Source organism: Lutra lutra, chromosome 8 (assembly GCF_902655055.1).
Source record: "Lutra lutra chromosome 8, mLutLut1.2, whole genome shotgun sequence".
In the NCBI taxonomy this organism is placed as follows: domain Eukaryota; kingdom Metazoa; phylum Chordata; class Mammalia; order Carnivora; family Mustelidae; genus Lutra; species Lutra lutra.
In genome coordinates, this window is record NC_062285.1 from 105,841,626 (window position 1) to 105,913,714 (window position 72,089).

Here is a 72,089-nt window from a genome sequence, read left to right on the forward strand (position 1 = left end):
TAAGAAGGAAGATGGTTATCTGAAGAAGAATCACTGTGCAGAGAAAGTGGACAGCAGAAGTAGGGGCTTCACCAGATACAGAAGAATTTGGTTAAGTCAGTGAGTAGAAAACATCCACTTGTCTCACTGATCATCGAAGGAATCACTACATGGCACACAAGAATGGATGCTTAAAATAGTGTTTCCAAATCTCAGCTGCTCTTTGGTTGAAACTTTGGATTTGTCTTTAACTTCCATCTTTCTTCCACAATGTATATCTCTTCTGTCAACAAATTCTACTGCTCCTGCCTTCAACATATATCCAGAACTCAAATACTTCTTACAACACCACTACTGCCCCGATCCAAGTTACCATCATCTCTCTCCTGGATTATTCAAACAACCTGCTAAATGGTCTTCTGGAATTTGTCCTTGACACTTAAAGTCTATTCTCAATATGCAGCTAGAGTGATCTGGTAAAAACAAAAGTTACATTGTATTACTTCTTGGCATAAAAACTTCCAATGGTTTATCATCTCTTAAAGAATGCATTCAAAGTTCTTCCTTTGACCCAAGGACCCTTACAACAATCTCAGCCCCCATTATGTCCTTCAGCTAATCTCGTTCTATTTTCCCCGCTGATCACTCTGTCCCCATACAGTAGCCATCCTGCTGTACCGGGAACATGCCAGACACCTCATCATGGAAGCACTTGTTTCCTTCCTGAGACCATTTTTTGACCATTTTTTCTTGTTTCCTTTACTCTAAATTTTCTTGTTTGACCGTTTTTTCTTGTTTCCTTTACTCTAAATTTTCCCAGTGAAAAATTTCCTGACATCTTATTTCAAGTGACAACCATCTCCACACATCTTATCTATCTTCTGTGCTTTATTGTTCTCCATGCTACTTATCTATTTACCACCAATGAGAAATGGGGCTGGGCTAGTAGTCCTAATTTTTTTCTTTGTGTACCATCAGGCTGACTCATTAGGGCCCTGTTGGTGTGGGGAAGCTTTGAGGGACTGCTTTATGGAGTCTCAACTGGAGGTCTGAAGCAATAGCCCCCTGCCTAGTTCATTTACATAACAACACCTCTTTATTCACTGAATCAGAGTTTGAAAAGAGAAAAATTGAGAAACACGCATCTGATAACTTCACTCTCCTCTCTTCTTCTCTGCCTCCTCCCCATAATTTCCCAGGCCAGAGAGGATGGCTCTTTTATCTTCTCTATGTAAAACTATGGTCAATCCTTCAAACTCTATGGTTTACCCCAAATCAGGCCTACCACCTGTTTTTGTTTGTCCACAGGCTAAGAATGTCTTTCCCCTTTTTAGATGATTAGAAAAAAAACCCAATAATATTTTGTGACATGTGAAAATAATATAAAATTCAAATTTCAATGTCCATAAATAAAGTTTATTGGCACATAGCCACGCCCATTCATTATGTATTGTCTATGGTTGTTTTGTGACCCAGTGGCAGAATTGAGCAGTTGCCATGGAGACTGTATGGTCTATAAAGCCGAAAATGTCTACTCTCTGGCCCCTTACATAAAAAGTTCCTTGACCTCTGATATAATAGAACGCCTTTCTGACTCAGGATAGGAAAGAATTTCTTAAGACATGAAAGGCACTAGTCACAAAGGAAAAGACTGATGAATTGAATCATGGTAATATGAATCCTACATAGAGATTGGGACAGGACAGGGGAGAGAGAAAAGGAGTAACTACATGAAGAGAGGATATTTAAATTGAACTCTGAAAAATTTTAAGCACACGTCACTGTACAGTTCTTAAAATCCAAGCCCAAACAAATGCAGAGTATAGATGACAATGTTTCTTAAAAAGACCTTTTAAAGGCATAGTTACAGATTTCCTTTTGACTTTAAAGAAAAGATTACTTTTCTACATAAAAATTGTAGTAATTGTCAAATTTTTCAGAACTTAAGGACAAATTTTATGTCTCTGCCACTCATACTTCTGTAGGCACTGGATTGCTCTTTGCCAGTGGGATATCTTGCTGCCTGGTACCTTCCAGAACTGACCTCGGGGTTGCCTGGTACATCAGGGATGAACACCACCACATCTTAAACCTAGAAAGAGAAAAAGAAAAATTAGCATGAAATATTGCCAGTTTGTTCAAGAATTTGGAGATACCTGGGGGTTCCTTAGGAAAACAATGATCTACTTGTCATGACATATATCTTCTAAAAGGTTTGTAGTTTTGTCTTTCATCTTTAAGATTTTAACCTGGATTTGATTTGATTTTGTGTATAATGAGATGACCAATTGCCCTGGTGGCAACCCCCTTTCACACCCTACTGTAAACTGTGCTCTGCCATAAATTGAAGAATCCATTTTTGTATGGAGCTTATCTAGTCCTTTGACTCTGGTGTATTTGTCTTTTTCTGTCCCAGTATCTCACTGTCTTTATTACTATAGCATTATAAGAAATATCTAGATTTTGTATGCAGGTCTCTCTGATCTTCTTATTATTATTTATAGAATTGTCTTGGCTGTATGCCACCCTTTGAGTTTCTATATAAATTCTAAAGTGATCTTGTAAAATACTATCAAGAACCCATTGGGGATTTTGATCATTATAGCTTTGACTTTTTATTTTATTTTTTAAAAGATTTTATTTATTTATTTGAAAGAGAGAGAGAGCATAAGCAGGGGGGAGGGAGAGGGAGGGAGGGAGGAAGAGGGAGAAGCAGACCTCCCCCCACCCCATCCCCTCTCAGTAGGGGCCTGCCCCAGGTCTCTGGGGCTCCATCCCAGTACCTCAGGATCATGACTGGAGCTGAAGGCAGACACTTAACTGACTGAGCCACCCAGGTGCCCCAGCTTTGACTTTTTAAACCAATTTGTAGATGTTAGCACTTTTGTGTCATTAGGACTTCCTGTTTCCTTTAAAAACTTTTATTATGAAAAATATCCACCACCCAACTCTAACAAAAAAACATTTTGACATATTCCCTCAATGAATCCTGTAATTTCTTTTGCTGATGTATTTCAAAGCAAGTCCCAGAACCGTGTCACTTCAATCCCTAAATATATCAATATGCATCTCAGAAAGGGAAAAACCTTTTTTCACATTATCCCCATGCCATTATCACACCTTATAGAATTATAAATAATTTTTTTATGATCTGATATTCAGGTCACATTCAATTTCCCCAATTATCCAAAAATGTCTTTTTTGCAGTTGAGTTGAATTAAGATCAAAGCAAGCTACTCTCACTATATTTGGCTTTTAGATCTTTTAGGTTATTTCTATTGTAGAATGGTTCTCTCTCCTTTCGTTTTTTATGCTATTGATTTGTTAAAGAAACTATCAGGTGTCCTAAGGAATTCTGCATTTGGTACATTTCTTCCTATGATGTCCTTTAACTTGTCTCTCCATCTGTAGTATTCCCTATAGAATGGAATTTAGATGTGGAAACTTAGAATTAGTTTTAAATTATTTTGGCCAGAAATACCATAGATAATTCTGTGTATTTCTAACACATGCAGTCCTTCCTATTACATCCTATCTGATGACATATCATGCCAGGTCATCTCACTTTCATATACAGGTGCAAGTGGCAATATCCTGATCCCTTCATTTCATTGTTTCCCATCAACCCACTAATCTAGTGTTATCACCTCCATTGATGATTACATCCTAAATCAGTTAGTTCATTAGGATTTATAAATGGCAATTTTCTAATTCCATCATTTTATCTGCATTTAGTAACTGGTATTTTTGATGAATAGAATGACCTGTTTTCCTCCACCAAACATACTCGATTACCCTGAAATATAATTCATCCAAGAAAGGCAGAATATAATGCATAATTATGCCCATTTTACCATGAATTCATGGAGTAATGATTTTGCGCTCTCAAAAATTTCCATAGTATCTAATGAGTTCTGTTTTACTGTCTGTCTTTTCCTCCCATCTTCTTAAAAAACATCATCATTATGAACTCATTATCAAACTCATATGTTCATGTGTTTTACCAAATTGCCGGATTTCATCTATAGGCCACAGTCTGTTGGTCCCTGTTCTAAATGGAGGCTACTCCATAAACCTGATCCCCAGGGAAGAGTAGCACAGAGCAAAGCCCCCAACTGACCTGCAAAGTATATCCTGCATATGAAAAAATAAAAAGACTTGTTATTTCAAGCCATTACAAGTCTCTTTCAAGTTAAAGCATAACCTAGTTCAATCTGAGACACCAGTATTGTTTTTAAATGGCATGGTAGCAATGATTAACAGGAATACAAGGGTTAATGGAAAGAGAAAGGAAAAGGGAAGCTGCGAAAGGACCAGGAGTTTGGACTGAAGGTTAAAGAGCTTATTAAAATTTTGACAGATTATTCATTCTTTTCATCTGAACTCTGTATCTTTAAATCCCAATCATCTGTCCATTTGCAGGTTTCACCACGTACCTTCTACTCTTTGTGGGTATGTTTCTGGAAGGTTGATTGTTTAAAAAAAAATTTTTTTTTTTTTAAAGAAAGTCATAGAAGGATTTTTAAGTAGATCTGAAAACTGCGTCAGAAAGTCAGGAAGGCCAAAATAAGGAGCTCTGTTAAGAGACATTCCATCAACAAAAATATCTCTTCTCTTCTCTGCCATGGCAACTCCAAAATAGTAAAGAATATGTAATATGCAGTATCCTTATTTGAACCAGGATGCTGAGACTTGTGCAGCCAGCAAGTATCTATTTTGGTGCAAGCAGGGGCAGATTCTGAAGACACTGCACTGATTCTCTTGCATTGCTGGTGCTTTCCCGGCTTGTAGTGGCCAGAGTCCAAGGATGCTCAACGGATCTACTTTCCAACGGCCTAAACCGTATATTCACCTTGTGCATCTTTGTAATTGTCAGAGCTCTGATTCTAACACGGTTGGTGTGTGTCAAAAAACCTTTTTCTCTGGATGGGCCAGAACTGAGATGTTTGTGAAGAGATGTTTGTGGTGATAAAAAGAGAAGAGATGTTTGTGGTGATAAAAGATTGCACTTGTTAGAGCCTCTTGCCCTAGAAATGTTGGTGAGGAAACTGTCCTTATTTGATCATTTTTGGGGTGAGGGAAATGAAAGTAAGTTGTGTGCACAGGCTGCCTCACGGCAGCTGAGTGGGAGAGAGAGGCTCTTTGGAAAACCTACAGTTTATTCTTACAAAACAATGTAGCCTTTAAGAAGTTGAAAACATTTGGAGAAAGTACAGAAATGAAAAGCATTATTGTGTGAAGTTTGAAATCTCAAAGAAAAAAAAAAGGTGTTCTATAAAAGTCTCAGACTTTACTTTTTGCCTTGGAAATCCTCTGGCCTACAATAATATGATTTGTTTAAAATATAGCACTTAAATATTTAAATGTAGCAGGCCCTATGTGTTTAATTTCTTTGTTTAACTGATGCATAGTTTCCCAACTATGTAGTGACTGGTGTAAAGTGTTCTATATTTATGTGGTTCAGCTTTCCAGAATATTTGGCTACTGGCCTTAAATATGTACAGTATCATTCCTTTGCAGTAGTGTTGACAATGCCCAAACATATTAATGTTATACCTCCATAATCTACTTTTCTGAAGCATGGTTAGCAATGAGAAAAGTAAGTAAATTATCAAGTAGTTTATTAAACTGCAGAGACCACAGAGAATTATAAAGTTAAATTTCCATTTCACGATGTATAATGTCAGATCCTGGTAAAATCTTTTATTTATAATTTAAATAATTATGACTTGAGTATATAGATCCCTTATGCAATGTCAATATGCATTCTGATGGAATTAATAGCATGAAGCACAGAGTGAGGCATTAAGAATTTAAAAAATAATCATTTTTAATAGCTGCTTTCCTATCAGAAGCTGTGGGAAAAAAAAAGTTTTTGAAGGAAAAAGAAGTGAAATGTTACTCTCTAGTGAATGCTTTTATACAGAATGAATGTGTCTTCTAACAAAGGTTTCACTATACTGATGCCCTGTGGCACCAAGACATTGTTTTTAAGTGTAGAAAAGAGAATGTGGATGCCACGGTCTGGTCATGACCTCTGTGGATACATGGAACCTCTCCCTGGGACTGACCTTCACTGCAGTGAGGTCAGTGACAAGAATGTGGCCTTGAAAAAAATCATAAATTGATGAGCAAGCAGAGAATATGAAAGAGCACATTTTCTATCAATCAAACTTTATTAGCCCCTAGGAAGGGAGCATATGTTTTAGAAAAAGCAGTCTACTCCTGGCAACTGGGTCCCAAGGCAGAAATGAATGAAAGAATAGTAAAACAGGCTAAGAGGCAAAAGAGAGCTAAGGAGAGTTTATATTATAAAGCACATGCTAAATTCCATAATGTGCAATGCTCAAAGCAAGCAAGATTTTAAATGATACAGATGTTTCAAGATATACAGCATTTTGTGGTTCTAAGAACTCTGAGTCTGCACAGACTTTCTGGTTCAAATAGTGTGATACAATGTTTCTGTGTATTCTGTAGGAGACCATTAATCCAAAAGATTCTGTATGGCTTCCTAAAACACTTTATTAACCATAGGAAGATCTGTTTCTTAAGAGACTGATTTTCCCCCCCTGACTGGCACTATTCCTTCCTCAACTCCTGGCTGGGTAAACTTGTCTTCTTGTAGAACTACCCCCTTGGCCCCTGGACTTGGTGTGTGAATTAGAAGCATGGATTTGGTGTGTGTATTTGACCTTAATTCCAATTTTAGATAATCTGCTGGTTTTTGGTAATCCAGTCTACCCTCATGGCTTTGAACAAGACCATGCTAATCTCCTCCAGCCCTGTCATGGCATGTCCCACACTGTGATTCCACCTTATATGTAGTAGATTGAGATCACCTTTTCCAGAATGCTGCCTTAACTGACCTTCCTCTGGTTTGGTGTACTGCATAGCCATCCACAAAAGTGTATCTTGAAAAAATAAAAATCTTCATCTTTTTGAAAGTTTGATGTTTGTAATCCCAGCAAACTTTCTTAACCCCCTGCATATCTTCCTTCCTATGCATTTAAAATGCAAACAATAGCTATAAGTTCATGATGCAAAAATATACAAATAATTCTGATTTTCTGCAGTTGAATAAAAGCTCACTTTCTCTATTTTTTTCTTTAGAATCCATTCTTAGTCTTAAGACTAGTAAAGAATAGGTGGACAGGATCCTGAGTGGCTCAGTTTGGTTAAGCGTCTGCCCTGGGCTCAGGTCATGATCCCAGGGTTCTGGGATTGGGCCCAAGTTGGGCTCCCTGCTCAGTGCTGAGTCTGTTTCTTCCTCTTCTTCTGCCCCTCTGCCCTGATCTCTCTCTCAGATAAATAAGTAAAATCTTAAAAAAAAAGGATAGGTGGACATTCTTGGATATCATATTATCAGGCAAAGAGTTTAGACTAGAAGTATTGCTTGGTTTCTCTTGGAATTGTGGTAAAGCAGTGGATGCTTGTTAAATCCAGGAGTTAGCGGGGAGGAGTAGTGCCCCCAAAGTACTCACAGTTCATAAAGGCATGACCTGAAAACCTTAGCTAGCAGGGCAGCAGCAACAGCTCACAAACATGTGTGGGTAACAAATAGAACTTGTATTGTTTTTTTCTGATTGAAATTAATATCCATTTTGAGTTTTGGCTACATGGAGTAGAGCAGTTGAACACCATCCAAGTTAACTCAGGGTTTCACCATCCCTTCCCCAAGCTTGTGGCTAATTTCTATCATGGTTTATGAAGTATCAGGCCAGCAGTGCGGAGACTTTACATCTTGCCTTGGTTGTTTTGACCAATTCACCCAGGATTGTGTTGAGATGGATATGATCTCTCTGGTCTTGTTCATCATCCTTGGAGGTTGCAGCTAAACTATCTCTTGCTCAACTGTAAGAGACTCTTAAGTACAGAGAATAAACTGAGGATTGATGAAGGGATGTGGGTGGGGGATGGGTTAAATGGGTGATGGGTATGAAGGAGGACACTTGTGATGAGCACTGGGTGTTGTATGGAAGTGATGAATCACTAAATTCTACTCCTGAAACCAATCTTACACCATATATTAACTGACTAGAATTTATTTATTTACTTTTTATTTTTTTAAAAAGATTTTATTTATTTATTTGACAGAGAGAGAGACAGTGAGAGGGGAACACATGCAGGGAGAGTAGGAGAGGGAGGAACAGGCTCCTTGCTCAGCAGGTTCTAGAAACCTGCTAGAAAGCCCAGGTTCTAGAAACTAAAAAGTTAATGTGGGGCTCAATCTCAGGATCCTGGGATCATGACTTTAGCCAAAGGCAGACACTTAACTGACTGAGCCACCCAGGTGCCCCATTAACTGACTAGAATTTAAATAAAAATTTGAAGCAAACAAAAAAATAAACTATCTCTTGCTCATCATTGTCTAGTGGGAAGGAGAAACTTTTGGTGGCTAGTTGTCTTCTCTGTGGCCACAGGACCTCTACAAGTTCTCTTAGCCTCTCTCTGACTCTACATTACCTATATGGCCAATATTACTCCAGTGGTCCTGAGCCTTACTGAGCCCTGGATCTCAGTCTCCATGTAACCTGTGAGAAAGGGAACTCCAAGAGTCTCTCATTCTCTCTCTCCCTCACTCCTTTACCCCAAATCCTGGATTTGGTCAGGGCATGATTTCAGGGCATGATTTCAGGGCATGAGACTTCTGTAGAGACCCAGAATCCCCATTCTTGTCTTCCATTCTCTGAGTCATTATCTTTCTCAGATCTGATTTCCAAAGTGAGCCATAAACACTGCCTCTAGTTGATAGTAACAATCTCACAAGAATACTATTTATAGCACATATTTATGCCCAAACCTCTTTATTTAGTTACTTTTGAAGTTATAAAGCCCAGGTTCTAGAAACTAAAAAGTTAAAAAATTTGACACTTTTGTTGTTTATTATTCTAAACTGCCTAAACTGCTGTCTAAATGAGAGAGTGGGTCATATGTGAACAGAAAGTACGGAAAACAGAAATCAAGCCAACCAAAACACACAAAATTAGTGATTTATAACAAAACTGAAGAGTCCATGGAACTGAAACTTAACTACCAACTTATGTCTGATAGTCAAAAGTTGGTTGCCAAAGCTCAGAAGATAGTCTAAAATCTAGATAGGTTATTTATCTATTATCTATCTATCTATCTATCATCTATTATCTGTCAACTACCTATGTCTTCCCCCGACATCAGCCCTCCTTCCCTCTCAGCGAATCTAGAAAGATTTAAAAAGGCATGAATTAAAAATGAGTTATAGTCATCAGTGACAATGAGAAAGGACCAGAAGGAAGGCTAGAAAAATTTTAAAGATTCTTTAAAGGCAAGGACTTCTTGCCACTGGTTGTATTCAGGTCTCATGGTCATGAATGAGGGGCAAGTTCTGAGTAGTAAAGGCAGAGAATGGCAACCACATCAGTCTACAAATGTCAAATGGAGCCAACTTAGATCCAGATATAACCTATAGCAACACCAAGAATAAGTTCATTTTTTAGGGTGGGTTTTTTAAAAATTATTTTATTTATTTGTTAGAAAGAGAGAGAGAGATGGAGAGAGAAGAGAGTGCACAAGCAGGGGGAGCAACAGGCAAAGGGAGAAGAAGGCTTTCCACTGAGCAAAGAGCCCAATGTGGGACTTGGTTCCAGGACTGTGGGAATATGACCTGAGCTTAGACCCTTTTCTGACTAGGCCACCCAGGTATCCTTGAGTTCATACTTTTAAACTCAAAACTTTATAATGACAAAACAAAGTACTGGGAATGACTGTAATCACACTGAAGATTTACAGTAATTAGTCATCAACTCTTCTTACAGCAACCATTCAAGGTGAGGATTACTGGTCTCTTTTATAGATGAGGAAATAAGAGTCTGAGAACTATATAAAATAATGCCACCCAAGGATACATGGATAATATGCTAGAGTCAATGTTGTAACCCCAGTTTATCGGCTCCCAAATAAATTCTCTGCTACACCAAGTCCATTTATTTCCATATACAAGTGACCCTTGGAAAACAGAGGTTTGATCTGTATAGGTTCACTTATAAGTGGATTTTTTTTCAATAAATACAATAATGTAAATGTATTTTGATTTACAGTTTACATAGACTAAGAGTGGTGTGGCTCAGTGGTTATGAACATGGACCCTAATGTCCTCTATAGCTTGAGCTAGAAACTTATATTTTCATCTTGAGGACATTGTACAGAACTCGTTCATTGCTTGATTCTTATTGCTGTGTTACAGCATTGTTTCTTTGGCTCCAGGAGCATTGAAGACTTCTTGCTTTTGTCATTTCTTATCCAAGTTTTGTGAGCACTGATGAGCTTCTTTAAGTCTGTATACTGCATTTAAAAGCAAAATATAATTGACTCTTGAACAATGCAGGGGTTTGGGGTGCTGTATCCCCATACAGTCAGAAGTCTATATATAACTTTTGACTCTCCTCAAATTTAACTAATAGCCTATTGTTGACCAGAAACCTTACTGATAACATAAACCGTCAATTAGTATGTATTTTGTATGTTACACATATTATATACTATATTCTTACAATAAAGTAAGCTAAAGAAAAGAAAATGTTATTGAGAAAAACACAGAGAAAATGCATTTACATTACTGTATTTATTGAAAAAAAAATCCACTTATAATTGAACCTATACAGATCAAACCTCTGTTTTCCAAGGGTCACTTGTATATGGAAATAAATGGACTTGGTGTAGTAGAGAGTTTATTTGGGAGCTGATAAACTGGGGTTACAACATTGACTCTAGCATGTTATCCATGTGTCTTTGGGTAGCATTATTTTATATATGTCTCAGACTCCTATTTCCTCATCTCTAAAAGAGACCAGTAACCCTCACCTTGAATGGTTGCCATAAGAAGAGTTGAAGACTAATTCCCTATTTTGCTAATATCCTATGAGTGTCTCAAAATTTTGATTGAGTTCAAACATTTATATGAAATATAATAGTAATAATAATAATGAATCATTTTTGTGTAACACATTTAGATTCTCCTACCAGTACTTATGCACCTAGAAAAAAAAAATAACATTATAAGCAAAAAAAAAAAAAAAAAAAGAAGTGATAGTCTTTAGACAGATTTAAGTCTCTTGTTTTGTTTTACCCATCTAGTTTTTGGCTCTAACATGCAGTATACATCTCAATTAAATAAGGTGTCCATAATCTGCTGATTTCAAGATGAATAAATAATTGAAATTCTGTATACTTACATATATTTTCAAACTTCCTCTTTTCCAACACCTTCCCTCAGGTATACTGAAGTTCCCTCTGTCTTTAAAAACCCTCTATTAACCTTAAGACTGTCCATTATTCTATCATACCAAATAGTTTTTTTTTCCCCTGTGTCTACTCCTCCATCCAAATGTTAAATCTTTAATTTCGTGTTTTAGAGTTATTTCTTAGATTACCTCTCAGATGTCAGGTAGTCCTAGGAACAGAAAGTAAGTTAAGTATTTCAAGCAGAACAAAGAAAAAAGGAAAAACTGTGAAGTACCTGCTGTTATTCTTCAAATTTCGCACCAAGAAATGGAAGCTTAGATTATATTGTGCAGTTGATCCTATTATTTCTTCTGATGCTGTGAAAGTCTATCAACATTTATTGATTATCTGCCATGCAATTTCTGGGCCTAATTCAGAGATTAAGGGAAAATATCCACACAGCATTATCCTTTGGGTCAGGGAAAACCAAGGAAGATAGGAAAAAAAAAAAAAAAAGAAGAAGAAGCTGGAGGAGGAGGAGGAAGAGGAGGCGGAGGAAGAGGAGAAAAGGGAGTAAGGGAAATCATAATCAAGTGTATATTTTGGTTATGAGACACAGAGGCCCAGGTAAGCTCGCTTAAAGCAAGGTGAGTTTATTCCAAGAATTCTGGGATATCTTAAAGAATCCTGGGTCAGAAAATATATCTGTTGTTTTGTGAAGAAATGGGAAGTTGTCAGTAATTAAGAAAGATTTGTTGTATATTCTTGGCCTTATTTTCACTTTCTCTTGTCATGTAGCCTCATGTTTCTGCCTGTTTCTGAATGTTATTTCACTTTCTTCTCTCTGAAATCAAGCTCCTTCTGCTTCCTCATCAGTACAAGTACATCTAAATGGCCACCCTGGGTCCTGACATGACAGTACCTTTTTAATTTTAGCTGACTCCCAGTTTCTGGGACTCTTAGTTCAAGTCCTCAAGTGAGGGAGTCTGGTGGGACCCAGCACAGGGGTCAGATGTCCACCAGTGATCCAATCAGCTGCCCGCCAAGGAAGAGTGAGGTCCTGCAGTATAAACCGCTGGGACTGTACAGAGATGCAGGGCTCAGAGCAGATAGCGTGAGCTGGACAAGCATCCTAGAATGTGTTGATGACAGGCAGTAAGCCGAATGCCCAGGATGGTTTTAATTCACAGTATGGTTGCTGAGGAACAGTTTGGAAAAACAGCTTATGGTAGAGGTTCCAAATTGTGTGTGTGTGTGTAAGAGAGAGGGAGAGAGAGAGAGAGGGAGAGAGAGAGACAGAGAGGGGGAGAGAGAGAGAGAATACAGAATTCTCATTATAGAAAAAGCCAGACCTAAACAGGCAGGAAAACATCAAAGCAGGTTGTTCTAGGGCTGGAGGATAGAAATTATTTAGACTACCCAGAAAACTGAACCTGGAGGACAGGACCTAGAGCAAAAGCATTGGATATCACCGGTGTGTGTACGACAAGGGCTGTTACGAATTTCGTGCAGCTTGAACTTATACATGTCCCTCTAGAGGAAGTCCATTCTAGCTCTAAGGGTCCTGGATCATTCAAGCCCTCCAGACTCTTACGTGAAATATAAATGAAATAAATAATGCAAAAAAAGAAAAAAAGAAAGTGAATAGATCTAGAGAAATGGCAGAGCTGGAGGCAGGGAGAGGGAGGAACAGAGGGGAGGGAAAGGAGGAGAAAGGAAGGGAGGGAAAGAGATTGTTTGCTACTTTAAACTTAGACCGAGCTAAGTACTGGGAAACTACTTTAGGAACATTAATCTTTTAAAAATGTACACCCAGAAATTCCCATCCAATAGGATAAGTTAGCTCAGTCTTTGGCCTGCCTCTGCATGTTGTCCAGAAATGGAAGAGGGATAAAGTGGTTCTCTCAGGGATGAGCCAGGAGGGAAAGGTTAGGGTCCAGAGATGTTGTTTTTTTGCTGACAAAATTGCTTTTTTCTTTCTTTCTTTTTTTTTTTTTTTAACTCTTGGTTGGGTGGTAACAGAGACCACACTCAAACTTTAACAGTACATGAGTTGGGTGTCAAGATCTAAAATGATTGTTTCCAAGCAGAATTTAAAAACATAGTTGTAAAATGTTAGTACTGCTGATTCCTGGGGAGTAGGATTGAACTTGAGGAGGAGTATAAAGAGGGATGGTACTTTTTGTTTCTTACTACTTTATAATGTCTGGTTTTTAAAAATAATTAAAAACTATAGTAACTTCATAGGAAAACAAAAAATGTCATCTGTGTTAAAAATCATCAAAATGCATAGTGACACTAATAGTGACAACTAATATTTGCAGCTTGGTTGGAGTATTAGGGTTTTGTATAGCAGGGTTTGTTTTTAAATGTCTGCAGTTTATCCTGCAACATTTTAACTATTGAGATACTGCTCTTTTGCCTTCTTAAAAAGAGAATACTTGACCATTCAGTAATTTAATGGTTAGAGTATGTAGAAATTTATAGGAAGGTTACAAAATTCAGCATCTTGAATTTTACGTGAATTTCTAGTCTAAAATAGGAATACAACCTAATGCATAATTGCAACATAAGATGTTCTTTAAAAAGAGTACAGTATGGGGTTCCAGGATTCTGGAATAAGGATATGGAAAACAATGAGAAAAATTTGTTAAGTAATAATGACTTCACCGAAGCTGATTGTTCTCAAGTATTTTAATATTAAATTGAAAAAGAGGTGATACTGTGTTATTATTATTATAATCATGGCACTGTTATTTAAAATGACTTGAAACCAAATCAAATCCAATATGTTGCCTAGCAACGACAAGAAACAAACACTTTGTTTCTTAAGCTAACTGACATTAAAACATTACCAAAGATTCCTAAAAATACCTGCCTCAGAGTTCAGTTCTCAGTTAATCTTTTTGGATCACAAACATAATTTTTTCCTGTTGGAACATGTGACATTAAAATTCCTAAGATGCACTTTAGTAATTATCCCAGTTAATTTATTAACTTTTTTGCCATTTCAATCTTCAGATAATTTTAAGTTGCTTTTGTACCGATACTGTAACATGATAAATGAAAATGCCTATAAACATATACAACTTAGCAAAACTTTTGGCTTGGGACGTAATTATAAGGGAGAGGGTATGTAACTGAACACTTTTGGTGCTGCAGTTAGGTGTTGAAGCAAGAAGTGATTCACAGGTGTCTTTTACAAGTGAAGTCCCACTATCTGGGTCCTCACCCTGCAAATACATGATTTGTGAGGGAGGAGGAGGGAGTCTTTATATCTCCATCACTCAGAGCAGGATTAGAAGAAGTATGTCTAGCAGATGAAGGCCTTGCCTAAATAGGAAATCTAGAAATCACCTAAACAAATGTGACTCCCGGGAGGGGAGTTGGTTTATACTCCTGCTGTGAGAAATATCAGCTAGTCGCTGGTTTTTGAAAATACTTTAAAAATACTGAATACTCTAACAGGAAAAAAATTCTCTTTTGTCTCTTTTGCTTCGGGCTAAATGGAGACAAATCAGGCAGAGAAGATGTAATGCAGATAGAAAAATAAATGCCGTTTATTTAAAGTCAGAGAAATAAAAATAATGATGCTAGCAAATATTTACTAAGCATTTCTTATGTGCTAAGTAACTAGGTAAATGCTCTACATTGAGTCCTCAAAGCTACACTTGAAGCAGGTAGCTAGAGTTACTCATGGTAAATGTGAAGAATTAATGGATAGAAAGTATCTTGCCCAAGGTCGCACATGGAAAGTGGCAGAACCAGTTTTAGCCTAAGTCATTCTTGGTTCCAAAGGTCTAGTTCTTTGACCATGAGAGTATGTTTAAATCCTCATTTATTGTTTGGTAATAGCTAATTGGTTTATATTATTAGGCTCATGGTCTGTTTTGAAATTTTATGAAGACTGCCAGATAATCAAGAGATTAACAAACTACTGGAAACTAGAACATTTGTGTTTCGCTGAATTTAACTGAATGAAAGCTATCATTAAAAAATCTTATAATGAAACAGTGTCATCTCACACATATATGTGACATGCTAACTCATCTTATTTTTCTACAGTGTTTTATATAATTCTATATAATTTCATTCCCCCAGAGCTTAGCTCCAAACCTTACATATAAGTGCTCAATGAAAAATTGTTGAATGAGTGAAGGCCATTTATATTTAGGTCTTAAATATGATTACTCTTAGTAGTTAAATCTGTGTGTTGACTTTGTCAGGGTCTAGCTGTGGTAGCCACACAGAAGCATTATGAGTCACAGTAATATAAATCTGTCTGTAGTATGTCGTAGCTGCCTTGAGTGCTGTATATATGTTAGCTCATCTAATCCTTCCAATCATCCTGGATTGGGAAACTGAGGCAGCAAGAGATTAAGAGATAAAGGAATTTGTCAAGGTCATAAAGCTTGAACGTAGTGCAACCAGAATACAAACTCAGGCTATCTGACTGCAGACACATGACTTTGAAGGGGCCAAGAGAAGGAGAATTGAAGGGTAGTATCAGGATGCCTGGGAAACAACAGTTTGTCTTTGCCTTCTTTTCCTCTTCATCCGGTCTCATCTTCTGCTCCACACCTCATCCCTACTCCTTTCCCTCATTCCCAAGAATTATACCTAAGATGACTGAATCATTTCTCACACAGACAGGGCCACTTTTTTGAGGAAAAGGCAGCACTAGTTAGATGGCCTACCAGGACAAAAAGTGTGAACGCAGACTGCCCTGGAAACTGGGATTTTGAATGATCAATAATATGTTGTGCCAGTGTTCTGCTTATTTCTTTGTTGTTTGGCGTTTTATGTTAACAGAGTAAAACATGTGTACCAATGTAGATTTTGCCATTCCCTACAGCAGGATATTAAGCTGTCCAGTGGTTTGCTATTTAAAAAAAAGCTACAGGGACGCCTGGGTGGCTCACTCAGCTAAGTCTCTGCCTTTGGCTCATGTCATGATCCCGGGGTCCTGGGATGGAACCCTGAATCAGGCTCCTTGCTCAGCAGGGAGCCAGCTTCTCCCTCTCCCTCTGCCTGCTGCTCCCTCTGCTTGTGCTTTTTCTCTCTCTGTCAAATAAATAAATAAATAAATAAATAAATAAATAAATAAAACTATTTTAAAAGCTATAGAGTATAATCTTATGCCTTCATATTTCACACATATGCATAAGGAAATCTGCAGGAACATCTTTGCTAGGCCAAAGAGTATGCATACTTGTAGCTTTGATAGACATTGTTATATTATACTTCAAAGAGGTTTTACCAATACTCACTCAAGATGCATGAGAGTGTGTGTTCCCAAACTCTTGCCAGCAGAGTATGCAATAAATCATTTGGGTCTTTGCCTACCTGATAGGTAAAAAATGATATTTCAATATGACGTTTATTTGCATTTCTCTCATTTTTTATTTCCTTTTCTATGAGCTATTTGTATTCTTTCCTACTGTTTTTTCTTTTGGTTAGATGGCTTTGCTGTTTGATTTGTGTGTGCCCTTAATATAGCCTTTTGTGATACTTGTTGAAATATCTTTTCCAAGTCTATCATTTGTCTTTTCATTTTGTTTATAATAGTTTTTGCTATGCAGCAATTTTTACTTTCTTGGAGTAGTATTTATTTGTTCAATTATACTTTTTGGTTTTGAGTCATACTTAGAAAGTCTCCCACATTCTAAGGTTGTACTTTTTTAAAAAACACACTGTAATTTCTTCCAATTCATCTGAAGTTTATTTTGTGTACTGGTCCTACAGATAGAATAAACTTGTTTTCCAGATGACTACCCAGTTTCCCAACATCAGTTATTAATCCACCTTTCCCCACGATTTGTAATGCTCCTTTCATTACATACAAATTCTGGTATATATTTGGCCCTAATTCTGGGCTTTTCATCATGCAGCCTAGTCATGTGCAGGTACAGATTGTTTTAGTTATTACAGATTTATAATATCTTTTAAATATCTAATCAGTCTATTTCTTCCACTCTGCCTTTTTCTCCCCAGAATTGTCTTGTCCTTTCATGTTTATTTTATATATTAAAGTTAGAATTATCTTGTCTAATTATAAAAATCATACAGTTATTTAATGAGTATGTTAATTTTTAAATTATAGCAGAGAAAATTGGTGTTCTTATTACACTGTGTGCTCCTGTCTGAGAATGTCATAAGCCTTTCCAACTGTCCAAGTCCTGTTTAGACTTCTTTCTCAGTGTTTAAAAAATTCCCTTCATATGGATCTTGCAAATTTTATTTATATTTATTCCTTTGAACTTTTTCTTTTACTGTTGCTATTATAAATGTGATTTTCTTTCATTACATTTCCAAACATGTTATTGTGTGAATATGTGAAATTTTGTTTTATTTTTATTTTTTTTGGTACTTTTTTTAAACATATAATATATTATTTGTTTCAGGGATACAGATCTGTAATTCATCAGTCTTATACAATTCACAGCGCTTACTATAGCACATACCCTTTCCAATGTCCATCACCAGGTCACCCCATCCCTCGTTTCCCCCTCCCCTCCAGCAACCCTCAGTTTGTTTCCTGAGATTAAGAGTCTCTTATGGTTTGTTTCCCTCTCTGGTTTCATCACATTTCATTTTTCCTTTGCTTCCCCCATGATCCTCTGCCTTGTTTCTCAAATTCCACATATCAGTGAGATCATATGATAATTATCTTTCTCTGATTGACTTATTTTGCTTAGCATAATACCCTCTAGCTCCAGCCATGTCCTTGCAAATGGCAAGATTTCATTTTTGATGGCTGCATAAGATTCCATTGTGTGTGTGTGTGTGTGTGTGTGTGTGTGTGGGTGGGCGTGTGTGTGTCTTCTTTATCCATTCATTTGTTGATGGATATCTAGTTTCTTTCCATAGTTGGGCTATTGTGGGCATTGCTGCTATAAACATTTGGGTTCACATGCCCCTTTGGATCACTACATTTGTATCTTTGGGGTAAATACCCACTAGTGCAATTGCTGGGTAATAAGGTAGCTTTATTTTCAACTTTTGGAGGAATCTCCATTCTGTTTTCCAGCTTGCATTCCCACCAACAGTGTAGGAGGTTTCTCCTTTCTTTGCATCCTTGCCAACATCTGTCATTTCCTGACTTTTTAATTTTAATCATTCTGATTGCTGTGAGGTGGTATCCATTGTGGTTTTTTTTTTTCCTGCAGGTTTTTTTTTTTTAATTTTATTTTTTATAAACATATATTTTTATCCCCAGGGGTACAGGTCTGTAAATCGACAGGTTTACACACTTCACAGCACTCACCATAGCACATACCCTCCCCAATATCCATAACCCCACCCCCCCTCTCCCAACCCCCCTCCCCCCCATCAACCCTCAGTTTGTTTTGTGAGATTAAGAGTCACTTATGGTTTGTCTCCCTCCCAATCCCATCTTGTTACATTTATTCTTCTCCTACCCCCTCAACCCCCCATGTTGCATCTCCTCTCCCTCATATCAGGGAGATCATATGATAGTTGTCTTTCTCCGATTGACTTATTTCGCTAAGCATGATACCCTCTAGTTCCATCCACGTCGTCGCAAATGGCAAGATTTCATTTCTTTTGATGGCTGCATAGTATTCCATTGTGTATATATACCACATCTTCTTTATCCATTCATCTGTTGATGGACATCTAGGTTCTTTCCATAGTTTGGCTATTGTAGACATTGCTGCTATAAACATTCGGGTGCACGTGCCCCTTCGGATCACTACGTTTGTATCTTTAGGGTAAATACCCAGCAGTGCAATTGCTGGGTCATAGGGTAGTTCTATTTTCAACATTTTGAGGAACCTCCATGCTGTTTTCCAGAGTGGTTGCACCAGCTTGCATTCACACCAACAGTGTAGGAGGGTTCCCCTTTCTCTGCATCCTCGCCAGCATCTGTCATTTCCTGACTTGTTAATTTTAGCCATTCTGACTGGTGTGAGGTGATATCTCATTGTGGTTTTGATTTGTATTTCCCTGATGCCGAGTGATATGGAGCACTTTTTCATGTGTCTGTTGGCCATCTGGATGTCTTCTTTGCAGAAATGTCTGTTCATGTCCTCTGCCCATTTCTTGATTGGATTATTTGTTCTTTGGGTGTTGAGTTTGCTAAGTTCTTTATAAATTTTGGACACTAGCCCTTTATCTGATATGTCATTTGCAAATATCTTCTCCCATTCTGTCAGTTGTCTTTTGGTTTTGTTCACTGTTTCCTTTGCTGTGCAAAAGCTTTTGATCTTGATAAAATCTCAATAGTTCATTTTTGCCCTTGCTTCCCTTGCCTTTGTGGTTTTGATTTGTATTTCCCTGATCTAAGTGATGTGGAGCACTTTTTCATGTGTCTTTTGGCCATCTGGATGTCTTCTTTGCAGAAATGTCTACTCATGTCTTCTGCCCATTTCTTGATTGGATTCTTTGTTTTTTTGGGTGTTGAGTTTGATAAGTTCTTTATAGACTTTTGGGTACTGACCCTTTATCTGATATGTCACTTGCAAATATCTTCTCCCATTCTGTCAGTTGTTTTTTGGTTTTGTTGACTGTTTCCTTTGCTGTGCAAAAGCTTTTGATCTTGATGAAGTCCTTTTTTTTAGTTCATTTTTGCCCTTGCTTCTCTTGCCTTGGGCAATATGTCTAGAAGAAGTTGCAGATGAGGTCTAAAAGGTTGCTCCCTGTGTTCACCTCAAGGATTTTGATCGATTCCTGTCTCACATTGAGGTCTTTCATCCATTTTGAGTCTATTTTTGTGTGTGGTGTTAGGAAATGGCCCAGTTTCATTGTTCTGCATGTGGCTGTCCAATTTTCCCAACACCATTTGTTGAAGAAACTGTTTTTTTCCACTGGACATTCTTCCCTGCTTTGTCGAATATTAGTTGACCATAAAGTTGAGGGTCTATTTCTGAGCTCTCTATTCTGTTCCTTTGATCTATGTGTCTGTTTTTGTTCCAGGACCATACTGTCTTGATGATTGCAGCTGGAATTGTGATGCCCCCAGCTTTGGTTTTCTTTTTCAACATTCCTCTGGTTATTTGGGGTCTTTTCTGGTTCCACACAAATTTTAGGATTATTTATTCCATTTCTTTGAAAAAAGTTGATGGTATTTTGATAGGAATTGTATTAAATGTGTAGATTGCTCTAGGTAGCATGACATTTTCACAATATTTGTTCTTCCAATCCATGAGCATGGAATGTTTTTCTATTTCTTTGTGTCTTCCTCAATTTCTTTCATGAGTACTTTATAGTTTTCTGAGTACAGATTCTTTGTCTCTTTGGCTAGATTTATTCCTAGGTACCTTGTGGTTTTGAGTGCAATTATAAATGGGATTGACTCCTTAATTTCTCTTTCTTCTGTTTTGCTGTTGATGTATAGAAATGTAACTGATTTCTGTGCATTGATTTTATATCCCACCTCTTTACTGAATTCCTGTATGAGTTCTCGCAGTTTTGGGGTGGAGTCTATTGGGTTTTCCACGTAGAGTATCATATCATCCGCAAAGAGTCAGAGTTTGACTTCTTCTTTGCTAATTCAGATGCCTTTATTTCTCCTTGTCTGATTGCTGAGGTTAGGACTTTCAGTACTATGTTGAATAGCAATGGAGATAGTGGACATCACTGCCATGTTCCTGACCTGGGAGGAAAAGCTCTCAGTTTTTCCCCTATTGAGAATGATATTCATTGTGGGTTTTTCATAGATGGCTTTGATGATATTGAAGTATATACCTTCTATCCCTACACTGTGAAAAGTTTTGATCAGGAAAGGATGCTGAACTTTGTCAAATGCTTTTTCTGCTTCTATTGAGAGTATCATATGTTTCTTATCCTTTCTTTGAATAATGTAGTGTATGATATTGATTGATGTATGGGTGTTGAACCAATCTTTTAGTCCAGGAATAAATCCCACTTGGTCATGGTGAATAATCCTTTTAATGTATTGTTGGATCCTGTTAGCTAGTATTTTGGTGAGAATTTTTGCATCCATGTTCATTAGGGATATTGGTCTATAATTCTCCTTTTTGATGGGTTCTTTTTCTGGTTTTGGGATCAAAGTAATACTGACCTTATAAAATGAGTTTGAAGTTTTCCTTCCATTTCTAATTTTTGGAACAGTTCCAGAAGAATAGGTCTTAATTCTTTAAATATTTGGTAGAATTCCCCTGGGAAGCCATCCAGCCCTGGGCTCTTGTTTTTTTTTTGGAGATTTTTGATTATTGCTTCAATTTCCTTGCTGGTTATGAGGTTTTCTCTTTCCTCCCGGTTCAGTTTTGGGAAGTTTTGTTTTAAATAATGGCTTACAGGGTCCCCTGGGTGGCTCAGTCAATTAAACTTCTGACTCTTGATTTTGTCCCGGGTCACGATCTCAGGGTCGTGAGATCAAGCCCGCATAGGGGCTTCATGCTCAGTGTGCATTCTGCTTGAGATTCTCTCTTTCCCCCTTCTTCTGCTCCCCCCCACCATGCAGATCTGTCTCTCTCATAATAAAATAAATCTTAAAAAATAAGAATGACTTATAAACACACACATACATTCCAAATTCAAAACTATATAAAACAAATTCTCTCTTTCCAAAAACCGTAAAGTTATTTTTAAAGCTATTCGAATATGGGGTGCTTGGATGGCTCACATTGGTTGAATGTCTGACTTGGTTTTGGCTTTGGTCATGATATTATGGGTAATGGGATTGAGCCCTGCATTGGGCTCTGTATTCATCCTGGAGCCTACTTGAAAGATTCTCTCTGTCTACCCCTCCCCCTTCTCTCTCTCTTTCTTTCAAATAAATAAATAACTCTTAAAAATAAAGTTATTATAATATATATGTTTATACACAGCATAGAGATAATATGTTCATCTTTGGACTTGAATATTCAGATAAATATGTATAAGAATACAATATCAAATCATCACATATATATTATTATTTGTATATTTCTTTAAGTTACCACTGGGCTTTCCTTCCATTATAGTTGGGCAGTGAATTGTCTCCAATATATTAGGAAGAATACTTTTTCAGCAAGCTGGTAAAGGCAAGAGAATGCCAATTTAAATTTGCTTCCCCGCCCCATCTTCTCTCCCTCCTCAAGGTATGTCAGTGACATCAGCTGATACATTCTAACTTCTTTCAGAAAAGAAAAGAAAGGGGGAAAAAAAAGCCCCAAACACCCAACAACCAAACATGCATTGTTCAAACTCCTTGGGTTCCTTTAGTTTCAGAGAAAAATTTAGGGAATTCTTTCTCTCTTTGGTATCATCTTGTTGGATTCAGATTATGTTTACTCAGTTTATTCTATAATTAAGAAAGGAGAGGCATTTTCCTTTTTGGTAACCAATGTGTTTTATCCCACATCATTCTGTAGCTATTGTAGTGAACTAGAAAGAGTTTTGTGTTCAACCACATGGCCCCCTTCTTACCCACAGTTGTTATCCCTCTCACTGACAATGTTTTGCCATTCTTTTCAGTCTCTGCTGGGCTCCCATGCCTCAGTTAAGTTTTTTTTCTTCTTCTTTTTTTTTTTTTTCTTTTTTCCTTTCTTGGTGATGGTACCAAGATGGCTGCCAGAAGGAGAGGTGTTGACACATAAGTGATGTGCTAAGGCTGTTAGCTAGCAGTTGCCTATTGCTCACATCTTGTTTTTTTTTTTTTTTCTTTTTCCTTTTTTTTTTCCCTGAGCAAAGCTGACTTTATATAATTTCTGCCCCAAATGAGGTTTTTAGACTATGTGAGGAAAATTTCTTTGGTAAGAGAAAACAAACAAAATTAAAAAACAAACAAAACAAAACACGAAGGGTTTTTCCCTTACAGTCCAAAATCTTTGTGATGATTTTGTTTCTGAAGATAATTTTAGAAAATCATCTCCATACCTTAAGAACACAAATTTGTCCTTGTTCTTGATAGCCTTAAGTGTTCAAGATGAGGACTTCTCAAACAAGTAGTTTAACATGAAATGATTATGAATGTTTGGAAATTCCATGCTGAATATGTAGAGAGGAAATTGTCACTATGTTGGAAGGGTGGACTGAAAGTACACTACTTTCAAAGGAAACATTATCTATGTAATAGGTGGGAATGCAAGTAGGATGTGATTCTTCTGGCTACATAGTGCCATAAGGCAGGCTTGCAAATCAGACAAATTGGATGGGAACTCTAGCTACACAACATATAAGGATCTTGAGTTTGGGTACATCTTTTAATCTCTCTAGATCTCAGCCTCTTCGATCATCTTAAGTGTGTGTGTGTGTGTGTGTGTGTGTGCACATGCATGTGTGTAAATGCTTACTTTGTCAAATCAGCTAAGATATATAAAAACACCAAACCGATTGCTTAAAAAATAGTAGATACTATTTTAAGTTTAAAAACTGGGCATGTTAAGAGTGTATTAAGAGTGTACTATAAACATTAAAAAACCTGGAACGTGTTAAGTACCACCACAGAGTCAAATCAGTAGGCATTTAATTTGGCTACATTGAGCTTTTAGTGACAGTGAGATATTAGTGCTATGAAGACAAAATAATGTGTGGACCATCTCTTTGGGAGCAAAACTTTGTGCCAGCTGTCCATCAGAGAGGAAGATTTCAAACAACCAGTCTTTCTAAAACTACCGCTGCCATAAACCAAAAAAAGGTTTTCATATCTGTAGAGTGACAACAAAGGTTGGCTGGACATTATGTCAACAGGAATTTACTAAGTGTATGGAAATGCTCAGTTTGCTTCTCCAAAGAGTTTGTTGTCTCATTAGAGAAATCAAGACATCCATGAATAAAGCAATGAAACCCAGCCTTGTACTGAATTGAATTATGTACTAAATTCCAAAGTGTGTTTCAAATGGAAAGGGTTCCAAAGCCAAATAGAAAGAGTGCCTGTCCAGATGTTATGAAGAGCTATTGCCTCTGGTTGCCTGAGATCACTGTCCACCTTCTCTGCTTACTTCTTTTGGAGAGTAGCTCTTCAGCTACAATCACATGGTTGTGGGAAGGACAATCAATCATTCTTTTCCCGACTTGCTCTTTATACACTCCCAATCCTGCCCTCATCTGGAGATGGGTAAGTGACTTGGTTATTCTAGCCTATCACCCTCTTGCTCACAAGGATCAGTCATAATTAGGGAATGACTCTGGCCAGGCTAGACATAGTACTTTCCTGAATATCTTTTGTTGTTTTTTGTTTTGTTTTGTATTATTTTTCTTTTTTTTAATTTTTAATTTTTTCTTTAAAAATATAAATCATTGAAGAGATTATTTAGATGCATTACATTAATATTTCTTGTTTCTTAAGAAGATTTTTTTCTCTTTGTACATTTATTTCTTGTTTTTTTATTATATTATGTTAGTCACCATACAGCCCATCATTAGTTTTTGATGTAGTGTTCCATGATTCATTGTTTGTGTATAACACCCAGTGCTCCATGCAATCTGTGCCCTCTTTAATACCCATCAACAGGCTCACCCATCCCTCCAACCCCCTCCATTCTAAAACCATCAGTATCTTTTGAACTGAAATTGGGGATTTATTTTTTCTCTTTTTGGTGGTGAAGCTAGTGAGATGTGAGCCTGGAAGTGCTAATATACATAGTTTCAGCTTCATGGAGAAAATCTGATTGTGAGAATGATGGCAATGGTCAGAGAAAGGTAGAGATACCAAAGGGAGAGGGACAGAGGGACAGTGAGGCCCTGGTTCCCTTTGTCATTGACCCTGAGCTTTGGATTGGATTCTTGTCATCCTTAATCAAAGAGTCCTAAGTTATGTGATGCCATCCTAGGAGACACTGCTTACCTCATTTGCCTATTTTGGGCAGCAGATCCCACTTAAGTGTGGGTTGCGCTCCTTTCCATAACAATTTTCAAAGGAATCCCTTTAAATGAGAACAAATTGTGTGTGTATATGTAATATTCAGCCATGAGAAAGAAAAAAATTCTGCTGTTTATGACAACATGGCATGGGGGAATCAGGGAGATGTTGTTTAAAGGGCAAACTTGCAACTAGGAGATAAATAAGTTGTGGAGATCTAATGCACAACCTAGGGATCATTGTTAACAATACTGTACTGTAAACTTCAAAGTTGCTAAGAGTCTAGTCTTTAATTGTTCTCAGCACAAAAAGGAATTTTATTTATGTGACATGATAAAGGTACTAGCTCATGTTACTACAGTAATTATATTGCATACATAAAAATCAATCAAATAAAAGATTAGTTTAAAAGAACCACAGATGCCTTGTTAGCACAGTAGGTAGCACGTCAGTCTCATAAAAGAACCTCAATGAGTATTAATTGAATTTATATAATTGAGTACATGGCCTCCATCTTCTAGTATTAAGTAGGATACTGTTGGTTTCACCACTTATGGGTCTTATTGCTTTGGTTTATTTTGCTCTACTTTACACAGCTTTAAAATATGTATAATGATTATACATGACTTACCTAAAAGATAGTATAAGATAATGGTTAAGAACATAGTCTCTGGAAAAAAGAATTTCTATGGTCAAATCCTGCCTCTACAGGATTTACAGAACTTGTTTGTGGTTTATTGGGACCTGGGGCAAGTTACTTAACCTTCAGATGTCTTGGTTTCCTTATTTGTAAAATGGTGGTAAAGGTAGGTATCTACCTTATAAGATTGTGTGTGATACATGTTTGATGAGTTCAAAACATAAAGCTGTTCACATAACAAGTACTATCTAAGTGTTAATATGTATTATAATGACATTATTCAGTTGTAACTGGATTAAATACAATCCACATCACAACACCTTCATCATGATTAGCCCTCAGTAAATGTTAATTTCTGTGGCTGTGGATATTTGGGTCTAGTTCCAGCTCTATACTGACAGTTGGCATACCGCCGTCACATTAATCTTATTAAAGTCACATTTTGTCATGTTTTACTTATGCTAAACACAATCAGAAGCCACCTATTATCTGTAGATTGTTGTCCTTTTCAGATCATCTCTATCCTAATCATTTTCGTCTATTCCCCAGGATCACCTCACATGATCATTGCACTTATTTAAAAGATTTTTCTTGTCTCTCATTATATGTCAAGAACTGTGAGGAGTCTGAGATTTTCCCTCACTTGCAAGCTAACAAATTAGCCTACTACTACTTCATGGATGCTGGCAGAAGATGTGACATTCCTGAGTCATTACAGTGCAACAAACAGCATGAGCCTCATGTTTACATCGGTTGTCCTCACTCCAGAAATCCCCTGGGAGGGGGATGCAGAAGGGCTCAGGTGGGTGTTCTGCATGCAGTGGCTGAGGAACTTCAAGCTTAGGGTGCCCAATATTCTTTGATTGGAAATCAAAACTCAATAAATGGTAATTTCATAAAGCTTAGTTGCAAGGTAGAATCTGAACCCATATTTGTTACAGTGTTTCACTAAAAACAGGTCCTGATTTCATGGCCCTGATCAGTTGGGGACTGAGACTAAGACCCCCTATATAGTGCCAAACTAATATCAGAGTTTGATGTGAAATTTTGTTTTGTTTTGTTTTGAGAGAGGGTGCAAGTGGTGAGAGGGGCAGAGAGAGATTTTAAGCAGGTTCTACACTCAGTGCAAAGCCAGACATGGGGCTTGATCTCTTGACCCTGAGATCAGCACCCCCTGAGATCGGGACCCTGAGATCAGGACCTGAGCTGAAATCAAGAGTCAGATGTTTAACTGACTGAGCCACCCAGGTGCCACCTTGATGTGAAAATCTCCCTCTGTGCTTTAATCCTGAGCATTACTGTCTCTTATTACATTGTTTCATTACAATTTTATAAAACTAGCCTGGAGTCTCATTTTTTTTATAAGTGAATTCCGCCCATGATCACAGTTATATTTTTAGTCTTTTTTCTAAATGCCAACATTAGTCATTAGATAGAAGACCTGGTCATGAACCAGGCCACTGGATGACTCAAGACTCCATCATTTGACCTCATACTGAAAATATGAGAGCCAAACAGAGTTTATTTGACAAGCAGCACTGTAGCAGTGTTTTCTGCTTTTCAGTTTTACTGTACAGGAGAACATAGTCAGTTCTAAAATACTGGTTTTCTTTTATTTGGGCCAGTGGCAGTATGTTGCTTTTTATTGAGAATGGTCCAGTTGTAAAAATCTCCGCTGGGGAAGTGGTTCTAACTGATTGCCAGCACCACATTTTATGGCCTGCTAAGGCCAACAGATTCCAATTAACTGGTGTCAGAATGAATTTCTCTAATTATTACATTAATTTGGCTACTTCCTTGCTTAAAAGCATTCTGTGGAGTATATAATCAAGCCTTTTTAATCTGGCCAAATTCCTTTTTATGAACATCCCTGCAAGAACCCTATACTGTAATTACACTGGTCTACTTTCTTTTCTTTAACTCTTCATTCCCCTACTTGTTTTTCTTTTGTTAGTTCTATTCTTATGTATCTTATAGTATTTGCTTTGAGTGGAATGTTTTCTTCTGTTATGGTATCCAATGGATTATTACTGATGCTTAAGAATATGCCATCGGTTTTTGTATGTAGCCCTTTTAGACATAAATCTGCTGACTCTTTTTAAATTGAAATGGCTGGATTTAGAGACTATTGAATTTTCTGTGTGCACAACCATATTTTCCACAAACACATGACAGTTAGGCCTCTTTATTTCCAATTATTATGCTAAATAATTTCATTGGCTTGCATTTACTAGAACCTACACTAAAATGTTCAGTAGAAGTAGTGATAGTGGGTACTCTTGTCTTTTTCCCCAACATTTAAAAAAATGTGTCTCAAATTTCATCATTAAGCTACTTGATGAATAACTATATATGTGAGCCAGCATTCCAAATGGTTAAGAACTAGGACTCTGGACCCACTTGCCTGGATTTAAATTCCCGCTGTGTCACTTCCAGCTGTGTTACATTGGATACATTAACACTCACTCAATTTTCTCATGTGTAAGATAGGGCATGATAGTACCCTATCATAGGGTTGTTGTAAAGGTTCAATGAATTAATACTTGTAAAGTGCTTAAAACTATCTGATACATGGCAACCATGATATAAGTGCTCCTTATGTAATATATTGAGTCAAACATTTGAAAATTTTCATTTAGTATATTTTAAATTTATATTATTATATTGAATAGCTTTAAAGTTCCCAAGATGTCATATTTCATAATGAGTTTTTTAAAAATACATTGTTCACTTCTATTCAATATAGTACTAGAGAATGTAGCTGGGACAATTAGGCAAGAAAATGATATGAAAGACAACTAGATTGGAAAGGAACAGATAAAACTACTCACAGATGACATGATACTGTGTATAGAAATCCAAGGGGGCAAAGAAAGAAATCCTAGGGAATTCATACATGCATACATACATGTGTGCACACATACACACACACCAATGATGAGAACTAATAAATTCATCCAAGTTGAAGGGTATGATATCAAGATACAAAAATTAATTCTATTTCTGTATACCAGCAATGAACAATTAAAAAGGAAATTAAGAAAATAATTTTATTTATAGTAGCATCAAGAAGAAAATATTTAAGAATAAGGTTAAAAAAAGTTATACACTGAAAACTATAAAACATTTTTGAAAGAAATTAAGGAAGAACTAAATAAATAAATATCTCTTGCTCATCGATTGGAAGACTTATTATTAAGATGGAAATATTCCTCAAACTGATCTACAGATGCGGTATAATCCCTATTAAAACCAGCTGCCTTTATAAAAAAGAACTTGACAAACTAAACCTAAAGGTATATGTAAATGCAAAGGTCCAGACTAGTCAAACCAGTCTTAAAAAATGAATAAGTTAGAGGACTCATATTTCCTGATTTCAAAATTTACTACAAAGCGATAGTAATCAATGCAGTGTGGTACTGGCATAAGGATAGATACATAAATCAATGGAATAGACTTGAGAATCTAGAAATAAATGCTTCTATTTAAGATCAATTGATTTTTTAAAATTTTATTTATTTTTATTTTTTATTTTTTTATTTTTTTTGTCTCTTTTTTTTTTAAATTTTTTTTTTAATTTTTTTCAGCATAACAGTATTCATTATTTTTGCACCACACCCAGTGCTCCATGCAATCCGTGCCCTCTACAATACCCACCACCTGGTGCCCCCAACCTCCCACCCCCCACCCCTTCAAAATTCTCAGATCGTTTTTCAGAGTCCATAGTCTCTCATGGTTCACCTCCCCTTCCAATTTCCCTCAACTCCCTTCTCCTCTCCATCTCCCCAAACATAGTGATCCGAAGGGGCACATGCACCCGAATGTTTATAGCAGCAATGTCTGCAATAGCCAAACTATGGAAAGAACCTAGATGTCCATCAACAGACGAATGGATAAAGAAGATGTGGTATATATACACAATGGAATACTATGCAGCCATCAAAGAAATGAAATCTTGCCATTTGCGACGACGTGGATGGAACTAGAGGGTATCATGCTTAGCGAAATAAGTCAATCGGAGAAAGACAACTATCATATGATCTCCCTGATATGAGGGAGAGGAGATGCAACATGGGGGGTTGAGGGGGTAGGAGAAGAGTAAATGAAACAAGATGGGATTGGGAGGGAGACAAACCATAAGTGACTCTTAATCTCACAAAACAAACTGAGGGTTGATGGGGGAGGGGGTTGGGAGAGGGGGTGGGGTTATGGATATTGGGGAGGGTATGTGCTATGGTGAGTGTTGTGAAGTGTGTAAACCTGGCGATTCGCAGACCTGTACCCCTGGGGATAAAAATATATGTTTATAAAGCTGTAAAAAAAAAAAAAAAAAAAAAAGAAAGAAAGGATGAATCCCCAAGTTTTGTAGCAACATGGACGGGACTGGAAGAGATTATGCTGAGTGAAATAAGTCAAGCAGAGAGAGTCAATTATCATATGGTTTCACTTATTTGTGGAGTATTTATTTTTATTTTTAAAGATATATTTATTTGAGAGAGAGAGGGAATGGAGAGAGGGAGAGCCCGAGGGAGAGGGAAAGAGAATCTTTCAGGGCCGGATGTGGGGCTTGATCTCAAGATCCTGAGATCATGACCCCGAGATCACTACCTGAACCAAAACCAAGAGTCAGACACAACCAACTGTGCCACTCAAGTGCCCTTAAGATGAACTGATTTTTGGCAGCAATGGCAAGGCAACTCAATAAAGAAAGAATAGTCTTTTCAACAAATGGTGTTGTGACAACTGATCTCTACATGTATAAGAATGACATTGGGACCCTACGTTGGAACATAAATAAAAATTAACTAAACAATGTTTAAAAACTCATGGAATAATACACAGAAATAAATCTTATGACCTTGAATTAAGCAGTGGTTTCTGCTATGACACCAAAAGCACAAGAGACAAAAGAAAAAGAAAAAGGACTGCATCAACTTAAAAACTTTGGAGCTTTAAAGGACATTATCAAGAAAGTGATAAGATAAACCACAGGATGGTAGAAAATATTTGCAAATCAAGTATCTGATAAGGGATCAGATTCAGAATACGTGAAGAATTTTGACAAGCCAACAATAAAAAGACAAATAACCCAATTAAAATTGGGCATAAGATTTGAAAACATTTCTCTAAAGAAGATACACAAATGACAAGTAAGCCCTTGAAAAGATGCTCAAAATCATTAGTCATTAGAGAAATGAACATCAAAACTATAGTGAGATACCTCCTCACACCCACTAGGATGGTTATACTAAAATAAATAGGCCATAACAAGTGTTGATGAGGTTGTAGAGAAACTTGAGCATGTGTACATCTCTAGTGGAAAAGTAAAATAGTGCAGCTTTTTTGGTAAAAGAGCTTGTCAGTTACTCAGAAACTTACAGATAAGGGTTACCGTATGATTTATATTGTCCAGCAATTTTACTCCTAAGTATATACACATTGAAAATACATACCCACACAGAAAATTGTTCACAAATATTTGTAGCAGCATAATTCATAAAACTCCCAATGTGGAAACAACCCAAATGTTATCAACTAATGACTGGATAAACCAAAGGTGGTATATCCATACAATGGAATATGATTCAGCCAAAAAAAGGAATGAAGGACTGACATGCTACAATATGGGTGAACCTTGAAAACATGCCAAAGGAGAGAAAACATTCACAAAAGATCAGTATCATATGATTCACTTATATTAAATGTCTGGAATGGGAAAATTCAGAGACAGAAATTAAATCAGTGGCTTTTAGATGCAGGAAGTAGAAACTGGCAGTGTTTAGTTATGGAGACAGGATTTCTTATTTGAGTGAAGAAAATGTTCTGGAAAGGTTGTACAACTATATGAATATACTAAAACCCCCTGAATTATACACTTAAAAAGGGTCAATTTTAAGATATGTGAATTACAACTCCTTAAAGATGTTAAAAAATGCATAGTTGATTTAACTTTCTAGTATTTAATTCAGGATATTTGCATATGTAAACATAGATGTTTACAAGTGAGATTGTTCTTTGTTTTTCTGTTCTTGCACAGTCTTTATTTAGTTTTGGTATCTGAACCTGAACCATCTGACTTCTCTCTTATGTATCAACTGTCTTTGTTTCTCTTCTGGTCTAATTCCACTTTAGTGCTAATTCTTAGCCCCTTCTGCCTACTTAAGAACTTAATTCTAGCAAATTCTCCCTCTCCTCTCTATATTAACAGTTTTTCCTCTCTATTATCTCCTTGATAATTCTAATAAGTATTCAAAGCGATGTGATGCCTTTTACTGTGAAAGCACACTCCCTTGACCCCACATTCATCTCCAGCAACTACCATGTTTCTCTGTTCCTCATGATAGCAAAACTTACTGAAAAATTAATTTATGGTTACCATCATCTTTTCCTTCATCCTCTCTTGGATCTATTTTGTTTTTATTTCATTTTGTTTTGCTTCATTTTATTTTATTTTTTAAAGATTTTATTTGAGATAGAGCGAGAAAGAGAGAGAACACGAGTGAGGGGAGAGGCGGAGGAAGGAGAAACAGGCTCTCCACTGAGCAGGAAGCCTAATGTGGGGCTCAATCCCAGGACCCTGAGATAATGACCTGAGCTGAAGGCAGACACTTAACTGACTGAGCCACCCACACACCCCTATTTTATTTTTTTTAGAGAGTTATTTATTTATTTGAGAGAAAGACAGAGAGGGACCACTAGCAGTGGGTGGGGGCAGAGGGAGAAGGAGAGAAGCAGACTTCCCATTAAGCACAGAGCCCCATGTGAGCTTGATCTCATGACCCTTGAGATCATTACCTGAGCCAAAATCAAGAGTCAGTTAACCAATTGAGCTACCCAAGTGCCCCTCTTCAATACATTTTATGAGGCTTTTGTCCTCTTTTAGCCACTAAAGCCACCAGTTAGCTCCACATTGTTACATCCTAATGATCAGCTCTCTGTTATCATCTTACATGAACTACCAAAAGCATTTGATTAAATGATAACTCTCTTCTTGAAATATTTTCAATTTAGTTTTGGGATTCTACTTTCTTGGCTGTATGATTGAGGGTCATGGCTTTTTGTTAGCTGTCAGCTGAAGACCATTTTCCAATCCTACAGACCACCACAATTACTTGCCATATGGGCTTCTCCAACATGGCTGCTTACTTCATCAAGATCCCAAAGAGAGTCTCTGACCTCAGGAAGAGCTCAGCCCTCTTTACTTTAGGACTTTTCACTTAATTACCCAGGCCCACCAGGATAATCTTGCTTTTGATTAACTCAAAACTGAGTTAATCAATCAACTGAATTTTGATTTGGGACCTTAATTACATCTCAAAATACCCTCTCCTTGGCCATATTCTATTGGTTAGAAGCAACTTACAGGTCTTGGATTCTCTTGAAGAGTGGGGATTCTATAGGTCAGGAAACACCAAGAGGTAGAAGTCATAGGAGCCATCTTATAATTGTGTCTACTGTACTCCTTATCTGTTTGATCTCTAAAATCGTAACTCCTTGGCACTCAGTTCTTGTGTCCCTTTGTCTGTTATGCTGAATATCTTTTGCCTCTCCACATTTGCTTTCTCCCTTCTCTTCTTTGATTTGTGCCCTAAGAGTTGGTTTGAATACACTATATCAACAGATGCCCTTGTTCTTGTCTTTCCTGTTGGTCATTGGGAAGAGGGTGAGGTTGGGCTATTTATTCCTCTAGCCTCTCAACGGCTGTGTTGCTCCCCTTGACTAAAAGTTATAGCTCTTTTCAGGGATCCCTCTCCATTCAGGCACCTCTTCTATGTTCCCAGGAATTCCTACCTCCTTTTACTCAATTAGGTTCCCTGCTATTGGGGTAAGTGCATCTGCCTCATTATTCTTTACAGTAAACTCAGCTACACCACTTAAATAGAAACTTTGTTAGACTCTTCTCAAGTTGTATTGTTGGAGTATGCTCCTTGTACTGATGTGTAAGTCTACATTTCTTCCTTGTTCATCTCATCAAGTCTCATGGATTTAAATTTTCATGATTCCACTGATTCCTAAAATTTTATCCATAGCCTGGGCCTCTTCTTTGGAATTCCTACTTGAAATTTCTACTTGGCTATCTTCTGTATATCACAGACTTTACATGTCCCAAACCTCCAACTCTGATTCTCACCCAACTTCCAACCTCAAACCTGATCTCTCCACATACTTTCCGATCTCAGTAAATGGTAATAACTTTCTTCCACTTCAGAGGCCAAACAGATTGGAGTTATTTTTGGCTTTACCCTTTCTTTCATACTCCCCATTTGATCCAACATCAATCCTCTTTTTTCTCTCTATTCGCATTTTAACCACTTCTTACCACCCCCACTGCTTCTACATTGGTCTAAGCCACCATCGTCTCTAACCTGGACTACTTGAACAGACTTCTAACTAGTTTCCTTCCTCCTTTCCTTGCTCTTCACATTTCATTCCAGTCTTTTTTGAACAAGGCTGTCATAGTGATCTTTTCAATATGTAAGTCACATCCTGTCTCTTCAAAATCCTTTGGTGGCTTCTCACTTCATAGGGAGTAAAACCTGAAAACTTTAAAATGGCCTAGAAGGCTGTATGTGATCTGACCTTCTGCTACAATTCTGACTTTGCTCTTACTACTCTTCTTGCTTATTCTATTCCTGCTTTTTTGTTGTTCCTTGAATGTGTTGTGCATGCCCCTGCCTCAAAGCCTTTGAACTCCCTGTGCCATCTGCCTGGGACGCTTGTCCCTTACATATATCTATGTGTCTGGCTTCTTCAAATAAAGGCTTTTCACTAAGTCTTCTCTGGCATTCTTTATAAAATAGCATCCCTCCTTCCACTTCTGTGCTCTTCTCCTCCTTACCTTAGTTTATTTTTTCTTCCCAGGACTTTTATCCCCTGAAGTACTATAACATTCTCTTGTTTATTTGTGATCTGTTTCTCTTTCTGTCCCCCCAATCCCCGCAACTACAATGTAAGCTTAATACATTAGGGACTTTGTTTTGTTTGCTTATTTTTCTGAAGCACCTTGAATGCTGCCTGGCATGTAGTGCTGTTCAGTAAGTAGCTGTTGAATAAATAATTGAGTTTCTTAATGACAATGTTTGAGTGATTAGGTATTATAGTGGTTTAGTAGACAACATCTATAAAATCTCTAGAGTTGTTGTGTTTGGGACTCCTGATCCATGGTAATATTGGAGATAATGCTGATATAGTTATGGTGCTAGGAGGTGTTTGGATCAGTTCTGGTCTTAAGATTGTATTTCTTTTTCCTCCTACTTTCTCAGGTCCAACACTTTCTAATAAACGACAGTCCCTATCATCAAATGAATTGTTTAAGCCTCCTCCATGCTCATGGTGGTCTCAATGGAGCTGTAGCTTTGGGCAGGATGCCTGCTTCGGCCTACTTATCTGCCTAAGCCTTCCTTGCTCACCACATTGCCTTTCTGTTCTATTTCTTGTCCACTGAGATTTTTATCTTGGTTCTGTACCCAGCTAATGTCATTGGGCTTTTATCTTTTTATACATTTCCAATCATGGCTGTGGGTTTGGAACAGATAATGCATGGTAATTTATGAACTCACTAAACTATCTTAACTAGAAGTCTCCATGCACTTCCAAAGTTTGGATTATTGCCAAATTTAAAATCTAGGAGATAGCACATAAAAATTCAGATTTACCGTTTATATTGAAAATTTGTAATATCTGGCAACTCTTGGCCTACATTTCTGCATAGGACAACTGGGTGGAGGTAAGTAAATATTAAGACCCTTCAGTGGGTCAAGTACTTTACAGGTTGCCAAGTTCTCACTGCTGCACATTTTCTTAAACATGATAGAGATGATTTCATTGCTTTGCCTTATCTTCCTAACCCCTGTAGGCATTTTAATTTGTGACTGCTATTTTGGGTATATGATGAGCTAAAGCATCAGGTAATTTATTAAGAGGTTAAAAACTAAATGCCACCCAAACCAAAAACACATTATTTTGAACAGTATGTGTGAAATGGAGAGAGAGAGTAAGAGAGAGAAAGCACTCTACGTTTTTTCTTCCTAGTGTCGGTTTTTTCTCCTATCTCTTCCAGTCTAAAATTTCCAAGCCTACTAAACCCGCAACTTCTCCATTTTAGGCCAGACTTCTCCCCTTAAATAAATTTCTTTTGGATAAAACTTTATATCAGGGAATACCCTGTAATTGAGTGATGTCATTACACAGTGAGTAACACAGCATGAGAATGTAAACTGTCTGTAAGAGCTCTCCAATTCAAGGAAGAACTAACTCTTTTGATGCTACTGACAAGCTTTTCTTCCTAAATTGAATTGAGTAGTTATGAGAAACTGATTTTTCATGTATACAAGAATCTAGGTGATCAGCTCCTTTGGCCCAGGTACTACAGATATTCTTCCCAGAATATAAGAAGTATGCTTATACTTCTTGAATTATAAATTTCTGGTTTATACTGAATAGTGACTTTCTGTACCCAAATGTACAAGTTTATACAAGAGTAACCATGGAATGTCATTTGCTTAGTTTATGTGACTTGTAGAATATCAGAAAAACCTACGGCTCTTCCTGCTTTCCCTGCCAGTGAGTCAGGAGTTGAAAAGGTGATATTTCTGATTTATTTAGGTTAATGCAATGAAGCTATTGTTGAATAGCAAATGAATCCTCTTATGTTTGTGCCATTTGTCATCTCATTCTAGATTTCAAGTTTGCAAGGGTGGTTTACACAATGCTACTTGCTATTTTCTGAATACTCTCCCAGAAAACTTAATGACCCTATCACTTATTACTTACATGCTTACTTATTACTTACCTTATTACTTACTTAGTACTTACCTGTGCCTAGGTAAGGGGGCTTGTTTGTAGTCCAGATAGCTTAATTTTTGAAGTATGTTTTTGAAGTTATAATTGTAGTCCATTTTTCTGTTCAATTGTTGTTTCCCTTCCAAAAATTAGAATTCCTTCAAAACATTTACTGATGTTTAGTCTCTACATTTCCAAGGAAGAGTCCCATGGTACAAGATTTAAAGAGAATCAAACATTAAGCACAAAAGTGAGCAATAAAATTAGATATTAATTATATTTGTCTAATCCAAGTTTGTTTTTTCTCCTCAACTTGAGTTGGATCAATTTACCTTGAGTTACAAATGTTTTCATTTATCATTTTTATTATTTTGTTATTTGAATACAAGTCTTGATGGTTGATTTCATTCAACATTTGAGGAAATCTTTAGCTGCTTGCTTCAGAATTAGAAGGCAAGTTGTGACTGAGCATTTCTATCTCTGGCGCATGGCCCTGTTTTGAGTCTCCAAACCCAGCAGATTCCTGCAGAGTGCTGCTGCACTGCTCCTCCTGGAGGAGGAAGGAGGGGGTCTTTCTGGATCTGCCACTTGTGGGGTCCCTGCTCGAAGAGCAGTGGCTCCACTGTGCCTTGGATCATGGTTTAAGGTAACCCTGAGCTGAGAGCTCCTTCCTTGGCTCTGTCTCTGTAGCTGGCTTCCCTGCTCCAATACCTGGGAGCTCTGCTGCACTCAGGCACCCCTGTTGTTTTTATGACCCTGCAGGTCCCGAGACCACAGTCTCCCACAAGGGCTCCAGACCCCGCTTAGCCTCTGGAGTGACGTCCTTCAGTAGAGCAGACTTCTAAATGTCCCAATTTTGCACTCTGCTGCCCTCTCACTTACTGGGAGATCTGCCCTTCCCCCGGTGGTCTATCTTCCCATCACTTCGGATTCACTTCTCTGCATGTCCTATCTTCCAGAAAGTGGTTGATTTACTGTTCCTAGGATTGCTGCTCTTCTTCTCTTCTATCTCCTGTTGAGTTTGTAGGTGTGCAGAATGGTTTGATACCTATCTAGCTGAACTCCTGGGACCTGATGATATTTTAGTCTCCTATTCCTCCACCATCTTGCTTCCTCCTCCTGAGGAGTTAGACTTCTCAGGTGGCCAGGACACAGGATCACTCAGGTAACCTCACATGAATGGGGATATTTTATAAAGACATGAATGGATGAATACCTCCTTAACGTCTGTACAGTGTCCTTCATGGAATCCCATTCATCATTTTTCATCATTTAGCTATTGTAGCTCTAGCGATCTAAATCCCATCTTTGGTGACCTGGTCATTTGCCTGCTCCAAGAAGTGGGTATCCATTGCTCTTCTCAAATTCTAATGTCTCAGCTTTCCTTAATTTCTTCTTCTCTCTTTTTCTGACTCATTTTCCACTGTACCCTCACCCCCCAATTGCTTCTGCCTACTTCATCTTCTATTTTCTCCTATCATTCTCAAATTCAAAACTACTTTTGATCTTATTTGAACTTCTAATACCATGATACTCAAAGTCTTGTCCTCAGCCCAGTAGTACCAACAGTAACTGATAACTTGTCAGAAATGCAGAATCTCAGGTCACCCTTCCAGACTTGAAACATATTCTGTATACTAACTAACAAGGTCCTCAGATCTGGAGAAGTGTTGCTCCAGTGTGCTAACTATTTAACTTTCTTCCTCCTTCCAACCTTCTCATCTGTTTTCATTCTTTGACCATTATTATTTACTTTAGGTCCCACAGTCGTTTATTGAAGGACTCTCATCAATAGTCTTATCACACTCTCATCAATAGTCTTAACTCCCTGTCCCTTTGTCTCTTAAGAATTTCCCTCCTACTTATGTGATAAAAGCCCAACTTTGAATGAATGCATCTATGTTCTCTCTATGTCTATGACTGAACAACCTGGCACTGTCACAAAAAGTCACCCGTCAGGGCAGAATATGCCAATACATTGGGCTCTTTAAGTGTGCCAATTCTTTGTTCCTTTGGTAAATTTTCTCCCTCTATTTTCAAAAATTGTTCTAAACATTATATACTCTATTCAAACCTCAAATATTCTTAGCTCCTCCTCAGTCTCAGCAGATGACTTCACCTCCTACTTCCTGAAGAAAATAGAAGGGATCAGATGGGAACTCCTTCAGCTTCCTGCTACCAAATTCACACAGTTCCATCTGTACCCATGTTCTACTCTTTTCCTCTTATTTTAGCATAGGATCTAGCCTTCTGATCATTTAAGGCCAATCTTGCCACTTGTGTTTTGGATTTTGTTCCTTCATGCCTTATCAGGGACCTTACATTATCCATTCCTCCTCATCACCTCCACTCTGCTATTTATTCAACATATCCTTCTCTGTTGGATTATTTCCAGGTACATTTAAACTTGTTCATGTCTCTTCTATCTTAAAAACAACCACCTTTTTTTGGCTCCCACTTTTTCCTCCAACTCCTTCCAATCTTTCCCATTTCTTTAAATCTGAATTTTCTAAAAAGTTCTCATTATTTGGTTCATCCATTTTTCACCTCTTCAACTTCCTCCATTATGACAGTTGTTTCTAGCTCAGTACCTAAACTGTGGCTAAGGCTACCAATGACCTCCATAATTTAAATCCACTGGATATTTTCCAGTCATTTTTTCTGATCCTTAAGCACTCTTGCCCACTCCAAGGTTGGTTGGTTTTTTGGTTTTGTTTTGTTTTTTATTGTTTTTTTTTTTTTTTTTTTTTTTTTTTTTTTTTTTTTTTTTTTTTTTTGTATCATGTTAATTTTGGCTCCCAGGACACAATGCCATCCAGATTTTCCTTCATACTTTTCTAGCATTTCCTTCTTTGTTACTTTGCCGATACACCCTTCTCTGGTTGGTGTGTTCTGAACACTTTTCCCTTTCCATTTTATATTCTACTATATGTTGGGTTCTCTAGATCAGATATTGTTGTGTAGAGTTTGGGGTGCAAGGTGTTCATTGTGAACCAACACCTGTGGAAAGAAAGCAGAGATGTGAAAAAGGAGTTGAATTTGATACAGTTCCAACCAAGCTTTGGCCAATGTGGGAAGGAGTGTGGGGGCATCATGAATTATGGACTCACCCACCATTAAATTGAAATGGCTGAGCCTTCAAATACCTGCCTTACTCATTTACCAGATGTGAGGTGCCCAGAGAAGGCATGAGGTCCTTCAAGGGGATTCTCTTAGCTGAAGAAGATGCTGAAGGAGCTGAGAACTGAAAAATATCTGTTGGGAGATGTGAGTGGTATATCTTTGAGTCTATCACATATTCTCTTTTTGGACAGTATTTGCCATATGCATGGTTCATTTTCATCAGTTGTCTAATGATTCTCAAATTTATACCTCTAGTCCAGACCAGACCAGACCATACACTGAATTGTCTATTCAGTGTCTCTACTTGAGTGTCTCAAGGAGTTCTCAGGCTCAATGTGTCTAAACCACAAAACAAATATTAATATTCTCAGAATCATTCATCTCTCTCCTTTTCTACTGCTATTGCTCTAGTTCACACTATCATTTCCTCTAGCCTGAACTCCTGCAAAGTCACCCTACTTGGTCTTCCCTTATCCAGTCTACCTCTTTCATCAATTTATTATATCATACTTAGAGTAATATTTTTCAAATACAATTTTAAGTATGTTATCTCTTCTCTATGCCTGAAATCCATGCCTATGCCTTGAGGAACTTAACATTGTTGTTTTTGGCAGGGACCAAAATAATGTATATAGCCCTCAAGGGCTTCTATGGTTGGCTCCTATCTGTGTCTCAAGCCTAACCTCAACATACTCTTTTCCTCAGTCCCTGCATTCCACTGGCATTGATTCATTATTTATTTTTAAATTTTCTCTAATGGGTATACAAGAGCCTCACAGGTTTGTTGTCTTTACTAATAATACTCTCCTCTCACTTTTCAGCTTCTTAGTTCTTCTCCATTTTTTCAGCTCAAGCCTCATTTTTTTCAGGTAAGCCTTTCTTAAGCCTCTCATATTGAGTCAGGCTTTCAAAGTATTTTGTTTTATTTCTTCTTAGCACATGTGTTAGAACGTACATGTATACTTGTTCATGTGATTATCTGACTACTATTTGACTTCTCCATTTGTAAGTCTCATAAGTACGGAAAAATCACTGTCCATTCTTCAATGTCTGCTCTACTTAGTGCACTTTCTGACCTAGGATATGTTCTCAATATGCACTTGTTGAATGAATAAATATGCCCTAAGCTAGAACACCTGACAGGGTTATTAGTTGTCATTTAATATAGAGTCCATCATGTAAAATTTTTGTTCCAGGCTCTTAGTTCAGCCTAGCAGTTGCTTCTGGGGAGGAAATTGGTTGAGGTATATGTAGTGCAATCACACGCAACCAACCTCAACCAACCTTGAATTAGATGTTACATGTGGTTGCTTTCTTAGAAGGTGCCTGTGGGTACAACCAGTCTTAGAGGATGAGAATCTCTTCTCCAGGTTAGACTTCTAGCTTATTTACTTTAGACATTAGGTGACATTAGATCAAAGTATTTGGTGGATATAAGAGGAATCAAATCTACCCATACTTCTCTTTACTGACTGTTTTGTGTAGTAGCATTCTAAACAAGTCCTTAGTAAGCAAGTCTGTTGAATGTGCTATTAGCTCTGAGTACAGTAGGAAAATTGCCTTAGAAATGTTAACTACAGAGGCACCTGGGTGGCTCAGTGGGTTAAGTCTCTGCTTTCAGCTCAGGTCATGATCTCAGGGTCCTAGGATCGAGTCCTGCATCGGGCTATCTGCTCGGCAGAGAGTCTGCTTCCTCCTATCTCTCTCCCTGCCTGCCTCTCTGCCTACTTGTGATCTCTGTTTGTCAAATAAATAAATAAAGTCTTAAAAAAAGAGAAATGTTCACTACAGTTAACTGACATTGCACAAAATCTAAATATTTTGTTCATACAAGTGCTCTAATATTAATGGTTCTCATATGACTGGAGAATTCTCAAAATGATTTGCTAACACACAAAGTTCACCAATGTCTGAGACTGCAGTGGGGGGGGGCAGCTCTATCATGCTGCACAATTAAGCCTCTTCAAAATGCAAATTCAAAAGAACACCTTATTCAACTGAAGCTTCAGGGGAAATTTAGAAAGGCAAATGCAATTATGCAAGTTGGACAGCTGCCAAAGGAGTTAGCCAACATCTTTAATTTTGCAAAAAGGGTCATTATCAATTTTTATATATAAATCTCCATCTGACCCCGGAGAGATAATGAGACCTCTAGGGTACAAAGTGAAGAGATGTTTTTCATGGAGAATCAGTAATATGTAAACAATAATGTTGATGCCAAGATACATATAGCATCTGCTATCAAATAGACAATAATACTGCATATAACCAGACAATGCTAAGTAGTGACCAAAGTCTAGAATTTTCATTATGTATGAATTTTTTAAAAAGATTTTATTTATTTATTTGAAGATAGAGATCACAAGTAGGCAGAGAGGCAGGCAGAGACAGGAAGGGAAACAGGCTCCCCGCTGAGCAGAGAGCCCGATGTAGGGCTCGATCCCAGGATGCTGAGACCATGACCTGAGCCGAAGGCAGAGGCTTTAACCCACTGAACCACCCAGGTGCCCCATGCATGAATTTTTATTTTTGTATTGTGAAAAGCTCCCTGGTGATAATGGACAGAAGACAAGTATGTCACATCATTTTGTCTCTCAAAGGGCTTAGAAAAAAAATCTATTTGAACATATACAAACAATGAATATTTAGAAAATAAATGTTAGTAAATACTTATTTATGATTCCTCTTACACCCCAAATAAAATCCTGAACTCAGTAAAAATTCTTTTAGTTTTTCTTATAGTCTTCTTTCTTTCTTGGGAAACTAAGAAATCAACTGAAAAGAGTTCATTTTTTTATATCAAGAATTTATAAATAGGGGTGCCTCTTAACCTCAACTTTCCAATTTGTAAAATTGGAAATATAATGATTATGTAATTATTTATGTAATAATTATGTAAAACATAAATAGTGCCTACAATTACATAAGCCAATAGGCCTGGCCCCAAATAAGTATTTAAAAATTCGTCATGAAGTAGTGAGCTATAGAAGAAAACAACCTGAGAGCTAAAAGGAAAATCATCAGAGAGAAGGTTCAAGGCACACAAGATAAGGAAGAAGACCATTTGAAAGCAAGAGCCATCAACGATGTCAATGCTGCAGAGAGGATCAAGGAAGACTGGGACAGAAAAGATTTGGCAATGTGGAAGTCATTGGTGACCTCTATCTGAGAGGACTGAACCAAAGTAAAAGCAGAAGTCAGACTGTTTTAAGTCAAAGCACAGAGGAGAGCTGAGGAAATGGAGATACATAACAAACTCTTTTAAAGTGTGGATAAGAAATTGGGGATAGAGATAGGATAGAGAGTTTAAAAATGAAATTAAAACAAAACTACTGAGTAAAAGGGGAGTCATTCTAACAAGAGATATGAAAATAATATTGCCAAATAATGTTGAGGTCCCAAATCTGCTGTGAATCCTGACTATTCTAGGAACCAACCTATTAGTTCATGTAATCTCTAGCAGTACTTTGCAACTCTTAGCTATTCTTGTAAGGACTCTACAATTATTTTTAAGATCCCAGGTGTATGGAGATGACAGATGATTAGATTGATTTACATATGAGTTTTTTGAAAGTTTGTTGCAAAGGAAAGTTCATGGCTTCAAATGATAAAAACCCAACTCAAACTAGCTTAAACCCATAAGAAAATTGATTGGGCTATATAACTGGAAATTTTAAAGTTTACCTGGTTCCAGGGGTTAACTACTGTCATTGTCTTTTTCTCCAGTTCCTGACTCTGCTTCCCTCTGTTGTCTTCTTCCTCAGGAAATTTTTCCTTTCTGGTGGCAAAGGAGAACACTTGAATCTTAATCCATTCTTACATAGCCATCCCCCTCAAAAAGAGAGCACATCTTTCCTATTAGTTTCAGAAATTATTACTGAAATGGCTCCTATTTATCTTCTTGGATCACAGATCCATCCCTAAATCAATCATGTGGCCCAGGCAATGGAGTACTCTGATTCGCTACCCCTGGAGCCTGTGGGTGGAGTAGATTCCATTCAAACCACATGCACTGGGGCACCTGGGTGGATCAGTGGGTTAAGCCTCTGCCTTCAGTTCAGGTCATGATCTCAGGGTCCTGGGATTGAGCCCCACTTTGGGGCAGGCTCCCCCCTGCTCCCCACTGCCTCCCTCTCTGCCTACTTGTGATCTCTGTCTGTCAAATAAATAATTAAAATCTTCAAACCACATGGACTAACCATGTATGTGGGAATCCTTATCCAAAAGGAAGAGATGCAAGGCTGACAAAATAAATAAAAATGAAAAACTCAAAACCATGTCACTTGTCTTCTTTATTTTACTTTCCAAATGACCCATTTGCATTCAGACTAAATACCATATTTTTTAAAAAAATTTTATGTTTTCAGTGTTCCAAGATTCATTGTTTATGCACCACACCCAGTGCTCCATGCAACTTGTGCCCTCCTTAATACCCACTACCAGGCTCACCAATCCACCCATCCCCTTCCCCTTCCAAAACTCTCAGCTTGTTTCTCAGAGTCCACAGTCTCTCATGGTTCATCTTTCCCCCCTCTGAATTCCCCCAATTCACTGTTTTCTTTCCTTCTCCTAATGTCCTCCATCTTATTCCTTCTGCTCCACAAGTAAGTGAAACCAGATGATAATTGACTTTCTCTGCTTGACTTATTTCACTCAGCATAATCTCCTCCAGTCCCATCCATGTTGATACAAAAGTACAAAACATGTACAAAAGACACAAAACATCATCTTTTAATGCCCAGATCTAAACTTATACTTTTTATATTTCTAAATACCCAAGCTTAATCTTTTTTCAGTTTCTCCTCTACACATTCTCATCATTCTGTTCCTTGGTTTCACCCTCTGTTAATCTACATTTAAAATAATAATCTTCACTTCTTAAAGTCCTCCATTGACCAATATTGTTTCAATATTTGAAAAACAAAGCTATTTTAATCTTTTCCAATGAATTCAATTTAATTAATTTATTACTCATTCTCAAAATGGCAATGAGATCAATATTAATTTTCAAAATATCTCTTTATATTTAAGGACATAGTGTGAAGTAAAAGGTGTAGATATCCTGCACACATATATTGTTCCACAGGTAATTCAGTGAATATATATTGGCAGTCTAAATGTAATCAATGTTAAACTTGGTGGTTAATACAAATTGGATCGTTGTTCCTTATGCTTAGAGCCCTTTAGTATTTTCTGTTTCTCTGAAGGAAAAGACTAAACACATTAGCATGGCACATAGAGCCCAGCATGGTCCAGCTCCTGCTGCCCCCCATCATGACATAGCCCCTCTGGGCTCATTTCACTGCAGGCTCACTTGTCCTCTTACAGTCCTTCCTACATACTACACAACCTCCCACCACAGAATCCTCTTATAGGCTCTTATTTTTGCGAGGCAAGTTTTTCTTTTTTCATCCTTTGGAACTCTGTTCAAAGTTCTCGTCTTCAGAAAAGAAAAAGCCTTCCCTGACCTCCTTGGCCACATCAGTTCATAGATTAGATTAATTTCAATTTTTGTAACACTGCAATCTGTATTTCTCTTGACACAATTATAGCTTTACAGTTGTTTACATAACTACTTCATTATAGTCTATCATACTCATTGCATTATAAGTGCTAAGAAAGATAGGGACTGTTGTATCTCTAGTACCCAAAACATTGTCCTGCACATTGTCGACACATGATAAAACAAATATATATTGAATGAACCAATCTATTTGTAAGTTCCTTTTTTTAAAAGATTTTATTTATTTGAGAAGGAGAGAGAGAGAGAGTGAGCAAGAGCTTAAGAGCAGGGGGAGGGAGAAGCAGACCCCCTTCTGAGCAGAAGCCTGACACAGATTTTCAATATATTTTATAGCAAAACATGGAAGATATTCTAAGTTAGCTCTAAGGTAGGCTTGCAGGGTGGTTTAATAAAAATGTATTCTTTGTTGTTGTTGTTGTTGTTGTTTTAAGTTTTTTTTAGTTTATTCATTTGAGAGAGAGACAAAGAGTGAAGGAGCAGAGGGAAGGGTCTGAGGGAGAGGAAGAAGCAGACTCCTCACTGAGCAAGGAGCCCTATTCAGGACTGGATCCCAGGACTCCAAGACCATTACCTGAGTCAAAGGCAGATACTTAACAAACTGAGTCACCTAGGTGCCATTGGTAGATATTAACCAATGATTTTTCTAACTAATTTTTTCTTAATGATTGACTACTTTAGATCTTATATGCCTAAAATAAGCTCATTATTTTCCTAGTAGAATAGAAAGGTTTTCTTTGCTTATTGATCATAGCCCTTACATATACCCCTTACCCATAATTTTTTATATGTATGGAGATATTAGCATTTGTTCATGTCTCAAAATTTATTATTATAATGATTGAAAGTTTTTGCTCCTTCATTTATCCCCAAAGTAGAATCGTGGTCCGAGTAAAATTTTTTTCAAATGTGCTTTGTTCTCTTTTCTTCTTATCTGAATGGTATGGGCATATCAGCGCAAAGTTGCTACACGATTGTGTTGCTCCATTTACCCATGTTTAAACATTGTTCATGGACATGGTTTAAAGATTCATAGTCACATCCTTTTACTTGAACATCTTTTCTTGGAGGTGGGTTGGGGATTTTGCTTCAATGAGTGCCACTGCAAGTGATTAGTGCCACAGCAAGCAATGATTGTTGCACAGTGCTCTAATTGTCATTTCTACTTGGACCAGCTGAATCATACCCTAGAAAATCATGTGTGATGGAATACATACTGCTAACCCAGTGGTTTTCTATAAAGGAAGCCTATTGTGAGGATTAATTTTCCACTGTACGCTTTTGAATAAAGTCTCTCTTCATTCTTTGAGAGATTCCTCTATCCCACAGATATGCATAAGTTAAAGCCCAGCATTACCCAGCTGCAATGTTATGTGAACATATGCAAACAAAAATGCCCCCAATAATATCCTCATGTATTTGACTATATTTACTTCTTGCATCGCTCATCCTCCAGCTGTCTCTTCTACCCATTTTATCAAGTGAAGACTTGCCAAGGCATCCTTTCCTGCTCTTGTGTTTATCAAGGCAGGGAATAAGATCATCTATGTTATATTGTTCTTCTATGGTACTCCTTATATACAAACAAATAAATAATTTTTGGGATGCCTGGGTGGCTCAGTTGGTTAAGCATCTGACTCCTGATTTTAGCTCAGGTCAGGATCTCAGGGTCATGAGATTGAGCTCCCCATAAGGCTTCACTCTGGATATAGAGCGTACTTAAGAGTCTCTCTCTCTCTCTTCCTCTATCTTGCCCCAACCACTTGGATTTTCTTTCTCTCTCTAAAAAAGAAATAAAGAAAAAAAACATAATTTTTTATTGAAATATATTTGACATATAACACTATGTAAGTTTAAGGCATACAATGTATTGATTTGATACATTTATATATTGTAATATTATTGTCATTGTAGTGATAGTTAACATCTCTATCACATCACACAATTATCATTTCTTTTTTGTTTGGAAATAATTAAGATCTAGTCTCTTAGTAAGTTTGATGATTATTATACAATATTATTATCTATGTTCACCATATTGTATGTTAGAGCTTCAGGACTTAATTAATAGATATATAATATTAAGTAGTTTTTAAGTGCTCTAGAAATACATAGTTTATAATCTCTAACTTCCCTGGGGAAAAATAACCTTTTGTTGAGAGTAAATGCTTTAACTTAATATAGAGGCATTGTACCAAAAAGAATAAAATACTTGGGAATAAACTTAACCAAAGAAGTGAAAGTCCTATATTCTGAAAACTATAAAACACTGATGAAGGAAACTGAGGATGACACAAACAAATGGAAAGACATTCCATGCTCATGGATCAAAAGAACAAATATCATTAAAAATGTCTCTTCTACCCGAAGCAATCTACAGTTTTAATGTAATCCTTATCAAAATACCAACAGCATTTTTCACAAAACTAGAACAAATAATAACTAAAATTTGTATGGAACCACAGAAGACTCTGAATAGCCAAAGCAATTCCGAAAAAGAAGAACAAAGCTGGAGGTATCACAGTTCCAGATTTCAAGTTATACTACGGAGCTGTAGCAATCAAAACAGTACAGTACTGGCACAAAAACAGACACAGAGGTCAATGGAACAGAATAGAGAGCCCAGAAATAAACCTACATATATATATTGTCAATTAATCTATAACAAAAGAGGCAAGAATATACAATAGGGGAAAAGACAGTCTTTTCCATAAGTGGCGCCAGGAAAACTGGACAACTACTTGCAAAAAGATGAAACTGGACTACTCTCTAACATCATACACACAAAAATAAACTCCAAATGGATTAAAGACCTAAACATGAGACCCGAAACCATAAAAATCCTAGAAGAAAACACAAGTAATAATTTCTCTGACATCAGCCACAGCAACATTTTTCTAGATATGTCTCCTAAGGCAAGGGAAACAAAAGCAAAAATAAACTATTGGGAGTACATTAAGATAGAAATCTTTTGCACAGCAAAGGAAACTATCAACAGAACAAAAAGACAACCTACTGAATAGGAGAAGATATTTACAAATAATATTTCCAATAAGAGGTTAATATTCAAAATATATAAAGAACTCATATGACTAACACCAAAAAAAAATCTGATTTAAAAATGGGCAGAGGTCCCAAATAGACATTTTTCCAAAGAAGACATACAGATTATCAACAGATACATGAAAAGATGCTCAGCATCACTCATCATCAGGGAAATGTAAATCAAAACCACAGTGAGATATATTCTCATGCCTATTCGAATGGCTAAAATCAAGAAGACAAGAAGTAAGTGTTGGTGAGGATGTGAAGAAAAAGCAACCTGCTTGCACTATTGGTTGGAATGTAAGTTGGTACATCCACTGTGGAAAACAGTATGGAGGGGCACCTGGATGGCTCAGTGGGTTAAGCCTCTGCCTTCAGCTCAGGTTGTGATCTCAGGGTCCTGGGATCGAGCCCCGCATCGGGCTCTCTGCTCAGCAGGGAGTCTGCTTCCCCCCCTTCTCTCTGCCTGCCTCTCTGCCTACTTGTAATCCCCATCTGTCAAATAAATAAATAAAATCTTAAAAAAAAAAAAAACAGTATGGAAGTTCCTCATTCAAAATAGAAATGCCAGGGGCGCCTGGGTGGCTCAGTGGGTTAGGCCGCTGCCTTCGGCTAGGGTCATGATCTCAGGGTCCTGGGATCGAGTCCCGCATCGGACTCTGCTCGGCTGCTTCCCTCTCTCTCTCTCTCTCTCTCTCGCTGCCTGCCTCTCCGTCTACTTGTGATCTCTCTCTGTCAAATAAATAAATAAAATCTTTAAAAAAAATAGAAATGCCATATGATCCAATAATTCTACTATTGGGTATTTATCTGGAGGAAATGAAAACATTAATTCAAAAAGGTACATGAAACCCTATGTTTATTACATACCTAATGTTTATTACAATACCCAGGATATGGAAGCAACCTAAGTATCCATCAATAGATAATGGATAAGGAAAATATGATGTATATATACACAATGGAATATTGCACAGCCTTAAAAAGGATGGCATAAAAAAAAAAGGATGGCATTGTTCTGAGACAATATGGAGGGACCTAGAGGGTATAAGGATAAGTAAAATAAGTTAGACTGTGAAGACAAATACTCTATGATTCCACTCATAAATGGAATCTAAAAAATGAATAAATGAACAAAAAGCAGAATAAAGACTATAAACATAGAGAATAAACTGATGGTTGCCAGAGGGGAGGCAAGTGGGAGATTGGGCAAAATGGGTGAAGGAGAAGGGGAGGTACAGGTCTCCAGTTATGGGATGTAAGTCACAAGAATAACAAGCAGAGTTAAGGAATACAGCCAATGACACAGTAATAATGATGTAATGGGACAGATGATAGTTGTACTTGTGAACATAGCATTGAACTGTACACCTGAAATTAGTGTAACATTGTGCATCAACTATATTCAAAAACATATATAGAGGCATTGTGATGTAATACACTAGCAGCCAACATTCAGAGTTCTATAAATTATTTTTCTATATAAATAATGTGGAATAATATGTCTCTAGTGAAAGGGAAAAGTGAAATCACTTTTCACCTTTTAAAACTAAGCTTCACATTTACTGTGATTCTACAAACTAGTAAGAAGTGAGAAATTTCATAAATTGATTTAATATGTGACTGATTTTCTTTAAATGCTAAAATACTGGCTCAAGATGGCTCTACTGACAAAAGGCCACAGTTAGGATTTGACTATGCCTGTTTTTGTGTAGATCGAATTACTTGTGTCTAATTGATCCGTCCATCATTTCATGATTTTGCTTTTCTAATTTTGCATGTTGTGACAGGTATCTGATATTACCTGTGTTCAAAGGAGTGAACAGCAAATAACAGGAATTCCTTGCCACTGTGTTTTCATTTTCATTGTAACTCTAAATGTTCTGCCATTTTCATTCCCTCTCTTCCTTTCAGTAAGTTATTTGAGAATCTTTGGTATCTTCCTCACTATTTTCCTTGACAAAACCAAACTGTTTAAAAGAGTTTATTGTTTCTTTAGCTTCATTTGAGGGTTTCTTCTTTTTTTGTATTTCAGTTTTCCTGAGAGCACAAAATCTGTTGCAGATTTGTGGTTGGTACAGTTATAACTTCACTTAGGTATCCGTGGAGTCAGACCAGGGTTTTGAGATCCTGTCTTAGTCTCTTGATTGTTGGACTACTTATGTTCAGGCAACTTAAATCCATCACACTTCTCATTGATGAAACAGCGGCTACAATAATGGCTCATATTTATTGAGCCAGGCAACATTCTATGCACCTGATATACATTAACTAATGCAACGGTCACAAGAATTCCATGTGCTAAGTATTATTATGTACTATTCCTGATTTATAGCTAAAGGAAAGTTACTATGATTATCCCAAATTTACAAAGAAAAAAAAAAAGGAAAGGAAATAGAAAAAGAAAAAGAAAGGAAGAAAAGAAATTGAGGCCTAGTTAAGTTGAGGTTAAGTTCCATACCCAAGGAAAACCTCTAGTAAATGGCAGAGCTAGAAGTTGAGGGGAACTCTACCATACTGTTACCTGCCAGGTGAATTTGTGGGAATTAAATGGATAATTCTATTAAAAACACCTCATTGTATACTGGAATTAAATACAAAAACATCTTACAGTGAACTTTACCTATAAATGCTTAATAAGTACTGATTATTATTGTTTTTATTGAGGTAGCATGACAGTGAGAATGGAAGGGAGGGTGTCATATTCACTGTGGATCTTGCTTACCTGGAACTGTGCTTTGCAATGAATGAAAGAATGCATAATGAATGATATTAAGATCAGATTAAGTTGGATATAATTGATCAAAACCATATATAAAGGTACCAAGTGTTCTAGGTGCATCATAAATGTTTTTATAGTTCATTTTTATAGGGATAATAAAGTTGAGAAAGAGTTGTAGGAATAGGAAAAATGAGACTATAAAAATGCTGTTACAATAATTTTAAGTACAATAATTTTATTAATTTGTTTTATTAATTGTGATTACAGTTACTAGCCAAAAAAAAAAGCAAGAAAAGAGAAACCCATGATAAAATGTCAGTTTTGTAGTAAATTTGTCATAGCCAAAAGAAAGGAAGAACATTCTGTGATTTACTGGAATTAAAGAATAATGAGAATTCAAACTTTGGGAAATTTTGTGAATGCATAGCTATATCAAACTCCTTTTGAATGAATGCCAGAAATAATATTAGTGAGAAATTTTTTCTATTCATCTCTTTTTTGAGAAGAGGAATGTATTTATTCCATTGATGTATATATATTCACACAAATATTTCTAAAATATCCTTGGCTAATGATACTCAAATGCTTTACTTAATTAAACATTGTATTTTATTTTTAATAGACCAGGATAACAATTCAGCTTTTATCTATTTATTTATTTAAAGATTTTATTTGTTTGCTTGACAGAGAGAGATCACCAGTAGCCAGTAGAGAGAGAGAGGAGGAAGCAGGCTCCCTGACAAGCAGAGAGCCCAATGCGGGACTCAATCCAAGGACCCTGAGATCATGACCCGAGCTGAAGGCAGAGGCTTAACCCACTGAGCCACCCAGGCGCCCAGCAATTCAGCTTTTATAGATGTATGCAATTTGGTACAAAGAGATCACTGAATCATTTAAACTATTTCTGCTTTACTTGTATAGTGTGTGTTAATTTTCTGAAGTCATTCTTACTAAAGATAAAAAGGTGAGACTTCAGCATTAAAATGAGCACAGTCTCCATATTAAATTTCTTACAAGCCTGCAGCGGTTAAAATTTTAATTCTTGAACATTAGATATACTCTATTAGATATGGCCAGCATTATTTTTGTCTAAGAAAACAGGCCATCAATTTTGCAAAACTATCCTTTTGGATCACGTTCAAAATTTTATAGAGTTTTAAAAGTAAAAACACGGTTTAATGCTTCTTTTTTTTTTTAAAGATTTTATTTATTTATCTGAGGGAGACCACGAGCGCATGAACAGGGGGGAGGAGCAAAGGGAAAAGGAGAAGCAGACTCCCCACTGAGCAGGGAGACTTGACTGCCTATGGCTAGATCCCAGAACCCTTAGATCATGACCTGAACTGGAGACAGATGATTTAACAACTGAGCCATCTATGTGCTCTAAGGTCAATTCTCTTTTTTTCTAAATATTTATTTATTTATTTATTTGACAGATAGAGATCACAAGTAGGCAGAGAGAGAGAAAGAGAGGAGGAAGAAGACTCCCTGCTGAGCAGAGAGCCTGACGTAGGTCTCAATCCCAGGGTCCTGGGATCATGATCTGTGCTGAAGGCAGAGGCCTTAACCCACTGAGCCACCCAGGTGCTCCACCTAAGGTCAATTCTAAATAAGAAAAATATGCAAATATATGGTTATGATCACTTATTTTTAAGTGACAGGGGCAATGTCAAAAGTCAATTTGTTTAAATAATTATAATTGCTAAAGACAGATTCTACTTGACAAATTTCTGCTTTAATTACATCTACAAAGAAAGAGGAAAGCAGACATTCTTCCTATTTATTTTACCTACTCATTTCCACCATGGCTAACAATATACAAATGCATGTTTAACACTCAACTTGATATAGGTGCTGTGAATACTCATGTGTACATTAGATGCAACTCAAACATCAGGAAGAAAATATTAGAATCAATAAAACTTAAGTTTTCATTTTCTTTAAGACAAATAAACAACCAGTATTTTTAAATATCCTCAAACATAAGTAAGAAATTCAAATGCAGTACATTTTAGGGTTGACAATTTGTTTAATCTCATTATTTAAATATGAACGAATCTGAAGCCAGGTTTAAGTCCCACTGCTAAAATAAATAAATAAATAAATAAATAAATAAATAAATAAATAAATTCCCAATGCTTATGGTTTTTAAATGATGACAAAACTAACACTCATGTACAAAACTACCAAACCAATAAAATATAAATTAGTGACATTAATTTTATGTGATGCATGAGGTTTTGCTGAAAGGAAATTGTTACCTGTAATGTGAATACTATTTCACAGGACAGCCTCTTTTTAACTTGCTATGTCTGTAGTATAACATGTTTTATGATCACTTCATTTTGTCACCATGTTTACAATTTGGACTATAAAGAAATCTTTGTCCAGCACACCATGATAGCAGTTGGTCCTCACTTGGCACAAAATCATCATTTAGGTATTAGTCGATCTCTGTTCTTTTCTCATTAACTAGTGACGATTCAAGCAGTGCCCTTTGTTGATGGTGGACTCATAAATACAGACACCAACACAGGCCCTAAAAGTGAGTGGCAACATTCAGTCATAAGGTTATTCTAACAGTCCACAATCTCTTTTTAATCGTGCCATTTTAACATCAAACTAAGCACATGACATTAAGGAAAAAATCCACTGAGCACTCTCAGTCCCTTGAAAAAACTCCCGAGGATCAGTTTGAGAAACAGTAATTTAAAGAGTTTTCCTTTCAGATACTACATATGTCCTTTAAACCCATTAAAAAAATTTTTTTTTATTTATTAAAAAAATTTTTTTTCAATGTTCCAGAATCCACTGTTTATGCACCACACCCAGTGCTCCATGCAATATGTGCCCTCCATAACACCCACCACCAGGCTCACCCAACCCTCCACCCTCCTCTCCTCCAAAACCCTCAGTTTGTTTCGCAGAGTCCACAGCCTCTCATGGTTCATCTCCCCCTCCATTTTCCTCCAACTCACTTCTCTCCATCTCCCAATGTCCTCCATGTTATTCCTTATGCACCACAAGTAAGTGAAATACCCTATGGTAATTGACTCTCTCTGCTTGATTTATTTCACTCAGCATAATCTCTTCCAGTCCCATCCATGTTGATACAATAGTTGGGTATTCATCCTTTCTGATGGAGGCATAATACTCCGTTGTATATATGGACCATATCTTCTTAATCCATTCGTCTGTTGAAGGGGATCTTGATTCTTTCCACAGTTTGGTGACTGTGGCCATTGCTTTAAACCCATTTTATTAAAATGTATGAAAACATGTCTGCTAGTCATTAAGGTGTGATAGAGCAGAAAAAGAATGCACACTTTGAAGGGAAAAAAAGGTATAAAGTGGATTTCCTGGAAAGAATGCTGCTGATTATGACATTTTACAGCTGATGTAATTTTCTAAATGGCCATAAATTTACAAATGCAATATTACAGTAGTTTTAAAAGGAAATGTTGGGTATATCAGGATCATTACAGGTATCACTCTTAAGAATTTTAAAGACTTACTAAAGTTCTTATTTACCTTGTTCAACTTTAGTCCTAGTTACTGCATTTAACAAACCAAGAGTAAACTCAAATTTGCTAAGTAAAATGAAACTTTAATACTACTACCTCTTAAACATTTAGCAAGATATTCAAGTCTTGATTTTCTATTAGGATCATTATAGACTTACTTTGTCTAAATGAGAAAATCAAAAAATAAAACTTGGATCAGAAAATTAGACTTTTAGGGGCGCCTGGGTGTCTCAGTGGGTTAAGCCGCTGCCTTCGGCTCAGGTCATGATCCCAGGTCCTGGGTTCGAGCCCCACATCGGGCTTTCTGCTCAGCAGGGAGCCTGCTTCCTCCTCTCTCTCTGCCTGCCTCTCTGCCTACTTGTGATTTCTCTCTGTCAAATAAATAAATAAAATCTTAAAAAAAAAAAAAAGAAAATTAGACTTTTAGCTGATATTGTTATTTTCTTGCTAGATTGAACTACTACTAAGAGAAATATTCCAATGGAAAAAAATCAACATATAACAAAATAAAGCATCTGAAATTTCAATATTTATGTCATTATCAACTATACTTACTAGCAGCAGCTAACATTTATTGAATTATTGCCAAATGACAGGCACTATGCTAATTGTTCTACCTGGATTTTCACATTTAATCTGTGTAAAAACCCTTTGATTCGGTACTAATATTATCCCCATTTCACAGACAAAGAAATCGAGTAGTTTGCCTGAGGTCACATGGTCAGTGAATGGCAGAGCTGGAATTTGAATCGAGGCAATTTGACTCTGGAGCCTCTTCTACTGACTCCAGGCTGAGAAACTTCCCAAAATAGTTCACTGGTTGGACCAGTATGGACAAGCAAGAAATTTTTTGTCTCATTAATGACCCCTTTTCAATTTGCACTTCTTACATGGTTAGTGGCTTAAATAAGCCTTCCATGTGTTACTTTTTATGTGGAAATACTGAAAAGATCTTTGCCAATGAAGCATTTATTCCTCCTATTTGCTAAATTGACAGTAATTGAGAATACTAATTTTTAATAAAAAGGAACTACATAAATTTAGCAAATCAAAGTTACACAGAGAATTAAATGAGTCAATTGTTCTTTAACAAATCTATTCTAGTATTTTGTTAAAAATTTGCATTTTTAAATATTCACTTTGGACACAATGAACTATCAGCTGTGCAGTGAATTCCTCTCTTGCTTGAAGTCATGCCCAATTAAAACATTAACCAGAAGCATTGCAATGTTGGATGCCAAAAGCAAATAGGAACGCATGTATTTCATATAGTCTAAAGAGAATTCTCAAGAAGACCAACCAAACAACTTATAAGGTGGCATTGAAAGCATTAAATATAATATATCAACAAAGTAATTTTGAATTGTTTCATAGAATTCAGGGATGGAAATAAACAAGTAGAACATTGTGTCTGTTCTGCTGGTGAATAGGTATTTTTAAACAAATGGAATGAAAAGGAAAAAACAAAGCAAAACACTGTATGTTCTTACTTAGGATGTTTTTTAAGCCTATGGGAGATGTGTTAACTCTTGAAGGTGATGAGATAGAAAGGAGGGTAAACATGAATGTTATATTTATTTTTTTTATTTTTTAAAAGATTTTATTTATTTATTTATTTATTTGTCAGGGAGAGAGAGAGAGAGAGAGAGAGAGGGACAACACAAGCAGGCAGAACGGCAGACAGAGGCAGAGAGAGAAGCAGGCTCCCCACTGAGCAAGGAGCCCGATGAGGGACTCAATCCCAGGACCCTGGGATCATGACCTGAGCCAAAGGCTGCGGTTTAACCAACTGAGCCACCCAGGCATCCCAACGTGAATGTTATATTAAAAACATTATAGGGGTGCCTGGCTGACTCAGTCAGTAGATCATGCAATTCCTGATCTCAGGGTCTTGAGTTCAAGCTCCATGTTAGGCTTAGAGCTTACTTTAAAAAATTACATATTTTTCTATTTGTAAGAGTGAACTGTGATCCTTACAAAAAATTGCAACAATACAGAAACATATTAAAGAGCAAAAGTATCCTGTAATTCTGTTTAGTTTGTAAAACACTCTTACAGGTTTTTCCTCTGTATATAGTAGCATGAATAGAATATAGTCTACTTCCATACTTACATGCACATATTTTATGTTATATGTAAGTTATGTACATATATTTTCCTTTTATAAAAATTATTATATTATACATGCTGCTTTGTAACTGACTTCTTTATCATCTTAATAGTATATCTTGGACATCTTCCTTTTTTGGAATTTTAATTTTAATTTTTATTTTTTCTTTCAATATTTTATTTAAATTCTAGTTAGTTAACATATAGTGTAATACTGGTTTCAGGAACAGAATTTAGTGATTCATCACTTACATTAATAACCAGTACTTATTATGACAAATGCCCTCCTTAATACCCATCACCCATTTAACCCATCTCCTTGCCCACCTCCCTCTGTCAACCCTCAATTTGTTCTCTATCTTTAAGAGTCACTTATGGTTTGTTTTCTCCTTTTTTCTTTTGGCCCCTTCCCATATGTTCATCTGTTTTATTTCCTAAATTTCACATATGAGTGAAATGGTGTGGTATTTGTTTTTCTTTCACTGACTTATTTTGCTTAGCATAATACACTTAGCTCCATCCATGTCATTGCAAGGGGCAAGATTTTATTCTTTTTGATGGCTAAGTAATACTCCATTTTATATATGTATATACCACATCTTCATCCATTCATTAGGTGGTGGACATTTGGGCTCTTTCCATAGTTTGGCTGTTGTTGATAATGCTGCTATAAACATCTGGGTGCTGTACCACTTTGAATCTGTATTTTTGTATTGGATGTCTTTCAATGTCATTACATGTTTCCTCCCAGTGACTGTATGATTCTATTGTACTGTGATGTGTTTAACTATTCCTTTACTAATGATATTGAACTTGTTTCTACTTTTTCATCATTACTGACACATGCAATAAATATACTTGTATATATTCAGTTAAATAGAACTTGGAGACTTTATCAGTTAGGATAGGCCAAATTCTGTGTCATTAATAAGCAAAAATAAAGTCTTAGGCGCCTGCTACAACATAAGTATATTTCTTATTTAGGCCTGTTGCAGATTTAGGTGATTCTTCAGGGCAGTTGTCCTGCACGTATTGGCTTAGAATCACAAGATTCTTTGATATTATGACTCATCCACATCAACAAGCACTATTCTGATCACTGTGACAAGAGAAGGATGAGCTGGAAAGTCAGGCACTAACAATTAAATACTTCTATTGCAAGATAACTTTTGCTTCCATCTTTTAAATTTTTATTTTATTTTTTCAGTGTTCCAGGATTCATTCTTTATGCACCACACTTAGTGCTCCATGTAATATGTGCCCTCCTTAATACCCACCACCAGGCTCCCCCAACCCTCCACTCCCACCCCTCCAAAACCCTCAGTTTGTATAAGTCTCTCATGGTTTGTCTCCCACTCTGATTTCTGCCAACTCACTTCTCCTCTCTTTCACCCAATGTTCTCTCTGTTATTTCTTATACTCCACAAGTAAATGAAACCATATAATAATTGACTCTCTCTGCTTATCTTCTTTTTTTATTAATTATTTTTATTAACAAATATATATTATTTTCCTCAGGGATGCAGGTCTGTGAATCACCAAGCTTTCACATTTCACAGCACTCACCATAGCACATACCCTCCCCAATGTCCATACTCCAACCACCCTTTCCATACCTCTCTCCCCCAAGCAACCCTCAGTTTGTTCTATGAGATCAAGAGTCTCTTATGGTTTGTCTCCCTCCCAATCCCATCTTGTTTCATTTTCCCCTTCCCTATCCCCCAAACCTCCCACGCCTCTCAAATTCCTCATATCAGGGAGATCAAATGATAATTGTCTTTCTCTGAATGCCTTATTTCACTCAGCATAATACCCTCTAGTTCCATCCATGTCATTGCAAATGGCAAGATTTCATTTCTTTTGATGGCTCCATATTATTCCATTGCATATATATACCACATCTTCCTTATCCATTCATCTGTTGATGGACATCTATGTTCCTTCCATAGTTTGTCTATTGTAGACATTGCTGCTATAAACATTCAGGTGCACACATCCCTGCGGATCACTATATTTGTAACTTTAAGGTAAATACCCAGTAGTGTGATTGCTGGGTTGTAAGGGAGCTCTATTTTCAACTTTTTGAGGAACCTCCATGCTGTTTTCCAGAGTGCCTGCACCAGCTTGCATTTCCACCAACATTGTAGGAGGGTTCCCTTTTCTCCACATCCTCTCAAACATCTGACTTGTTTCCTGACTTGTTAATTTTAACCATTCTGACTGGTGTGAGGTGGTATATCACTGTGGTTTTGATTTGTATTTCCCTGATGCTGAGTGATGTGGAGCACATTTTTATGTGTCTGTTGGCCATCTGGATGCCTTCTTTGCAGAAATGTCTGTTCAAGTCCTTTGCCCATTTCTTGATTGGATTATTTGTTTTTTGGGTGTTGAGTTAGATAAGTTCTTTATAGATTTTAGATACTAGCCCTTTATCTGATATGTCATTTGCAAATATCTTCTCCCATTCTGTCAGTTGTTTTTTTGGTTTTGTTGACTGTTACCTTTGCTGTGCAAAAGCTTTTGATCTTGATGAAGTCCCAATAGTTCATTTTTGCCCTTGCTTCCCTTGCCTTTGGTGATGTTTCTAGAAAGAAGTACCTGCACCTGAGGTTGAAGAGGTTGCTGCCTGTGTTCTCCTCAAGGATTTTGATGGATTCCTGTCTCATATTGAGGTCTTTCTTCCATTTTGAGTCTATTTTTGTGTGTGGTGTAAGGAAATGTTCCAGTTTCATTGTTCTGCATGTGGCTGTCCAATTTTCCCAACACCATTTGTTGAAGAGAATGTCTTTTTCCCATTGGACATTCTTCCCTGCTTTGTCGAAGATTAGTTGACCATAGAATTGAGGGTCTATTTCTGGGCTCTCTATTCTATTCCTTTGATCTATGTGTCTGTTTTTGTGCCAGTACCATACTGTCTTGATGATGACAGCTTTGTAATAGAGCTTGAAGTTTAGAATTGTGATGCCACCAACTTTGGCTTTCTTTTTCAACATTCTTCTGGCTATTCAGGGTCTTTTCTGGTTCCATATAAATTTTAGGATTATTTGTTCCATTTCTGTGAAAAAAGTTGATGGTATTTTGATAGCAGTTGCATTAAATGTGTAGATTGTTTTAGGTAGCATAGACATTTTCATAATATTTGTTCTTCCAATCCATGAGTATGGAACGTTTTCCCATTTCTTTGTGTCTTCCTCAATTTCTTTCGTGAGTACTTTTCGTTTTATGAGTACAGATTCTTTGTCTCTTTGCTTAGGTTTATTCCTAGGTATCTTATGGTTTTGGGTGCAATTGTAAATGGGATCAATTCCTTAATTTCTCTTTCTTCTGTCTTGCTGCTGGGGTAGAGAAATGCAACTGATTTCTGTCCATTGATTTTATATCCTGACACTTCACTGAATTCCTGTACAAGTTCTAGCAGTTTTGGGTGGAGTCTTTTGGGTTTTCAGATAAAGTATCATATCATCTGCAAAGAGTGAGAGTTTGACTTCTTTGCCAATTTGGATGCCTTATATTTCTTTTTGTTGTTTGATTGCTGAGGCTAGGACTCTAGTACTATGTTGAATAGCAGTGGTGATAATGGATATCCCTGCAGTGTTCCTGAGCTTAGGGGGAAAGCTCTCAGTTTTTCCCCATTGAGAATGATATTTGCTGTGGGTTTTTCATAGGTGGCTTTGATGGTATTGAAATATGTACCCTCTATCCCTACACTCTGAAGACTTTATCAAGAAAGGACGCTGTATTTTGTCAAATGTGTTTTCCAAATCTATTGAGAGTATCATAATGGTTCTTGTTCTTTCTTTTATTAATGTATCATATCACACTGATTGATTTGTGGAATTTGAACCAAACTTGCAACTCAGGAATAAATCCCACTTGGTCATTGTGAATAATCCTTTTAATGTATTGCTGGATCCTATTGGCTAGTATTTTGCAGAGAATTTTTGCATCTGTGTTCATCAAGGTTATTGGTCTGTAATTCTCCTTTTTGATGGGGTCTTTGTCTGATTTTGGGATCAAGGTAATGCTGGCCTCATAAAATGAGTTTGGAAGTTTTCCTGCCATTTCTATTTTTGGAACAGTCTCGGAAGAATAGGTGTTGATTCTTCCTTAAATGTTGGGTAGAATTCCCCTGGGAAGCCCTCTGGCCCTGGGCTCTTGTTTGTTGGGAGATTTTTGATTACTGCTTCAATCTCCTTACTGGTTATGGGTCTGTTCAGATTTTCTATTTCTACCTGGTTCAGTTTTGATTGTTTATACATCTCTGGGAATGCATCCATCTCTTCCAGATTGTCAAATTTGCGGGTGTATAGTTGCTCATAATATGATCTTATAATTGTATTCTTTGGTGTTGGTTGTGATCTCTCCTCTTTCATCCATGATTTTATTTATTTGGGTCCTTTCTTTTTTCTTTTTGATAAGTCTGGGCAGGGTTTTATCAATCTTATTAATTCTTTCAAAAAACCAGTTCCTAGTTTCATTGATCTGTCCTACTATTCTTTGGTTTCTATTTCATTGATTTCTGCTCTGATCTTTATGATTTCTCTTCTGCTGGGTTTAGGCTTTCTTTGCTGCTCTTTCTCCAGCTCTCTTGGGTGTAGGGTTAGGTTGTATACTTGAGACCTTTCTTGTTTCTTGAGAAAGGCTTGTATTGCTGTATACTTTCCCGTGAGGACTGCCTTTGTTGTGTTCCACAGATTTTGAACAATTGTACTTTCATTTTCATTTGTTTCCATGAATTTTTTCAATTCTTCTTTAATTTCCTGGTTGACCCATTCGTTCTTTAGTAGGATGCTCCTTTAGCCTCCATGTATTTTAATTCTCTCCAACTTTCCTCTTGTGATTGAGTTCTAGCTTCAGGGCATTGTGGTCTAAAAATATGCGGGAAATGATCTTAGTCTTTTGGTATTGGTTGAGACCTGATTTGCAACCTAGGATGTAATCTATTCTGGAGAATGTTCCATGTGCAGTAGAGAAGAATGTATATTCTGTTGCTTTGGGATGGAATGTTCTGAATATTTCTGTGATGTCCATCTGGTCCAGTGTGTCATTTAAGGCCTTTATTTCCTTGTTGATCTTTTGCTTGGATGATCTGTCCATTTCAGTGAGGGGGTGTTAAAGTCCCCTACTATTATTGTATTATTGTCGATGTGTCTCCTTGATTTTGTTATTAATTGGTTTATATAATTGGCGGCTCCCATGTTAGGGACATAGATATTTAAAATTGTTAGATCTTCTTGTTGGACAGACCCTTTGACTATGATACAGTGTCCTTCCTCATCTCTTATTATAGTTTTTGGTTTAAAATCTAATTTATCTGATATAAGAATTGCCATCCAGCTTTCTTTGGATGTCCATTAGCATGGTAAATTGTTTTCTAGCCCCTCACTTTAAATCTGGGGTGTCTTTGGGTCTAAAATGAGTTTCTTGTAGACAGCATATTGATGGACTTTGGTTTTTTATCCACTCTGATACCCTGTGTCTTTTGATTGGGGCATTTAGCCTATTTACATTCAGGGTAACTATTGAAAGATATGAATTTAGTGCCATTGTATTGCCTGTTAGGTGACTGTTACAGTATATTGTCTCTGTTCCTTTCTGGTCTACTACTTTTAGACTCTCTCTTTGCTTAGAGGACCCTTTCAATATTTCCTGTAGGGCTGGTTTGGTGCTTGCAAATTCTTTTAATTTTTGTTTGTCCTGGAATTTTTTTATCCCTCCTTCTATTTTCTGTGATAGCCTAGCTGGATATAATATTCTTGGCTGCATATTTTTCTCATTTAGTGCTCTGAATATATCATGCCAGTTCCTTCTGGCCTACCAGGTCTCTGTGGATAAGTCTCCTGCCAATTTAATATTGCTACCATTGTGTATTACAGACTTCCTGTCCCAGGCTGTTTTCAGGATTTTTTCTTTGTCACTAAGACTTGTAAGTTTTACTATTAGATGATGTGGTTTGGACCTATTTTTATTGATTTTGAGGAGGTTTCTCTGAGTCTCCTGGACTTTGATGCTTGTTTCCTTTGCCATATTAGGGAAATTCTCTATGACAACTTGCTCCCATATACCTTCTACCCCCCTCTCTCTTTCTTCTTCTTCTGGAATCCCAATTATTTTAGTATTGTTTTGTCGTGTGGTATCATTTATCTCTCGAATTCGCCACTTGTGGTCCAGTAGTTGTTTGTCTCTCTTTTGGTCAGCCTCTTTATTCTCCATCATTTGATCTTCTTTATCACTAATTCTCTCTTCTGCCTTGTTTATCCTTGCAGTAAGAGCCTCCATTTTTTATTGCATCTCATTAATAGCTATTTTGATTTCAAATTTATTAGATTTTAGTTCTTTTATGTCTCCAGAAAGGCATTTTATTTCTCCAGACAGGGTTTCTCTAATGTCTTCCATGCTTTTTTCCAGCCCAGCTAGCACCTTGAGAATCACCGTTCTGACTCTAGTTCTGACATATTACCAATGTCCATATTGATTAAGTCCCTAGCCATCAGTCTTGCTTCTTGTTCTTTTTTTTTTTTATGGTGAGTTTTTCAGCCTGTCATTTTATCTAGATAAGAATATATGAATGAGAGAATAAAATACTAAAAGGTTGGCAAAGTCCCCAGAAAAATGTACACTAACCAAATCAGAAGAGATCCAAAACCGGGGGGGAGAAAAAGGGGGAAAAAGGAACAAAAATTAAAAAATAAGTTAAAAAATAAAATGTGTATATATATATATATATATATAGTAGACTGGTGAATAGAACAGAGCCACCCACTTGATTTTAGGTATATTTCAATCTCTTAGAAGAAATTATCTCCCAAAATTTTAAAGAAACAAAAAATTATATATATATAATAATAAGGGTAAACAAGATGAAGGGATGGAATATGACTGTAAAGATGAAAATTTTAAAAAAATTCTAAAAAAGGAATTGATAAGATAATTTGGTTGGAAAAAGGAAAAAGAAGAGGAGTAAATGTGCTCAGACTGGAGACTAGAAAAAAACCATATGCTAGATTAAGGTACGTTTTGATCTATTAGAAGAAAATTTTTTGTTCTATTAGAAAGAAATTTTTGTGCTCTCTGTGGCAGCACATATACCAAAATTAGAAGGAAATTTTTTAGAAAAAAAAACGGTATATGTATAGAATAAATAAGGTTAAATACAGTGAAAGGATAAAATATGAGTATAACAGTGAAGGTTTAAAAAGATTTTTTTAAAAAGAAAGATATTGTTAAGATATACTAGTTTAAAAATGTAAAAAGAGGAAAGAGGAAAAGTTAAAAAAATAGAATAAGAAAAAATGAAATTAAAAATTTAATTTTGCAAGACTAAAGCATCATAGGGAAAAAGACATGAATTCTATGTGTTGATTTCCCCTAGCTCTGGAGTTCTGCTGTTCTCCTTGATTGGTGAGCTTGGTCTTGGCTGGATGTTCTTGCTGATCTTCTGGGGTAGAGGCCTGTTGCAGTGATTCTCAAATGTCTTTGCCCGAGGTGGAATTGCACTACCCTTGCCAGGGACCAGGCTAAGTAATCTGCTCGGGTTCACTCTTGGAACTTTTGTTCCCTGAATGCTTTCTGTACTGCTTTGAAGGATGGGAATGAAAGTGGTGGACTCCCAATCTCTGGCCTGGAGGAGCTGAGAACTTAAGGCCCCACTCCTCAGTGCACCCTCAAAGACAAGCAGTCAATCACTCCTGTCTCTTCTTTTCACTACCCTTCAGTTGTAACCCCATCTCTCATACCCTTTACAGACAAGAGTCATATTGATATCTAATTTAGTTATCTCTATTTATCTTAAACTCACTTTTGGGGGGGTTTAATGCAAAGAAAAGATTTAAAAACATTTATTGATTTAGAAAGATATGGCCTTGATTACTTACTTACCCTTTAAAATTAATTAAACAGCTTTGTGGACACATAATTCACACAGCATAAAACGCATGCTTTTAAAGTGTAAAATTCAATGGTTTTTTGTATATTCTGGTATTGTGCAACCATCATTATAATCAATTTTAGAATACAGTGGTCCCCCCTTGTTCATGGGGGATACATTCCAAGACCCCCAGTGGGTGACTGAGACTACAGATAGTACCGAACTTTATCTATACTATGTCCTATAATACACACCCATGATAAAGTTTAATTTATAAATCAGGCACTGTAAGAGATTGACAAAAATAACTACTAATAACGTAGAACAATCATAATAATGTACTGTAATAAATGTCTGAATGTGACCTCCTCTCCAATATTTTATTGTACTGTAGTCACCAATGTTCTTGTGATGATGTGAGATGATGAACTGTCCACATGATGAGATGTGAATGACATGGGTATTATCACAGAGTGTTGGGCTGTTACAGACCTTCTGGAGATATGTCAGAAGGAGGATCATCTGCATCCTGAACTGCACCTGAAACTGGGGAAAGCAAAATGGTAGATGGGGAGTGATGGTGGGGATCTACTGTACTTGGACAGAAACTATTCCTGTGAAAATGTGGCTATGACAGTGCCTAGTGGTCTAAATCTCAGGAATCAAAGGGTGAGCTCTTCCCTGATTTGAGCTGGCTTTGATTTCTATGTGCCCTAATATTAGTGGAAGAGAAGTGAGAATTTCCTGGAGGCAAGGAACCTACATTTATTGATTACCTATTGTTTATTATTCTAGGTTCTTCATATACTTTTATTTTATTTCTCGCAAGTCTGTGACCTGGAGAACACTATAGCAATTTTGGGAAGGGTGGAAAAATGAGACCCTGGAAGGTGATTTGGTTGTTTAACATTCCATATGTACTAAATGGTGGGGTTGAGAGTCAAGCCTGGGTCTGTCTGATCCCAGAATCATGCAGTCACAGTAGCTGTGGTTAGCTCTTCTTGTTCTAGCAGATTCTATTTAGTTTGAAGCACATGTTCAGCCAGTGGTAGAGAAACCAGGTCTGTGTTTGGTCACGTGTATTCTAGTCACATGCCCATAGAATAACCAAGATATCTCATGCATTTACCTATGTCTATTTTTCAAACATGTAAGGTTGATTTTATGATTAGTAAGTCACAAACCTACTTATATCTCTAATAAAATTACAGTTTCCTTTTGTCATTATGTAGTCAGAGTTTGAGAACCTAGACCCACAGATTGAAAGCAGTATTGTGTAATGGTTAAGACCCCAGGTTCTGGAGGAAGAACATTTTGCATTTGAATCCTGGCTTTGCTATTTACTCTCTAGCTAGGTGACAATGGGCAAGTTACTTCACTTCTCCAAGGCTCAGTGTCTTTACCTATAGAAGGAAGACACCACTGAATTCATAAACTTGTGGTGAGGATTAAATAAAGTGATCAATGCAAGTTACTTAGACAGGACTTGTCTCAGACTAAACACTTAAGTGTTAGTTTCTATTATAACTTCTCTCCTACCAAGAATTTAAGAAACATTCTGATTTTTAAGAGGGAAAATATTTGAAATGGGTAAGAACTTCTGTATTCAAATCCAGTTCCATCCCTTAGGACCTATGACTTTGAAAAGTTACTTTGAGTTTTTGTATCAGTTTTCTATAAGGTGCTTTTAAAGATTAAAATGAAATTATATAGATACAGCACTAAATGCAGCGTATGAGAAATCATAAGTGCTCAGTCCATAATAGAGATGAGAAATATGATAATTATGATTTAATCATTAGGTATAATTTAAAATTTACTTGGATTAAGTAACTTTTCAAAAATAGTCATGTAAGGAAATGTGTGACAGGACTGAAAACAGCAAAATCACAATTTCTCAGCAAGCCTTATGGGCCTGTCCCTGTGTTAGACAATATTATGTGGTAAAAAATGATGAGGTCCTTGACTATAAAGGAACTTGCCATCTAATTTGAGATATGAGTCACCCACAAATGAGATAATGTCTGTAATGCTGTCGGTACCTGTCTGTCACACAGTAGGACCTTAATCACTAAAAGCTGATGTTTTATTATTATTAATATTATTATTTTATTAATTACCAAAAAGTACATAGCAAAGCGCTAACCAATATAATAGCAACAATTAGAGTCTAAGGCCATGTATAATAAAGGGCTAGGTTTGTTTTTTTTTTTAAAGATTTTATTTATTTGATAGATAACAGGTAGGCAGAGAGGCAGGCAGACAGAGAGAGGGGGAAGCAGGCTCCCTGCTGAGCAGAGAGCTTGATGCGGGGCTTGATTCCAGGACCCTGAGATGATGACCTGAACCAAGGGCAGAGGCTTAACCCACTGAGCCACCCAAGTGCCCCAATAAGGGGCTAGTTAAGAGGTAGAGCTATATTTAAATTTGAGCAATATGAGTTTAAGCCACAGTGAATTCTTGTTCTTTGCAAGTTAGGATCTATAAGGTTGTTAAGAACACTGAATTAGGGAATACTGAAGCGAATTGCTCCAGTAAGTAAGCACTGCTTTAGGGGAAATACAGCGTTAGGTTCCTGTGAGTCTGGTTACAACATTTTCATCCACTGATCAATACATAATCTTGTTCTATGTGTGTCTCTATTTAAAGACAGTTACTTAATGTACATTGTTGATTCATCAACACTGATCTCACAGCCAATAGCATTGCAACTCACATCTGAACGAAGTTCATCAGACACATGCATTCTCTCTTTAAGACATCACTGTTTGCTTATGCTTAGGAATTCTCAACAGCACTTCAGCAGCATGGTTGGGGGCCATTTCAAACAGCCACATCACCAACAGAAAGCACCAACATGTAAAAGAGCATCAGATATATGACCAAAAGGCCAGCTGCTTATAGTATGAGAGCTGAAAGAAGAAGGTAGAGCATTGCCTAATTTGACTTTACCTGGAAAGCTGCTGCTCTCCACATGTTTTTGAGTGATTGGGGAAGGACCACAACTATTGATTTTGGAGGTTACAAATACACTGTAGCCAGGAGGTGAATTTGCAAATACTTAATCTGTGAATAATGTACATTGTAAACCTGGAGGACTGGCTTCCTGGAAGAGGCAAGTTTTGCAGTAGGCCTTGCTAGTTGAGCAAATGAGGGTGAGAGAGATAGATGGGGAGAGACAGCAGGCCCTCATGGGGTCCAGTCTCCCACACATTCTTACGTTCCTCTCGCAGATTGTTTGCTTACTTTGGGATACCATGTTCTCTCCCTAGCTGAATCTTTGAACTTTGCTGTTTATTAAAGAAGCAGTTTCATAATCAAACACAGGAAGACATCTCATTTACAGAATAAAGTATTGTTAGGTGTCTTTCCATAATTAAGGTAAACTTCTTTTGCCTATGAATGGAAACAGGTTGGAGGTTTCTCACTTAGGGATAGGTATCAATTAAAACCCCTTGGTTCAGCCTGCAATGAAATCTGCAAATCAGGACCGATTGTTCTCATTTTTTTTATTGTGCACCTATATTAGGCAGAGCAGAGCTAGAAAATTGGGGGATAACCAAGGAGAGCCTTTTAAATCTAATAATGCTTTCCAATCCCCAAATTAGCTTATGTTGTTTTTGATTGTCTTTAAGTGGAAAAAAATGATTTTCCCTAAATCCATAATTCAAACATTGCTTCTCAAAGTGATAAAAATAGCATGTAGGTATTAGTCAAAGATTTTCTTTTTCAAGATTTGGCTGAAAACCAAATGAAAACTTCCATGTGCTCCAATAAACCCAGTGTTTCTCACAGGTTGCTATTTCTAATCCCTGTTTCCATGGAAATGGACTTTTTAACATCAGCAAAATGGGGATGAGGTACTGAGTGATTTATACCTGCTGTTTGATATTTTAAGTGATTCACCACTGCTCTTTTTCTTTACTGTAGAAAACATATACAGATATTTTTCTTGCAGGGCTCTCAGACCCTCAGGATAGGAGCTCTAGAAATAAAATCCTTAAGGGATAAAGCCACAGCCAGCATGTCCCTTATAAGACATTTAGGACAGAGGCAGCAGTGGTTATAAGAGTAAACCTAGAAGTCATGGTAGTTCACTGCTCTACTCAAAATGGTTTAATGGAAATGGGAGATTTATGAAGCATTTATAATATATCCTTCAATCCCAGCTAGGAGATAGAAAACCTTTAAAAACTATTATTAAATCAATAGCTTAAGAATGACTTTTATTTCTTTCCCCTCTCTGTAGGATTTTTTCCCTCTTTGTTAAATCTAAGAATCCCTGAAGAGTCAGTCAGAGGAGTCGCGATTTGGTTCTAATCGGCTCCCAGAAGCGGAACTGGTAGTTCTGATGGGTCCCCTGGTGGACCTGCGCTTTGTGGCCAATATAGCTGCTTCTACATTAATGGGAATAATTCATCAGTCAGAAGTCAGTTCTGAAAGGGTCAATCATATACATGGCTGCTGCGAACTTCCTTTTTTTCTGAGCTGAGTTCCCCTGTTTCCCCGGAGCCTGGAAAATAAGGATCCCTTCCATCTATAATTGATAGATATGACACTCTCAAAGTTTGTCTAAAAACTCAGGAATTTTAGCTGCCGAATTGGTAGCAAATATTGTTATTTTAAGAATATAGTTTATACTAACCTTATTAGTAGTGAAGTTCCAGGTAGACCCAGGCAGTTGATTTCAACTTTTAAAAAACATCCTGTTTTTCAAGCTTGCCAGAAAGTATTTGACTGAATTCATTATGTTAACCTGTGTTTAAGTGGCATGGAAAACTAGTAACAAGCTCATTATTTTATAGAAGTTAACCTCTTTTCCTTTTCTTTCAAGTTGGCATTGGGGGTATGAGCTATTCTTACAACTCTAGAATGTTTATGCAAAGGAAGAATGATTCAGTCTGGCTGCAGTCATTGTGCTAAGATGAATAAATCCTTTCCTACTTTTGTTTTTCCAGTTCCTCTACTTTCACTTTTTCCCTTGGTGGCTGTTTCCCATTTCAAATGGAGAAAATGATAGTATATTAAAAGACAGTTCTTTTCAGTTACCAAGGCAAATGTTTTTAAACTCCCCTCTCCAGCATGGAAGCTCCATGATCTTTTAAGAATTATTCGATTTTCTTTCCATTTATATTCCTACAGCACTAGGTTCACAGTCGGTGCTGCCCAAGCATTAAATAACAGCTTGAAGAATATTTTATAATTCCTGCATGCTTATGAGTAAACATCCAATGAACAGTAAAATGGAAAGCCCCAGTTTTAAAAAGTGAGTGTCTCTTGCAGTGATTCAAATGTTTGCTTTAAAAGCACTTAAGAAGTTCCTGCAGAATCTCTTGCTTTCTCCTTGTTACAAATCCTACTTGCTCCTCCTACATGGAAGGTTGATGTTACCACAGGAGTTCAAATAAAATGGCGTGGTACAAGTCCACACAGGCCAAATGCCTCCAAGTTCTTTTTGTGGTGCCGAGTGGGTGGAATACAGATCCAGTTTTCTTAACACAAAGAATTCTAAGTACTTTGAATATTTTAGCGTAAGAATCAAGGTAGTCAGTCACACACCTCCTCATTCTGGAACATTTTTGTTCTTGTCACCGCTCCCCATCCTCCCTTCTGATGTTAAGGCTCTTGGATGGTGGCCAAAAATACAAGGCTAAGCGGAGACTCTTTTCATTCCTCCTTTACAGTCTCCACTCTCTTACAACTGTATTATAATCCAATTAACGTAAAATAAGGAAAATATTTACATTATAGCCTTGCTATAACATGTTCATCAGGAGGCCTTTTAGAAAGAGAGTAGAAAGGTGGTGCCTGGTCCTGGGCATATGTTACTTTACCTAATCATTATATGTGTGAAAGTGGTTTTATCTTTTTTAAATCCTTATTTAATAGATGAAGAAACTCAGTCTCAAACTGGTAAAGCAGCTTTTTTCAAGGGCACAGAGCTAGTTACCAGGGAAACCTGAGGTTGGAATCTCTGTTTATCTGAGTCCCACACCATACATGTAAAGAAGGAGAAATGGTATGGTGTTGATGTCCTCAGTGCAATTAAACAGAAAATTGTTTGGGAAGGGCTCAAAATTAATCTGATCCACTTAAAATTTTTTTATTCTGGAGAAAGGTTATTTGGTCTTCAAGGATCAACTGAAATTAAGCAATGTTCTTAATTCTACTAACACAACCTTATGTTCTCTTATGTAACAGTGTATCCAGCCAGGCTTCAATTAATTCCAGACCCATGAATTTACTTGTTGGTTATAAAGTAGCCCAGGGTACAAGAGGGCAGGGAGATACCAAAGAAAGAGACAGACCACTCCAAGTTGGTAGGTGGCACGGGAATTTACACACAGGCTTGTTTGCAGATCTCTGCACCTGCTGGCCAGAATCTTCAAAGCTTACAGAAGTCTTGACTTGATTCAGTCACTGTACCATTCAGATAGTCTCAACAACACATTGCTCTCTCAAGGCTGTGTCCTTGAATATGGCTTCAGCTGTGGGAATGATGGGCAGAATGCACATTCTAAGGACAGGGTTGGAGGTGAGGAGCCTCCTATCTTCTGGGTCTAGCTCATGGGTCAACTGGCGGTCACATCCTCTCAATGACCTCCTCCAACATGACTGGTGGATAAAACTACTCAGATGCCTCCTGGGCACCTCAAACTCAATACAGGTAGGTTGTTGAGTATGAATATCATGGTTGGGGGACTCTGCCAGAAATATCTGTGTGACTGAGCAACTCACCCAGCCTCACTGCATCTCTGTCTCCTCATTGGTAAACTGACAGACTTGCTATGAGGTTTTGAGGAAAAGAAGATATATTCTGTTTTATATATATATTCTCTGTGTGTGTGTCTGTATGTGTATATGTGTGTATATATATATATGTGTATGTGTGTGTGTGTGTGTGTGTGCATATGTATGTGCACACACACACACACACACACACACACATATAGCCAGGTACAGAACTATTGCTATGTAATTGCTTGCTCGCCACCCAAATTACCTTATTACTTTTCCCCAAGGCTAGGGTCTTCGTATGTTCCTTGGGTGAACTGCCTTGGTGGTCCAAGCTGAAGGACTGGGCGTGAGCTGGTTCTTTCCCCTCCTTCACTCCTATGTTTAATTAGTCACCTGGTCTTGCTGATTTTAGCTTTCAATCTTTATGAGTCAACCTATTTCTCTTCATCTCCACTGCCATTTCCCTAGTTGGAGATACAATCTATTTTACCTTGACTGCTTGAATAACTTTCTTGAAGATCTCTTTCCATTCATTCTCTCTACTTCTAATTGCATCCATTTTCCTCATTGTACTTAGGGTGGTTTGAAAAATGCGTCTGGTGGTGTGACTCCTCAGCTTCAGTCTTGCTATGGCTTGCTGCTGTTCTTGAGGTAAGTGCGACTACTATAATTTTAATATGGTTCTACTGACTGGCAGCCTCATCAGAGCCATCTCTCACCACTCAGTCTTTGCACTCTGAGCTCTGGCCACAAGCGCCTTCATTTGTTTTCTTGTAGACTTCACACCCCTTCTGGCTGTGGGTCTTCTTACTTGCTATTCCTCATGTCAGAATGTTCTCTTTTCTCTTCCCGTAATTAATTCCTATTAATTCTTCAACACTCAGCTGAAGTGGTAGTTCCTTCAACTAAGACTGAATCAGAACCATTTATTATATGTTCACACCACTCTACTTCTCTTTAATGGCATTATTTCAAATGCAATGAAATAATGAATTAGCTATCATCTGTGCTAGAATTTAAGCCCCATGAAAGCTTTCCTATCACTGATGAATACATATTATCCAGCATCATGCCT